This window comes from Schistocerca serialis, chromosome 6 (genome assembly GCF_023864345.2).
Source record: "Schistocerca serialis cubense isolate TAMUIC-IGC-003099 chromosome 6, iqSchSeri2.2, whole genome shotgun sequence".
Classification (NCBI taxonomy): Eukaryota; Metazoa; Arthropoda; class Insecta; order Orthoptera; family Acrididae; genus Schistocerca; species Schistocerca serialis.
This window is the reverse complement of record NC_064643.1, coordinates 733,684,082-733,756,170: the sequence shown is the minus strand read 5'-3', so window position 1 is coordinate 733,756,170 and position 72,089 is coordinate 733,684,082.

The following is a 72,089-nucleotide window of genomic DNA, read 5'->3' as shown; positions in this document are numbered from 1 at the left end:
TGCTGAGGGAATTAGATTAGGAAATGAGACACTTAAAGTAGTAAAGGAGTTTTGCTATTTAAGGAGGTAAAATAACTGATGATGGTCGAAGTAGAGAGGATATAAAATGTAGACTGGCAATGGGAAGGAAAGCGTTTCTGAAGAAGAGAAATTTGTTAACATCGAGTATAGATTTAAGTGTCAGGAAGTCGTTTCTGAAAGTATTTGTATGGAGTGTAGCCATGTATGGAAGTGAAACATGGACGATAAATAGTTTAGACAAGAAGAGAATAGAAGCTTTCGAAATGTGGAGCTACAGAAGGATGCTGAAGATTAGATGGGTAGATCACGTAACTAATGAGGAGGTATTGAATAGGATTGGGGAGAAGAGACGTTTGTGGCACAACTTGAGTAGAAGAAGGGATCGGTTGGTAGGATATGTTTTGAGGCATCAAGGAATCACAAATTTAGCATTGGAGGGGAGCGTGGAGGGTAAAAATCGTAGAGGGAGACCAAGAGATGAATACACTAAGCAGATTCAGAAGGATGTAGGTTGCAGTAAGTACTGGGAGATGAAGAAACTTGCACAGGATAGAGTAGCATGGAGAGCTGCATCAAACCAGTCTCAGGACTGAAGACCACAACAACAACAATGAAATATTAACATTTCTGCAAGATGACAATGATTGCTGTGGTGTGGTATAAAACGACTATGCGGATAATGTACGTGAGTAGTACAATGATGTCGATACGTGCATAACAAGTGAAAGTGATACGGAAACTGGTGTCGAGTCAAGCAGCTCATCATCCTGCCGGACAGGTAGCCACAAATCACGTCTCCAGTGAAACGTAGTAAGGGACGGTCGTTGTCCAACGAGCGGGTGCTAAACATAAATGCGTACATGGACGGTCATCCGCAGCGTATTAAAAAAAATTACAAACAGATTTCGAATAAGTGCGCAAGAAATGCAAGGCGCACGTGTCACAAAAACTGAGGTTTGCACGTTTCATGGATGCTCGATATGTGCATGACAGTGGCCTACTACACTACTGGCCATTAAAATTGCAACACCAGGAAGAAATGCAGATGATTCATTGGACAAATATATTATACTAGAACTGACATGTGACCACATTTTCACGAAATTTGGGTGCATAGATACCGAGAAATCAGTACCCAGAAAAACCACCTTTGGCCGTAATAACGTCCTTGATACTCCTGGGCATTGAATCAAACAGAGCTTGGATGGCGTGTACAGGTACAGCTTCCCATGCAGCTTCAACAAGAAACCACAGTTCATCAAGAGTAGTGACTGGCGTATTCTGACGAGCCAGTTGCTCGGCCACCATTGACCACACGTTTTCAAATGGTGAGAGATCTGGAGAATGTGCTGGTCAGGGCAGCAGTCGAACAATTACTGTATCCAGAAAGGCCTTTACAGGACCTGCAACATACGGTTATGCATTATCTTGCTGAAATGTAGCGTTTCGATGGGATCGAATGAAGGATGGAGCCACGGCTCGTAACACATCTGAAATGTAACGTCCACTGTTCAAAATACCGTCAATGCGAACAAGAGGTGACCGAGACGTGTAACCAATGGCACCCTATACCATCCCGATGGGTGATACGCCAGTATGGCGATGACGAATACACGCTTCCAATGTGCGTTCATTGCGCCGTCGCCAAACACGGATGCGACCATCATGATGCTGTAAACAGAATCTGGTTTCATCCGAAAAAATGACGTTTTACCATTCGTGTACCCAAGTTCGTCGTTGAGTACACCATCGCAGGCGCTCCTGTCTGTGATGTAGCGTCAAGGGTAACCACAGCGATGGTCTCCGAGCTAAGAGTCCATGCTGCTGCAAACGTCGTCGATCCGTCCGTGCAGATGGTTGTTGTCTGGCAAACGTCCCCATCCGTTAACTCTGGGATCGAGACGTGGCTGCATGGTCCGTTACAGCCATGCGGATAAGATGCCTGTCATCTCTACTGCTAGTGATGCGAAGCCATTGGCATCCAGCACGGAGTTCCGTATTACCCTCCTGAAACCATCGATTCCATATTCTGCTAACAGTCATTGGATCTCGACCAACGCGAGCAGCAATGTCGCGATACGATAAACCGCAATCGCGATAGGCTACAATCCGACCTTTATCGAAGTCGTAACCGTGATGGTACGCATTTCTCCTCCTTACACGAGGCATCACAACAACGTTTCACAAGGTAACGCCGGTCATCTGCTGTTTGTGTATGAGAAATCGGTTGGAAACTTTCCTCATATCAGCACGTTGTAGGTGTCGCCACCGGCGCCAGCCTTGTGTGAATGTTCTGAAAAGCTAATCATTTGCATATCACAGAATCTTCTTCGTGTCGGTTAAATGTCGCGTCTGTGGCACGTCACCTTCGTGGTGTAGCAATTTTAATGGCCATTAGTGTACGTTATGCTCATCAGATTGCATGCGACATAAATGCCGTAATGTCAAGGGAAGCTGTGGTTGGTTGCATAACCTCCAACAGTGCTAAAGAAACGGAAGGCGTAAGATAACGGAATTTGAACCAAAGAACTTTTGGATGAACTGCAAACTCCTGAATCGACCCGAAAATTTGTGGATGACCTAAATAAACTGTTTTCGTCCCGGACCAATCGGGATATTAAGAGGAACTGCATAAGAAAGGAACCTTGTAAATTGGACATACCAAGAGAGTAGTATTAAGAGCAACTAACATAAATCCCTTAACGCATATGTATACAGCTATGCCGACTGATAAGTTGCACGGTAAATTGACTGAAAAGTTATTTGTTGTGATGCAAGAAGCTCGAGATACTCTGCCCCCCTGCGATTCTTTCTCGTGTACATAATGTTGGAAGAGCAGTAGGGAATATTTACGCCACATCAAGGAAGAGTGGGAAAATGCGTGTAAGAGAAATAGAGCTACGGTAATTTGCTTCTGCTTGATTCCTGGTCTGGGTATATGTCATACTCCTGAAAAGTTTGTGACATTGCAGTTCATAACACCAGGAACCACTGGAGAAATTCAGCCTCGGGATAGTTGATTTCTTTTGCCTCGCAAACATACTATCACATTATCTGCAGTCGCCCTATCCTTTAGTATAGGCGATTTCACCGCAAGCTCCACGACAGACTTTTTCGCATTCGGTTGCATGCCATAACACTCCACCATTTTGCATCATCCCGTCAGACCAAAGAAATTGGTATAGGCATGCATATTCAAATACAGAGAAACGTAAACAGGCAGAATATGGCGCTGCGGTCGGCAACGCCTATACAAGACAACAAGTGTCTGGCACAGTTGTTAGATCGGTTAATGCTGCTACAATCGCAGATGAAATGAAACTGCTACGCAAAAAAAAAAAATTAATTGATGAACTTGCTCTTTGACTTTGGTCTTTGGCTGCATTAAAAAAACTCCTTTTTGAATTTTTTGTCTAGATGCATACGTTATAAAATTTTTACCTTATACAAACAATGTATGAAAAAATTTTACTATAAATGAATGTGTTTTCTTAGTGGATGCTGTAAAGAGAGAACGAGTTAGGTACAGGGTGAGTAGATAGTCCGAGGTTTCTGCTCTCCGATTCTCAGGGAACGCCAGGCAAAATCGGAGAAAACTGCTGCAAATCGCCATAAAGACGCCGTCTGCCTTGGCAGCTACAATATTCACAGTCACCGTAAAATTTTCTTTTCTGGGAACACTTTCAGACAGATAAGGCTGAACAACAGTGGCAGTATGATATCTTGTAACAAACTGGTCGCTTAAGGAAATTCATGAACATACAAGCTGACGGTGAAAATTGCGCGCCGTTCGGACCATGATAGTAGCAGATTAGACCAGTACTGTTAATTCGCGAAGAAATCACTATGCACTGTATTGCTAAACACACTAATAGTTTTTATGAAGGTCCGAGGATCCAACATCGAATAAAGACTCATAAAGATATGTACTTTCCTTTTTTCCTGTCCGCATCTCGTGGTCGTGCGGTAGCGTTCTCGCTTCCCACGCCCGGGTTCCCGGGTTCGATTCCCGGCGGGGTCAGGGATTTTCCCTACCTCGTGATGGCTGGGTGTTGTGTGATGTCCTTAGGTTAGTTAGGTTTAAGTAGTTCTAAGTTCTAGGGGACTGATGACCATAGATGTTAAGTCCCATCGTGATCAGAGCCATTTGAACCTTTTTTCCACAAATTTAATTTTTAATTTTGATAATCGCGATTACATATTGACTTCAAATTACTTCATCATGCAAAACTTATCTGACCTCAAAAAGGCACAATGTCCAATCGGCATTTCTTATCCCCAACAATTACAAGAAAACATAGATGCTCATCTTTTTTCTTTCAGCAAAGAGCGTTATCGTCAGAGGAAAGAGCGTTGTCGTATTAAATTACGGTAGCGCATCATCGCTGGTACTCGCAGCCGGAATATTAAAATCATACTACATTACGTAAGGACATTGGAAAATTGGAAATGAAATGCTATGCCTCTTTACAGACCGTAGAGGAATGACGCGGGTGTTGCCTTCCTCCGACCGTAATGGGGATGAATGATGATGAAGACGACACATCAACACCCAGTCATCTCGAGGCAGGAAAAACCCCTGACCCCGCCGGGAATCGAACCCGGGTGCCCGTGCTCGGGAAGCGAGAACGCTACCGCGAGACCACGAGGGGCGGACACGTAAGGCCATTACGCTGCCATAAATGATTCTGGAAGAATGGGACCAACGACGATAAAAGCGAATAGTTGAACTTTACAGAATTGTAGTCCTCCCGCTAATTAGTGCAGATTTCAATGCTGAGCCATCAATAAGTGCCAGCGCACGAACAAGTCAACGGAACATAATCAATATGGGCACTCGGAGCAGAAGGCCAACTCGTGTAGCCTTGAGGATTGCGCAACACAAAACTTTACGCCTCTCCTGAGTTCATCAACACCAACATTTGACTGTAGAAGACCGGAAACGTGTTGCCAGGTCGGTCAAGTCTCGCTTCAAATTGTTTCGAGTGGATGGACGCGTACGGGTATTGAAACAACATCATGAATCCATGGATTCTGCATGTCATCAGGGGACTGTTTAAGCTGGTGCAGGCTCTGTAATGGTGTGCGTCTTGTGCAGTCGGAGTGATATGGGACCCCTGGTACGTCTAGATATGACTCTGACAAGTGAGACGTACATAAGCGTCCTGTCTGACCATCTGCATCTATTCATGTCCATTGTGCATTCGGACAGACTTTTGAGCAATTCCAGCAGGACAATGCGACACCCCATGCTTCCATAATTGCTACAGAGTGGTTCCAGGAACACTCTTCTGAGTTTAAACGCTTCCGTTGTCCACCAAGCTCCCCAGATATGAACTTTATTGAGCATACGGCGACGCCTTGAAACGTTCTGTTCATAAGAGGTTGCCACCCCATCGTAGTCTTACGTATTTATGGACACCCCTGCAGGGTTCAGGGCGTCAGGTCCCTGCATCACTACTTCAGACGTTAGTCAGAGTCCGAGCTACGTCGTGTTGTGGGACTCGCTGCGTGCTCCCACTGGCCCTACACGATATTAGGCAGGTGTAAGATTTTCTTTGGCTTTTCGGTGTTTATGCATTCTTGAAGAGTGGATACCTAGCTGAACGTCCTGCACGGTTTTCAACTCCCAAGGAGTTAGCCTTTGATCTTGATGGCTAAAAACTTTGTTACCACTGTGGTGCGCCATTATGCATTCAGTGCTCTTGGTGTAAATTAATGGTTTGCTTGGAACATTTCTTGAATGTCGATGATGTCCATTTTGTGACGCGTAATCCATACATGCCATTGATGGATGACCGACCTTTGCACCTTCCAGACACTCATTTTCTGTCTCCTCCTGATGCACGTGGTGACGCATTAACACCTAATGTTTTTCTTGTCATGATTGTTAACACAACACTTTCGAGTGAGCCTTGCTAAAGATTGAACCTGTGACCGCGCAGTCAAAGTTCCTTGTGAGTCGTTGCCCCGCCTGTTCCTGTGCGGTAGTCTGTCACAAGAACTGCAGAATGTGAATAATAAACCCTGATTTACAAACCTAAGTTACAATAATTTGGCGTGACTCACTCGCGTTTCCAGGAGTATCTCAGTGTGGTGAATAAGTAGAAACTAGTGAAAATCAGAGCCTAACCAGGACGCTCATCCGCTTTTCACAGTTTTCTCAAGCACTCGGCTTCCCCATGATATTAGGCTATTTGAGTATACCTTGTAAGCCACCTAATCATTTTGTGTAATGAATTGAGTACATCAAAATATATTTTCAGTAAAATGCCCTGAATAAGCGCCCCTGTTTGACCCAAAAAATAATTTGTAGCGCCATCTGACCACATTTCACAAATGTATTTAAGAGCTGGTCGTGGCTAGAAACAGTGATGTAGATGTACACATGAGTGAAATTAAAGTTGACAGCTACCTCTAGTAATTTCGTATTCTGACCCCGAGAACATGTAATTGGTCATCCCTATTGGCAGATCACGTGCAGTGAGCATGTGTGGCTGTGTTGGCCTAACATCCTTACATACTAAACCACAAGCATAAAGATGCAAATCAATCACTTCGACCATAACATAATAAGCAGCAAGCAGTCTCCACACTGCCACTTACCTTCCTGCTGTAAACAAGAATATTAAATGGTTTCTGCTGAATGCAGTTCTGAAAAAAGTTTGTGTTTGTGGCAGTTGGTTTCCGTTGTAGGCAAAGTTCTGATTACTGCCCATATCTGAAATGATGCCGATTGGAAAACGTACACAAGGGCACATAAGTAGTCGCATTCATGGTCACCAAGTTCTTGATATGGAACTGGGAACAAATATGAATGAAAATAAATAACATAAACTACAGTTTTGAATGTATAATTATTACGATTAATCACATTAGCATTGATACTAGAAGCAGTACGATCGTCCTTACGTAGACCACGTGGCATGCAGGGCCACCACATCAGAAAAATTTTATGTAAAGTTATGGCTACATCAGAACATCTTGAACACATTTAAAGAAATGAGTGATGGAGTTAACACCCCTTCGGAGCGGATTACAATATTAAGTTCCCGTATTGTACTTGCTCACTCAACAGCAAATCTTAAGTTTGAACACACCTAAAGGCACGTAAACGACCTGAAAATACTACAATCAAATATTACGCCTAGCTACAAACTACCACGCCATACATTTGTTACTTGCTGCATGCGAATGGCCGTAGGAGAGCAACTTCAAGGGAAGCTACCACACCAGTCGTCCGTAGCAAAACATCAGAGCCTCCCGCGGGAAGTCAGGAACAGAACACAACAGAGGAAGAATACTTCTTTCTTCGCAAACAAAACACGCCACGAGGCCCACACAGGTCTGTGATTGGTTCGCACCTACGGAGATTCTCCAACAGAAAGAGGTTCCTACTCAGTGGTCTGAAGATAACCACAGTAGTGGTCGAAACCGGTCACCTTGTTAAATAAATCGTGATCAAGGCTGTTTTTAATAGTAATTATTTATAAGACATTGATCACTGCTGTTCCCGTAATGCATTCAAAAGTAAAGTAAAATCTGTCTAGACAGACAGCGGCCGAAGAAGTACTGGCTTATGTGTGAGCTCTTCGGTTCGCCACCTTATTGGAGCATACAGACTGTTGGTTCAAACATTACGACGACTGCCCACAGGTAGATGAAATGCGGCCAGCTGGTACTGCAGACACGTGAAGGCGTAAGCAAAGTATATGAGCGGAGAAGAGACAGTTGGAAAATCATTCTAGGGACGACAGCATTGGAGTGTTCGAGGGTGGAGTTTCGTCCGTAGCTCCTCTTATCTGACACTAAACTCCAAGTGTGCGAGCCCGCATAAGGTCAATAATGTTCACGGCATTGGACGCCCCATATATTGCATATGATGCAACCTCAATATTATCTCTAAAGGCAGAAAAATAGCATCCATTGCATTATAACTACAACAACACTTGCCAAAATTTGCATAACGTCAGAAAGGAAACCAAAGAATTTCGCAGGGTGAGAAAGAAGTGGCAGCTGAAATATCGGCGCTTCTGAAAGACGAGTCGGTGGAATGTGTAGTGACGTATACTCTTGACTGTGCGAGCAATGTTTATGAGGAGAAACGCGCTTATCAAATGAAAGTGATATCGAAATAAGTGTCGAGCCACGTAGTTAATTGTCCTTGTCAGACAAGGAGCCACGAATCCAGTCTCCAATGAAATGTAGTAAAAGGCAATCATTGTCCAAGCAGCGGGTACTATACATAATTACGTACACTAAAGATCGTCGGCAGCGTGGTAAAAAGGCAATTACGAAACGATTTCCGGTAAGCCTGCAGAATTACGACCACGTAGTACAGAAGAAAAACTGCAGATATTCAGCGCAGGACAAGGCGCACTTGTTACAAAAACTGGTGCTTGCGTAATTCAACGGTGATTTCAAGGGACGGAGTGGATGGTTGCACAACTTCAATCAGTGCTACAGAAATGGAAGACGTAAGAAAACAAATTTCAAACAAAACGTGAACTTCACGAAGCATAGTATACTGCGGAATCGGCCCGAAAATTTCTACATACGATAAACAAACTTATCCCATCGTTCGGTAAGGAAGTTGTTTTCAACTCCGATTAATCGAGTTTCGAAGAGGAAATGCGTATGAAAGGAACCTTGCAAATTAGACGTACCAAAAAAGTTGTATCAAGATGAGCTAACATCAATGCCTTAGCGCATACGTATACAATTACGCCGACTACTGATCTGGAAGGTAATTGTCTGGAAAGTTATTTATTGTACTGCGAGAAGATGGAAGTGCTCTGCTCCCTATGATACTTTCTCTTGTGCGTGATCTTGCAAAGACAGTAGGGAATATTTTCGCTATAGCTGACACGAGGGAGAAAATTGGCGTAAGAGAACTACAACTATGGTATGAGCACTGATTCTGACCAATAGCTGGTCAAAATAAACTGCTTTTGCTTGATTACTGATCTGCATTTAACAGTCGTACTCCTTTAGAGCAAACTATACTCCCGAGAAGTGTGTGACACTGCAATTCATACTGCCTGGAAACACTGGACAAATTCAGCCTCTGGATATTTGTTTTCTCCGTTCCTACAGTACATACACTACTAGCCATTAAAATTGCTACACCAAGAAGAAATGCAGATGATAAACGGGTATTCATTGGACAGATATATTATACTAGAACTGACATGTGATTACATTTTCACGCAATTTGCGCGCAAAGATCCTGAGAAATCAGTACCCAGAACAACCACCTCTGGCCGCAATAACAGCCTTGATACGCCTGGGCATTGAGTCAAACAGAGCTTGGATGGCGTGTAGAGGTACAGCTGCCCATGCAGCTTCAACAGGATACCACAGTTCATCAGGAGTAGTGACTGGCGTATTGTGACGAGCCAGTTGCTCGGCCACCATTGACCAGACGTTCTCAATTGGTGAGACATCTGGAGAATGTGCTGGCCAGGGCAGCAATTGAACATTTTCTGTATCCAGAAAGACCCGTACAGGACCTGCAATATGCGGTCGTGCATTATCCTGCTGAAATGTAGGGTTTCGCAGGGAGTGAGTGAAGGGCAGAGCCACGGGTCTTAACACATCTGAAATGTAACGTCCACTGTTCAAAGAGCCGTGAATGCGAACAAGAGGTGGCCGAGACGTGTAACCTATGGCACCCCATACCATCACGCCGGGTGATACGCCAGTTTGGCGATGACGAATACACGCTTCCAATGTGCGTTCACCGCGATGTCGCCAAACACGGATGTGACCATCATGATGCTGTAAACAGAATCTGAATTCACCCAAAAAAATGACTTTTGCCATTCGTGCACTCAGGTTCGTTCGTCGTTGAGTAAACTATCACAGGCGCTCCTGTCTGTGATAAAGCGTAAAGGCTAACCGCAGCCGTGGTCTCCGAGCTGAGAGTCCATGCTGCTGCAAACGTCGTCCATCTGTTCGTGTAGATGGTTGTTGTCTTGCAAACGTCCCCATCTGTTGACTCAGGGATCGAAACGTGGCTGCACGATCCGTTACAGCCATGCGGATAAGATGCCTGTCATCACGACTGCTAGTCATAGGAGGCCGTTGGGATCCAGCACTGCGTTCCGTCTTACCCTCCTGAACCCACCGATTCCATATTCTGCTAACAATCATTGGTTATCGACCAACGCGATGCGATAAACCGCGATCGCGATAGGCTACAATCCGATCTTTATCAAAGTCGGAAACGAGATGGTACGCATTTCTCCTCCTTACACGGGGCATCACAAGAACGTTTCACCAGGCAACGCCGGTCAACTGGTGTTCGTGTATGAGAATTCGGTTGGAAACTTTCCTCATGTCAGCACGTTGTAGGTGTCGCCACCGGTGCTAACCTTGTGTGAGTGCTCTGAAAAACTAATCATTTGCATATCACAGCATCTTCTTCCTGACCGTTAAATTTCGCGGCTGTAGCACGTCTTCTTCGTGGTGTAGTAATTTTAATGGCCAGTAGTGTATTATTGTACTGTCTGCAACTACGCTGTAAAGAACAGCCAGTTTGGCGATAAACTCCTCGAGAGACTGTTTCGCATCCGGTTGCATGCCGTCACATTCCATCAGCTCCCATCACTCCGTTACAACAATATGATTCTATACGCACTCTTAAGCGTATCTTTGTGACAACTGTGGCGGGCAATTTTTTTTAATCAGTGTTCATGGTTCAAATTAATGGTTTGTTTTGAACATTTCTTGAATATCGACGATGACCATTTTGTGAAGTGCAACACATACATCACATTTAAGGTAGATCTGAAACACTCCCGAGCACTCATTTTCTGCCGCCCTTCACATGGACATGATAACTCATTAGCAGCTGATATGCTTCCTGCTCCCCCCCATGAACCATGGACCTTGCCGTTGGTGGGGAGGCTTGCGTGCCTCGGCGATACAGATGGCCGTACCGTAGGTGCAACCACAACGGAGGGGTATGTGGTGAGAGGCCAGACAAACATGTGGTTCCCGAAGAGGGGCAGCAGCCATTTCAGTAGTTGCAGGGCCAACAGTCTGGATGATTGACTGATCTGGCCTTGTAACATTAACCAAAACAGCCTTGCTGTGCTGGTACTGCGAACGGCTGAAAGCAAGGGGAAACTACAGCCGTAATTTTTCCCGAGGACATGGAGCTTTACTGTACGATTAAATGATGATGGAATCCTCTTGGGTAAAATATTCCGGAGGTAAAATAGTCCCCCATTCGGATCTCCGGGCGGCGACTACTCAAGAGGACGTCGTTATCAGGAGAAAGAAATCTGGCGTTCTACGGATCGGAGCGCGGAATGTCAGATCCCTTAATCGGGCAGGTAGGTTAGAAAATTTAAAAAGGGAAACGGATAGGTTAAAGTTAGATATAGTGGGAATTAGTGACGTTCGGTGGCAGGAGGGACAAGACTTATTGTCAGGTGATTACAGGGTTATAAATACAAAATAAAATAGGGGTAATGCAGGGGTAGGTTAAATAATGAATAAAAAATAGGAGTGCGGGTTAGCTACTACAAACAGCACAGTGAACGCATTATTGTGGCCAAGATAGACACAAAGCCCATGCCTACTACAGTAGTATAAGTTTATATGCCAACTAGCTCTGCAGATGATGAAGAAATTGATGAAATGTATGACGAGATAAAATAAATTATTCGGGTAGTGAAGGGAGACGAAAATTTAATAGTCATGGGTGACTGGAATTCATCAGTAGGAAAAGGGAGAGAAGGAAACATAGTAGGTGAATATGGATTGGGGTCAAGAAATTAAAGAGGAAGCCGCCATGTAGAATTTTGCACAGAGCATAACTTAATCATAGCTAACACTTGGTTCAAGAATCATAAAAGAAGGTTGTATACCTGGAAGAATCCTGGAGATACTAAAAGGTATCAGATAGATTATATAATGGTAAGACAGAGATTTAGGAACCAGGTTTTAAATTGTAAGACATTTTCAGGGGCAGATGTGAATTCTGACCACAATATATTGGTTATGAACTGCAGATTGAAACTGAAGAAACTGAAAAAAGGTGGGAATTTAAGGAGATGGGACCTGGATAAACTAAAAGAACCAGAGGATGTACAGAGTTTCAGGGATAGCATAAGGTAACAATTGACAGGAATGGGGGAAAGAAATACAGTAGAAGAAGAATGGGTAGCTCTGAGGGATGAAGTAGTGAAGGCAGCAGACGATCAAGTAGGTAAAAAGACGAGGGCTAATAGAAATCCTTGGGTAACAGAAGAAATATTGAATTTAATTGATGAAAGGAGAAAATATAGGAATGCAGTGAATGAAGCAGGCAAAAAGGAATACAAACGTCTCAAAAGTGAGATCGACAGGAAGTGCAAAATGGCTAAGCAGGGATGGCTAGAGGACAAATGTAAGGATGTAGAGGCTTGTCGCACTAGGGGTAAGATAGATACTGCCTACAGGAAAATTAAAGAGACCTTTGGAGAGAAGAGAACCACTTGTATGAATATCAAGAGCTCAGATGGAAACCCAGTTCTAAGCAAAGAAGGGATGGCAGAAAGGTGGAAGGAGTATATAGAGGGTTTATACAAGGGCGATGTACTTGAGGACAATATTATGGAAATGGAAGAGGATGTAGATGAGGACGAAATGGGAGATAAGATATTGCGTGAAGAGTTTGACAGAGCACTGAAAGACCCGAGTCGAAACAAGGCCCTGGGAGTAGACAACATTCCATTAGAGCTACTGGTGGCCTTGGGAGAGCCAGTCATGACAAAACTCTACCATCTGGTGAGCAAGATGTATGAGACAGGCGAAATATCCTCAGACTTCAAGAAGAATATATTAATTCCAATTCCAAAGAAAGCAGGTGTTGACAGGTGTGAAAATTACCGAACTATCAGTTTAATAAGTCACAGCTGCAAAATACTAATGCGAATTCTTTACAGACGAATGGAAAAACTAGTAGAAGCCGTCCTCGGGGAAGATCAGTTTGGATTCCGTAGAAATGTTGGAACACGTGAGGCAATACTAACCTTACGACTTATCTTAGAAGAAAGACTAAGAAAAGGCAAACCTACGTTTCTAGCATTTGTAGAGTTAGAAAAAGCTTTTGACAATGTTAATTGGAATACTCTCTTTCAAATTCTGAAGGTGGCAGGGGTAAAATACAGGGAGCGAAAGGCTATTTACAATTTGTACACAAACCAGATGGCAATTATAAGAGTCGAGGGGCATGAAAGGGAAGCAGTGGTTGGGAAAGGAGTGAGACAGGGTTGTAGCCTCTCCCCGATGTTATTCAATCTGTATATTGAGCAAGCAGTAAACGAAACAAAAGAAAAATTCGGAGTAGGTATTAAAATTCATGGAGAAGAAGTAAAAACTTTGAGGTTTGCCGATGACATTGTAATTCTGTCAGAGACAGCAAAGGACTTGGAAGAGCAGTTGAACGGAATGGACAGTGTCTTGATAGGAGGATATAAGATGAACATCAACAAAAGCAAAACAAGGATAATGGAATGTAGACAAATTAAATCGGGTGATGCTGAGGGAATTAGATTAGGAAATGAGACACTTAAAGTAGTAAAGGAGTTTTGCTATTTAGGGAGTAAAATAACTGATGATGGTCGAAGTAGAGAGGATATGAAATGTAGACTAGCAATGGCAAGGAAAGCGTTTCTGAAGAAGAGTAATTTGTTAACATCGAGAATAGATTGAAGTGTCAGGAAGTTGTTTCTGAAAGTATTTGTATGGAGTGTAGCCATGTATGGAAGTGAAACATAGACGATAACTAGTTCGCACAAGAAGAGAATAGAAGCTTTCGAAAAGTGGTGCTACAGAAGAATGCTGAAGATAAGGTGGGTAGATCACGTAACTAATGAGGAGGTATTGAATAGGATTGGGGAGAAGAGAAGTTTGTGGCACAACTTGACTAGAAGAAGGGATCGGTTGGTAGGACATGTTTTGAGGCATCAAGGGATCACAAATTTAGCATTGGAGGGCAGCGTGGAGGGTAAAAATCGTAGAGGGAGACCAAGAGATGAATACACTAAGCAGATTCAGAAGGATGTAGGTTGCAGTAGGTACTGGGAGATGAAGAAGCTTGCACAGGATAGAGTAGCATGGAGAGCTGCATCAAACTAGTCTCAGGACTGAAGACCACAACAACAACAACAACAACAACAATGCTTCCTGTCACAATTGTTAATACAACACTTTAAAATGAGCCTTACTAAAGGTAAAACCTATGACTTCGCCCTCAAGGGGTTCGTTGTGATATGACTTGCGTGGATTTAACGCCCGTCCGTTGCCTTGTGTCGGTCGCCTTATATTGTTTGTCCTCCTGGGAGTCTCCTATCTGGCATAGATGTCGGCGCTGACGTAAGCGAAATTCTGCATCCAAACTCCACAAGCGGCCAATCTAAACACGGAGAAATACGAAAGCCGTAGATGCGTCGGGGCCTCTCCGGCGGGCGCAAACTTCCCTCACCACGTGACGTGATATTGAATAACTTTGCCGCTGCCCACAAACTTTCCGTTCGGTTTCCTTGAGGCAACTTTTTCTTCTTTATATATTTTTTCCACAAAAAATAATCCGGGACTCCGAAGCAGCGCGAATGTTTACGTAATAACGCATATCCTAGACGGAAAGTTCGACGTATGCTGCAGAGATTTCTGGAGCACCTGTTCGTAGGAGAGAGCTGAGGAGCAGATGAGCGCAGGAGTATCGACGGACAGAAGATGGCTCCTGCAACCACCCCCGTTCCCCACAACAGATTACGGAATTGCACTCCCACTGCGCAAAATAGGTGGTCCGCGCGATGCGTGCGAAAGGGCGCAGTCGTGTTAATGGAAGTTGCTGGAACTACGAGGTGTGAACCAAAAGTAACGGGAATTTTCGTGTTCCTTAAAAAATCATTATTTATTCATCGTCATCAATTTTGTCCCCTTAAACGCTATTCTCCTCAGATATTATACGTGATACGCCCTGGTAAATCGGCAGGAGAGGACAGGTAGTTGGAATTGTGGAAGCGGGACAAAGCGAACTGCTGTCAGCTACACTCGAACACATATAACTTCATTTATTTGAACCAACATTACATTACAAATTCTTCAACTAAGTTATCGGCTGATTACACCACATTATCTTACGCCTTAAGGGAACAACCGCTTTAATTTAAAAAAAACGGCTAGAAGCCATTAACTCAAAATTCAGACGCCAAAGAGAATATTTAGAGGGGAGAAGGCCTCACGTTAAGTAAGTTCTACAATTTGGCTGAAGGCCCAAAAGCTAACACTTCAAAAACAACAATCTTAATTTAAAGACTCGAGATAAAATTAAATAAAAACACAAAGAAGAAGGCCTTATCTCCAATTAGGCTGAAGGCCCCAAACGGTCTGATGCTCGAAAGACAAAGCTGAAGGCTTCATGACTTAAAACTCAAGGTAAAATAAGTTTAAACAACAAAGCCTTACTTTCAAAAAATGGTTCAAATGGCTCTGAGCACTATGGTACTTAACATCTTAGGTCATCAGTCCCCTAGAACTTAGAACTACTTAAGCCTAACTAACCTAAGGACATCACACACATCCATGCCCGAGGCAGGGTTCGAACCTGCGACCGTAGCAGTCCCGTGGTTGCGGACTGCAGCGCTAGAACCGCACGGCTACCACTGCCGGCGCCTTACTTTCAATTAAGCTGACGGCCACAAACAATCTAATACTTGACAAGCAAGGAACTTTAATTTTAAAATAGCTGAAGGCCCATGACTTAAAACACATCTAAAATAATTTAAGTTGACAATGTATTTAGCATGCTGAAGGCCCAAACAATCTAACACTTGACATGCAAGGAACTTTGATTTTAAAACGGCTGAAGGCCCTGGACTTAAAACACCACTAAAAACAATCCGAATTTAATACAAAACCATCGGCTATGAGCCATACAAATACACACAACAGAAAATAAGAAAAGGCAGTGCGGCTAACGGTGCTCAGAAGTTTCGTGGGTCGGCCAGCACTTGAAATACTAACGTTCACTTAGGTGAGACAGGCAGTTGGCCCAACCATTCTCGATCCGACGACAACCCAACCAACAGACAGTCAACGGACCCACTGACAACGTGACTTGCGCTCTTCTCGACCAGCACACAACCGGAAGTTGAATGCAAAAGTAAAAGGTACGGACGCCCACAACGAAGCATACATTAAGCTGTCAAACTACGCGCCGTGCTGGACAGCCACAACACTTTGAGGAAAGAACACTGCCTAAATTTACGTCAACGGCCAGGGCAGGTAAATGGAACGTTAACGGCCACAAACCAGAAAATTCCGCTGGTGCATTTCAATTGCAAATAACCAAATAGAGTTAGACTCCATCGGACAGTGGCTAAACCTTCGCCAAATCGAACACACACGTTGTTGCTCGCGGGAATATCCCAACAGCCAACAACGAGAACCAAAGGGCACAATGTGAACGGTCTTGACTTGCTGGTAAATCAAATCCAAACTCAACTTTCGTGTTCAGGGTCGGTGAGACACGGACCTCGTAGCAATTGGAACAGCCCCAGACACTCCGACAATGCGTAGAGACTACCAGCGGGCCCGGCCAAACATCGCCAACCGATCGTCTGCCACACGTCAGCACGGAGACAGCACTAAAATAACCGAGCAGTCGACATCGCGAGCTATACACAGTTTCACAAACACTTGCACGAAGGACTAGACAATACTAACGGCAGCGACTGTGCAATAACAAGGACGAATCACGAGTCGGCACACGCAGACAACCCATTAGCCATCGCCGGCCAACATACACGTCGTCCGACACGACGACAGACCGACGACCAACCAAGGTGGTCCACACTCAAGTGATATGTATCGGCAACCGTGGGGCGAGTCATGGCTGGTCGGACCTCATTACAGCCGCGCCCCGGCTGAACTTCTGCCGTGTCCTAAGTCAAACACTGCCAGGTCCGAACTGCACTGGTAGTCCCTCCCAACTCACTGGCAGATCCGAACTAACTCTGAACACACGACAACCTGGAAGTAATAGCAGCTAGAAAAGATAATACGCCAGGGCTTATATCGATAAGCGCCGCTGCTGCCGCTCACGGGCAGGCAAGGCGGCAGCTCAGTGACACCAGTAATTGAAATTAACACAACGAGGTGGTAGTACAGTAAAAACAGGATGTCAAATGAGAAATGGCACGAACATGAGTCATGCACGGCCCAATACGCTTGTGCCAGCACATTTTCCGATCATGGAAGCGCTTCTGGAACTCACTTTCCATCGTAGTCTTCAGCTTCTTCAGCGGTTCTCTTTTTATCTCATCGACGGTGACCGAACGACGTCCCTCCATGTTTCTCTTCAGCATCGGGAATAGAATGAAGTTGCAGAGCGTCATGTCTGTCGAATACGGCGAATGAGGCAACATGATTCGTTTTGTTGCCAAAACGTCACGAAGAGACACTGAAATGTGAGCGGGAGCATTTTCGTGCAGCAATTTTCACGAGTGGTCTTGCTACAACTCTGCTCTCGTTTTCACCGGATTCCTTCACGCAAATGGCGCATAACTTTCTTGTTGACTGTACGACCATAGGGCAAGAACTCCTGAAGCACTATCCTATATGTTGTGACTTGGCAAGACAGCCAAGCCACTATGAGATAGCCGAAAGGCACGCGTTTAAGCTCACGTAGGCTGGCGTGAGGTCTGGAACAGGTAAAGTAATTATACTAGCAAAAAAGGTACGTAGCTTCTGGAATACTTAACTTCAATCCATAATTGGTGAACATCGGTCTGACGGTACATGCATCACAAGATAAATAGCAAATGATAATGGCGCTTTGCTAGGTCGTAGCAAATGACGTAGCTGAAAGCTATGCTAACTATCGTCTCGGCAAATGAGAGCGTATTTTGTCAGTGAACCATCGCTAGCAAAGTCGGCTGTACAACTGGGGCGAGTGCTAGGAAGTCTCTCTAGACCTGCCGTGTGGCGGCGCTCGGTCTGCAATCACTAATAGTGGCGACACGCGGGTCCGACGTATACTACCGGACCGCGGCCGATTTAATGGCTACCACCTAGCAAGTGTGGTGTCTGGCGGTGACACCACACTATACTTACCGAAGAATACTTTGATAAGATCCTTCACATCTGATCGAACTTACTGAAATTTTTTTCAGTCGTGGCTTTTCAGGAAATTTCTATTTTGACGATTGTGCCTTCGTTTCGACGTCACACCCGTATATCAATGTATCGTCAACTACATCGTTGTCGACTTCATTCAGTAATTCCTGGGCGATGCCTATGCAACGTCTTTTTGGTCTAAATTCAGCAATTGCGGAACAAACTTTGCTGCTGTCCGATTCATGTCCAAAGCATCCGATGCAGTTTCTTGGCATGAGGTAAAGGAATTGCTGACATCATCAGTAACCTCTGTGATGGTGATTCGGTGATTTTTCGGAACCATTTTCTTTACTTCTTGCACATTTTCGTTAGTAATTACTGCGCTACGGGACCGAGGGCGGCCGTCACCTTCAAGGTTTTCTCAGAGCTCTTTGAAACGCTTATACCACTCGTAAACTCTTGTCAACACTTCGAATACATTGCTTCCCTTTATTCCATTTTTCGAATATAACTTAATAAAAGATCTTTGATCCATCTTATTGGAAAGCAAAAATTCGCCAAGCACTAGAAAACAAACATAACCTTTCCGACTGTCAAAAGGAAGTCAAAACAACTGAAAATGCAAGCAAACATCAGGAATAACAAGATTTAAAGGTTTGGAAATCGGATATATAAAGCCTGAAATTAAAAAATTCTCGTCACATTTGTTCTATCTCGTTCATATGACCATCACATAAATTAAAGTGTGACATCAGTATGCAGTTTTTTAACACCCCTACCAGAACGTAAAATTCTTGTACCTCTCTGAGGGTGTCACGATTCCGGAAAGAATTATAGAAATAGTTTTTTTCCTTGCAAATTGAAAACTTGCTCTATCCACCATATCTCTGGGATAATACAATCGTTATCACTTTCATTAGTCATCTGAAATTATCGAAAGTTGGCTCAATAAAAATCATGAAACTTACAGACAGAAATTGGCCCCACACAAGCCTTCTTACCAAATGGAAGGCTTTGTAGAACGCTATGGAAGACATCTACCTGAGATACATTGTTTCTGCACTTTACTGTCGTTGTTGCAAGCTTTCATAAGAGACACTACGGTAGAGCACACAGGTCACTCGGTATTTTGCCACAGTGGTCACCCGTGGGTCATAGCCATTAAACACCAGCTTAAACGCAGTTCTCGTTTCAGCCAAAGGAAACGTGTCACCCGCCGGTTACTAATACCATTCGGAGATGACATTGGCGTAATCTTGCAGACAGTCAAGTGTGCTACTGAGAGATCTATTGTTGACTGTTAATTGATATACACTTGAGCACTCCCGTAATAGTCCACTTGCCAGTCTACTGGTTGTTTACGAGGCATAATAACCAACCTACAAAAGTGATATTTATAGTTTTCATTGCAATAATGGATATGCAATGTATGCTTTCATGGCGACATCTTCTTCAGTTAAAACTTCCTGGCTGACAGATGTGGTCGATGTATAAAACTGCTTGTCGATATTCCGTCTGCAACTGCAAGAGAAATCTTCCGAGATAGCCGTTTTACCTCTAAAGACGTCTCCTGCAGTTGGATACGAAACGCCGGGAAGTAGTTTTATACCAGCACCAAGGCTTCTTAGCCCAGAAGCTTTAACTGAAGAATAATGAAGATGTTTCTAGTTTTATTGTCCAAGCATTAGTGCTGAAAGGATATCAATTGTTGGTAGTTATGTTCCATAAAGAATGCTAAAGAAAATGTCACTCGAAAATTGCGAAGTGATATTAATGCAGCTGAAGGATTTGCAAGCGAGACACAGAACCAATCAGGCGCATGGAAGCTACAATAGCGCTATATCCACACCCTACAACGCAGTGTTTTGCTGTATTGCTACGTGCACATTGAGCAGCGTCAGCACCTAAGCAAAGCCTCTGATATAGGAGCTGTTAGCTAGGTCTGATGGTTCCGAGCTTCAAACTGGATAACCCAAGGCGAAGCCATCCAGCGAATACCATCGCTGCCACTTCAGACTGGTTCCGGGGGTCGTTGGTTCGATGTGAGTCCTGCTTGTTGCGAGCCGCAAACAGTCCACCGGCGGCACACGTCAGCCCAGCCACCTTCCCTTCCTGCTCTGCAGAACCGACACACGACTGGATTAGCAATGTTGCTGGCAACGCCAGCTGCCACTGTTTCAGAGGACGTCACATGCTGCCCATCAGACATGACAGGCACGTGAGACACTATTATGGAGATACGCAACTTTCGTATCCGGCCTGGAAGGCGGTGCGTGGGTAGGAGAAGGAGCAGGAAAAATACGTCGGTACTGCAGTGAGTTTAAAAATGGTTTACTGGTGCAAGAAAGAATACATAACTTTGTACAGATGCGAAGTCTTTGACTCGTCGTACGGAGAGCAAACCGAAGTTTTCTGGCTGGCTGCACCTGATGAAAAGGGCGAAGCAGTCGCGGAGATCGTAGAACTCGACAGCACCGTCTAGAGGGCGTTGTCGTCTGTGTCTCGTGGTAGTGCCAGCCTTTGAAACTATGCGTTGCTATCGATACCACAGCAACAAACAGTAAAGCAAGTGCAGCAAAAAAGGGCCCTTTCTAATTAACTACGTTGGTTCAAATTAAAGAATCTTCGTCCCGCAATACTTTTTTCTCACACTGTGCAATGGCAGAAACTATGTAGCTCGAAATGTTGGAATGCCGCCCTCTTAAAATTCTCACATTTGTCTGAAGCCAGGTGAGGTTTGGATACATAAGTAAAAAGGTTAATACAGTGACTACTTGCAATTGATTTTCTCTCAACTGAATATCATCACAGTCATGGAAGTTCAAAGTAGCATGTATTATCTCGCAACAGAGGGAGAAAACTGTGTTGTTGTAGCGTTCAGATATTCACTAGTTTTATATAGTTCTCCTTGCTACTTTATCGTTTTCAAGTCTCTTCTTTTGTATATTTACTGTAACTCATAACATCTCAACCTGCATACTTACTGAAAGTAAGTACGACTCTCTCGCCATTCCACTTCTCACTTTATGAGATTCTCTGATACCTCTCGATGTGACATACCAACCTCTCACTACCTTTAGTCAAGTTGTGACTGAAATCTTCCCATCGATCCTCTTCATTCTTCTGTAATATCACACATCTAGAACATCTGTTCTCTTTTTGTCTTTATTGTTTATTGCTCAAATTTCACTTCCATACGAAGCCACACCATAAAAATACTTTCAGGAAATACATACACTTAAATTTGTTTTAAATGTTATCATACTTCTTTTCTTCATAAAATTTTCTTGCTCTTACCAATATCCGTTTTATATCCTCTTTCCTACTGTAACCATCAATAATTTTCCAGCCTAAATAGTAAAACTCCTCTACCACTTTCTGTTTCTACTTTCCTAATCTAACACCCCCAGCATCTCATAACGAGCACATCCCATTACTCTGATTTCACTTTTGTTTAAACTGATATTATTACCAATTTTCTACACACTGTCAGTTCCTCCAGAACGATCTTCCAGTTCCTTTGCTGTCTCTGAAAGAATTGCAATGTATTTGGAAAATTTTAAAACGTTTATTTACTGTAACTGAATTTCATTTTAGTTTTTCAAATTGGTTCCACCTTTCCACTACATCATGCTCTACACACAGGGCGCATTACATAGAGATAGGCTACAAACTGTCTCACTCCCATATTATTTACTGACTCTATCAGAACATTAGTCTGCTTTCGATACGACTTGTAAATAACATTTCGCTCGTTATATTTTATCCCAGATAACTCCTCAGTTCCTAACATTATATTCCACTTGACAATGTCAAAAGCTTACTTCTAAATCTAGAAATGTTATAAATTATGATTCATCCTTTCCGGTCTGTCTTGTAACATAAGTCCTAGGGTCAGTGTTGTCTCACTTGTTGTTGTCTCACTTGTTAAGTCTGAGGATATTTCACCTCATATACTGTATGTAGATTTGTCATAATTAGATATCCCGAGGATTTAATAAATTCTACGGGAATGTCGTCCATTGCAGGTACTATATTTCGGCTTTCAGTGCTCTATCAAATCATTCGCACAGTATTCTAACGTTGTGGATTGCTCACTTCGTAACTGTCAACAAACTCCCGTTTTTTCAATATATCCCGTTCCTATTTCAGCACTTTATTCCCTACTAGTGGTTCCCACACATTTGAACTGCACTTCACAACTAAGAAATTACGGTGACAATACACATCTATCCCCGCAAATACCACAGAATTTCAACCCAGGTTGCTAAGTCACTGTCTTACCTTCATAAAAGTGCCTGTTTCTCCAGTTCTCCTCAGTCTATTTTCACAATTCCTAAACTAACTTTTCGTAATAATCGTTTTGTACCGTATACTACTTTCTATGAAGCAGTATTAACTATCATGAATGTCATCCAGCCTGTGTTTATCTTTCCTTCTCTTCCTTTTGCAATAATATTATACAATTTCAATCTTCCACCAAAATCAAATTTTCGCCTCCTTTAACGTAGTGAGTGATTTCGTTCACATCATCATATTTTTTTTTAAAACTTTCTACATCATTTACAAAGCAGGAAGGCATACATGCTGGAATCACGGTGGCGCGTTGTGATTTTGTGTCTCCGTTGTCTACGATAATCCTATTACAATGCTGTTCATAATATTCATGTGCATTCGTAATTTCTTCTTCATTATTAGACGTACTCTGGCGTTGAATGTATTTCCTTTTGGGTTGTTAGAGCTTTGATAAGTAGATCAGAAGATCTATTCTTCTGTCCACTGTACTTCCACCATCTTTAACTTTAGCTTACCTACTGTCTTTCATAGTTCTCTCATCTTTCCTATTTCTCTAACATATCTGCAAATTTAAGGAATTTAAAACTCCACACAGCTACCCATAAAACCCCACATTGGGTATTACAGATAACTACATCTTTCTGAGTAGTTCCCGACTGGAGATCTGAATGGAGCCCTGTTGTACCTGGGACTGTTGTACCTCCAAAATATTTTACTGAAGAAGTTGTCATTATCATTAAACTGTGCAGTAGAGGTGTATGACTTGGATGAATTATAATACACAGCTTGGCAATTGATAAGGAACGAAGATATTGTTGGTCAGGAATTATCATAATGACGAATGACAGGGAAACACAGTACATACGTTATAGAAGCGGAGTGGCATATCTGAAACGAAAAATCGTATAGTTTTCACCACATGGGAAAGCACGATCAGAGACATAAATAACATTCGTGTTTAACATAGGTCAGACTCCCAACATAAATGTCGATATCGGAGTCTCAGTAAGGGCAGTAATGCATCTTCTGGCACTAACGCACATTTTGCACCTGTTATTCATGCTGGCTACGAAGCTGGTGAGGAGTGCTTGGGTTTTTTTTCCCCACTCCTCTCTCAAGGCGGTTTTCAGTTTTGCGCCGTCCGGGAACGGTGGTGTTCGTTAAGTTAGATGTCTGCCAACAGCATCCCAGGAATGATATATAGGGTTTATTTTCTGGGAGTACACCGGCCTTTCCGTACCTTCAATATCTTCACTTTACATTATGTCCGACATCTCAACAGTCCTGTGTGGGAGGATATTGTCGTCCATAAAAAGAAAATCGAGAGCAGTTGCACCCCTAAACAGACGGACTTGATCGAGAATTATCTTCCGGGGTAATACCATTATGCTGTAAATGTACTTCGCACAAATTATATGCAGGGTCGTTCGACTATTGTGCATAATTCCCACACCACACTGAGTAGGCCATAACTACGAGGTTCCTCGATGTCTTCACTCTAACTGGTGGCCACAGTTGTTTGCCACAGTGAAGCACGATTCGTCGGAGAACGTCACTCTGGACCACTCTTGTGGACCTCAACCAACGTGCTCCCTAAGCCAACGAACTCTTTCTAGATGATGACTTGGTTGAAATGCGTACAAACCAGTCTGATTTAATCGCCGCGAATTGGTTCTGGCAGAGAAACGTGTACCGGTAGCGGATGAATAGAAAGCATCGATTTGCGAAGAAATGAGAAGTCTGTTCCTTTTCGCCACTAGGTCTACGTATCGATCCTATTGCGGTGTGGTGGCCCATCTTCGACCACCAACGTGTTTTTGCATAGCATTTTCATCTTCAGCGGACTGTTTTATTCGCGAGATAACACGTTTGGTCACGCCCACTACTGTGGCCCCAGTACTGACACTGTGGCCGGCTTGGAGCCACTAACTGCTCGACAACGATCGTAAGCACTCAAATGATATCTTGCAGCCGTGTTGCCATACCACACAGAATGCCGCACTAATTCGTTCTCTACCACCTTCGTCAAACACCATACTGCCTACAGAGCGTTCGTGCACAGGCTGTTAACAAGTCCCGACATCTACATATCCTTTCACAATCATTGGTCGGGTGTTCCGGGACAATTTTCGGCTCCTCTGTAGCAACTGGCAGTTGATCCTTAACGCATTTCAGTTGTTCCTTAGCACTTGTCAAGCAGTGTAGTTTCCCCATTCCTTTCAGCCGGTACACAGTGCCAACATAGAAAAGCCTGGTTGGCTAACGTTCCAAGTCCAAATGAATCGGTCGCTCTGTTCATTTTAAAACTACCGAAAACTCTGTTTCCCCTCTTCAGGAATCACTTGTAGATCTGGTCGCTCCACAGACACCCCTCCGATTTTTTTTGGTAACCACAGCTCAGCTATGTATGGATGGGACACACAAGTCATCCAACGCATCAAGTACAGTCGACCGCTAAGGGAGAAAAGTTACAACAATCGAAATTATAATGGCTTACTTTGAAAATTAAAGTATATTTTCGCCTACATGTCAAAGTTTTTATCACATTATACGGCCTTTAAAGGTACAAAGGAGAGTAAGCAATTGGTTGGGGCACCACAGTACATTTAGTGAAGTTAGTTCGCTAGACAGTGTGCAACTCCCCCTATTTCACACAGCGCAGCAGAGAGACCTCGGAACGTAACTTGTGGGAGAGGTCGGCTACTAGAATTACACCGTCAGAAATCCGACTGCACGAGTAACAGCGGCTGCTGGTGCAATGGCAGCCGCTCCTTGCCGTCAGCGACTCTGGGTTCGCCGGCAGCGGCGCAGTTCGCCGTCCCCGGCAATTCCAGACGACGTCGCCCCAGACAGTTTAATTGCGACACAAGCCACGAATCCCGGCCTGAACAGAGTCTGTCTGGCTCCTTATGGCGAGATGAGCAGCTTTTGGCTCAAGACAGAATATCCATTCCATGTAATGAATACTAACTCTCCCCTAACGCGGGGAAATCCCAAATAATGAACTTCGGCTACAGAAGGTAATTGGTGACTTTCTGAGTTCACGCTAACCGTGCACCGCAGGACTAAGTCTTATTCGTTATACGCATGACTGGGACTAGTTACACAGATATCCCATTACTCTGAAGAATTTTTGACAAGTGGAGCGCAAGTAGTTAAGATAAGAGAGAATGGACATCTCTGACAAGTGTAATCACAGGAGGTCGAGAGACATATACAGTCCTAAGGAAAGTAAGGGGCGATTAAATTGAGATTGAGAGAAGCAGCACTTCAGTTCAGTGACGAAAGAAGGCATTACAAAAAGATAAAAGAAAGGAAAGCAATACGTTAAGATCAGTGATTAGGAAATGACATGAATGGAAAGAGCTGGGAAGAAATCGAAAAGAAAAAGATTGTCGGAAGGATTTACTCATCACAAAGAAAAGACAGTCAAACATTCGATGAAATTAAAAACAAAGATGATAACGTTAACGGTGGCAAAAGAAATAGGTTGAAACGTCCCCTTAGAAAAACTATTGAATTACTGTGCTGGTAAATCTCTTACATTATTTGATTTTCAAACAGCTGAGCAAAACTGAACGTACTCAGACATTTCGCTCTTTACCTTTTCTGATCAACACTAAACTGACACACAATATTTTTCAGCGCAACGCAATCTGACTTACAATAATCCCTGCGAAAGAATGGCCCTGACTAACATCAACCTATACCTTTCACAAATCACTTACCTCACAAAAATCTTCGTTACTCGAACTACTGCAATACAGCGAGCGCCACTACAGCTAAATAAAAGATTCAAACTACCGAAGGCACTAACTACTGATGGGCATAGTTAGCAAATGAAAGATTTTGATAGAGAACAAACAATGTATTTATCTTAATAGTGCTCAAAAGTCATAATATATGTAGCAGTTCATGACATCCATTCTTACAAATGTACTGTTTCTGATGGACACACGTCCAGATCATCCGCTCTCAAAAATCCGCCATCCCACTTCCCCACATCCACCACTGCTGGCGGCTCACCTCCAACTGCGCAACGCTACGCGCTTTTAACAGCCAACTGCCCAACACTACAATGGCGAATATTGCAACAATGCCGACCAGCCTCAGACTGCACACAGCACAGTCAGTGATTTTCATACAGAGCGCTACGTGGCGTTGGCCTTACCAATATAAGAACCTAAATAGCCTACTTAACAAGGTGTTCAGCGAAGTAGAAGAGTAGATCAGTGGTATGAATGCAGTGAGGGGCTCTGGAGGGACAAAATCAGTCTTCTTTAGAGGCACAGTGTCTTGTGTTAGTAAGAATTGACAAAACTCTTAATCAGTACGAAACAGTTTGCAATAAGTAATACTCCCTTGTTGGTTGAATGATGTGGGAAAAAGGACCGAACAGCGAGGTCATCGGTCCCATCGGATGAGGGAAGGATGGGGAAGCAAGTCGGTCATACCATTTCCAAGGAACCATCCAAACATTTACCTGAAGTGATTTAGTGAAATTACGGAAAACCTAAATCAGGACATCCAGACGCGGACATGAACCATCGTCCTACCGAATGCGTCTCCAGTGTGCTAACCAGAGTACCAGCAATATTAAATCTAACACGAGTACATCCACTTCTTGATGGAGTTTTGGGGAACAGAAGTGCTTCTGTAAAAGAAACAGTATACAATACAAAGGAACTGCTCCAGTGATTGAAGTCTGTCAAGAACGCCTAACATTAGACATAGATATCGTAGAAGCGTCTCAAGAACCGAAACAGGTCAGTATAGCCCATACGGAACCTTCACATCCATTCTCAGGGAGCTTCAGCATCAACCTTAAGAGAGAGACAACGTTTAATTTACAAAACTACATCTGGATACGTTAACAGAGTCAGTGCTAGCAATCAAAGTATAACAACCCAGTTCGAGCGCATATTACGAATAGGAGTCATAAGAACAATATGCTAGGGAGACTGTAAAAGTAAAGAACTTTTTGACCTGACGAGCAGTGCAGCTATTACGTTGGTACGTGATACAATACATAGTAACTGATAGGAGTGAAATTAAATTGTAGAATACTAAGTGTTTTAAAGCACCTGAAGTTTGAGTCTTTTAATCATAAGAATGAAGCAAAATTAGCTGGTGTCAGAAGAAAATTTTTCCTTTGTTCTTTTAAGGTTATTAGTTAACACTAAACATGAACAAATATAAAATATAGTGCGTAAATAGGCAATGAAACCCAACGAGAAGTGAGTCACCGTTTCAAGTATGTTTACCAGCAGAAATCGACGTTCTCACTCTTAAAACCAACCTCTTTTCTAAATACCTAGCGTCTGTGTTACTATGTCAGTGACTTGTATTGAGCTCTCAGTTCACCATACTATAGCCTCAGTTTCTTGGTAATGATACAGCACCTCCGTGAGAATTTTATGAACTCGTCCTGCAACCTCGAGACTTCGCTCCGTATGTTTCACACTTCAACGTCCATTGACGACTGGTCAGTAACATATCCCGTTGTCGGGAAAACAACACACTAAGACTTGAGTTCGAAATATATGCATTGCTTCTCCATTGATGCATAAGGATTATCACATCCCATCTGGTTGTTCCTGGTGATCTGCCACCACTCCTTAGAAAATGCGTACGCTCAACGAAACAACATAGAAATAAGACGCAACCCACGACCTATGCTAACTAGTACAAATACAGAGTAAACTCAAACAAAAATAGATAAGCGCATGCATTAAGGACGAGGGAAGGGGGAGGGGAGGCAGTGCGTTGATGAAAAGCACACACTATTTACAAGATGCACCAAATCCACAATTTTGGAGATACGGCAATGCAATTTTGTACCATGCCTTATATGAAATTTGTTGTGACATGGCAAGACAGCCAAGCCACTAGGAGGTGAAGCCGAAAGGCACGCGTTTAAGCTCACGCAGGCTGGCGTGAGGTCTGGAACAGTTAAAGGATTTGAGTCTAGCAAATAAAGTACGTAGCTGTTGGAATACTTAACTTTAATCCATAATTGGTGAACATCGGTCTGACGGTACATGCATCACAAGATAAATAGCGGGTGATAATGGCGCCTTGCTAGGTCGCAGCAAATGACTTAGCTGAAGGCTATGCTAACTATCGTCTCGGCAAATGAGAGCGTATTTTGTCAGTGAACCATCGCTAGCAAAGTCGGCTGTACAACTGGGACGAGTGCTAGGAAATCTCTCTACATCTGCCGCGTGGCGGCGCTCGGTCTGCAATCACTGATAGTGGCGACACGCGGGTCCGACGTATACTAGCGGACCGCGGCCGATTTAAAGGCTACCACCTAGCAAGTGTGGTGTCTGGCGGTGACACCACAAAATTTACACATTTACTATTAAGATCCTTGCATTATATATATTTAACTTTTATAACGGAATTTCAAAATTTTTGTATCAAAAAATAATATATGTAGCTTTTCCTCGGGAACTATTCAAGAAGTTTCTACAAAATTTTCTACCTTTAATCTCTTTGCTTTTAGTAACCTTCTCTCATGGGGTTTTCTGAAAGTATCCTGTTGTCGTTGTTGTTGTGGTCTTCAGTCCTGAGACTGGTTTGATGCAGCTCTCCATGCTACTCTATCCTGTGCAAGCTTCTTCATCTCCCAGTAACTACTGCATCCTGCATCCTACATTCTTCTTGGTCTCCCTCTACGATTTTTACCCTCCACGCTGCCCTGCAGTATTAAAATGGTGATCCCTTGATGCCTCAGAACATGTCCTACCAACCGATCCCTTCTTCTAGTCAAGTTGTGCCACAAACTCCTCTTCTCCCCAGTTCTATTCAATACCTCATCATTAATTATGTGATCTACCCATCTAATCTTCAGCATTCTTCACCACATTTCGAAAGTTCTATTCTCATCTTGTCTAAACTATTTATCGTCCATATTTCACTTCCATACATGGCTACACCCCATACAAATACTTTCAGAAACGACTTCCTGACACTTAAATCTATACTCGATGTTAACAAATTTCTCTTCTTCAGATACGCTTTCCTTGCCATTGCCAGTCTACATTTTATATCCTCTCTACTTCGACCATTATCAGTTATTTTGCTCCCCAAATAGCAAAACTCCTTTACTGCTTTTAGTGTCTCATTTCCTAATCCAATTCCCTCAGCATCACCCGACTTAATTCGACTGCATTCCATTATCCTCGTTGTTGACGTTCGTCTTATATCGCCCTCTCAAGACACTGTCCATTCCATTCAACTGCTCTCCCAAGTCCTTTGCTGTCTCTGACAGAATTACAATGTCATCGGCGAACCTACAAGTTTTTATTTCCTCTCCATAGATTTTAATACCTACTCCGAATTTTTCTTTTGTTTCCTTTACTGCTTGCTCAATACACAGATTGAATAACATCGGGGAGAGGCTAAAATCCTGTCTCACTCCCTTCCCAACCACTGCTTCCCTTTCATGTCCCTCGACTCTTATAACTGCCATCTGGTTTCTGTACAAATTGTAAATAGCCTTTCGCTCCCTGTATTTTACCCTGCCACCTTCAGAATTTGAAAGAGAGTATTCCAGTCAACATTGTCTAAAAGCTTTCTCTAAGTCTACAAATGCTAGAAACGTAGGTTTGTCTTTCCTTAATCTTTCTTCTAAGATACGTCGTACGGTCAGTATTGCCTCACGTGTTCCAACATTTCTACGGAATCCAAACTGATCTTCCCCGAGGTCGGCTTCTACCAGTTTTTCCATTCGTCTGTAAAGAATTCGCGTTAGTATTTTGCGGCTGTGACTTATTAAACTGATAGTTCGGTAATTTTCACATCTGTCAACACCTGCTTTCTTTGGGATTCGAATTATTACATTCTTCTTGAAATCTGAGGGTATTCCGCCTGTCTCATACATCTTGCTCACCAGATGGTAGAGTTTTGTCAGGACTGCCTCTCCCAAGGCTGTCAGTAGTTCTAATTGAATGTTGTCTACTCCCGGGGCCTTGTTTCGACTTAGGTCTTTCAGTGCTCTTCTCGCAGTATCATATCGCCCATTTCATCTTCATTTACCTCCTCTTCCAATTGCATAGTATTGTCCTCAAGAACATCGCCCCTGCATAGACCCTCTATATACTCCCTTCCACCTTTCTGCTTTCCCTTCTTTGCTTAGAACTGGGTTTCCATCTGAGCTCTTGACATTCCTTTGTTTTCTGAAAGTATAGAATCAGAGAATTTTAATAATTTTGAATTTTGTAAGAATAATATAAAATTCACGCAACATTTAGAGATTTTTTCCCCATGTCTCAGATTAGACTCAGAATTTAAAAATTTTTAAAAGGTCCAACATTTTTATTCAGGTCCCTTTTTCACTTCAAGGTTCCTTTCGTGGTTTTCAGTGTTGTTCCTTCTTTCCTTTACCAGGTCTTCAACCTACCTGTCAGCTGCAGAGAAGCGGTGTAAACCTATTTTTCTCAAGATGCCATTAGTGAAATTTCCTATATCAAAGCCCGTTCTGTTTAATATCTTCATCCTCCGTAGTTTCCCATCATTAAAGATAAAAACTACAGCTGTAACAGATGAAGAAAATATGCCAAAACATGACGTGCTTCATCACAAACAAAGCAGTTTTTCTTAGATATGGAACAGAGTCACAAATTATCTACAAAACCGAAAAGCTTTGTAGATGTATCCTGCGCAAGGTTGCTTGAAAGTAATCCACGGTATCATTGTTCACAGACCAAGTGTCGAAGTGGTTGTGGGAGGAAGGTCACGTCAAACATTTAATTATTTTTCGGTCACTTCGGATACGATTTGATGACTGAAACTTTGGGAGCTTAATGGCTATCGGCTCTACAAATGAATAAAAAAATAAGAAATTGAAAATGGACATTTTTGATAAATTTTATGAATGGCCTCTTAAACAGCTGATAGACATAACACAGCTAAACTTAAATACTTCTGCTTGTTGTGTGACCTCAATGTGTCGGGTTCGCTATATGTATCCTGCTTGTCGACTGGTATAGTCTGAACTTACACGTATTTAGGCGCGCTGATCAGCTGCCCAGTATTGGTAAGAGGTAGATGAATTTGTTGTATGGGTGAACATGAGCAGGGCCGGGTCTCACGATGCACCGCAGGAGTTCCTGCTTCCAGCTTGCTGACCGGTACGAACAAGTCCAGGTACAAAGATTAGGAGCGTCGCCGGAAATGGGAAAAATCCCAGTACGGGGAATTTGATGGCTGTCGCTCGCATCGCCTTTGTGCAGGAGACAAAGCTACAACATATGTCGCTCTTTGAGCGTCTATAATACACTCCTGGAAATGGAAAAAAGAACACATTGACACCGGTGTGTCAGACCCACCATACTTGCTCCGGACACTGCGAGAGGGCTGTACAAGCAATGATCACACGCACGGCACAGCGGACACACCAGGAACCGCGGTGTTGGCCGTCGAATGGCGCTAGCTGCGCAGCATTTGTGCACCGCCGCCGTCAGTGTCAGCCAGTTTGCCGTGGCATACGGAGCTCCATCGCAGTCTTTAACACTGGTAGCATGCCGCGACAGCGTGGACGTGAACCGTATGTGCAGTTGACGGACTTTGAGCGAGGGCGTATAGTGAGCATGCGGGAGGCCGGGTGGGCGTACCGCCGAAATGCTCAACACGTGGGGCGTGAGGTCTCCACAGTACATCGATGTTGTCGCCAGTGGTCGGTTTAAGGTGCACGTGCCCGTCGACCTGGGACCGAACCGCAGCGACGCACGGATGCACGCCAAGACCGTAGGATCCTACGCAGTGCCGTAGGGGACCGCACAGCCACTTCCCAGCAAATTAGGGACACTGTTGCTCCTGGGGTATCGGCGAGGACCATTCGCAATCGTCTCCATGAAGCTGGGCTACGGTCCCGCACACCGTTAGGCCGTCTTCCGCTCACGCCCCAACATCGTGCAGCCCGCCTCCAGTGGTGTCGCGACAGGCGTGAATGGAGGGACGATTGGAGACGTGTCGTCTTCAGCGATGAGAGTCGCTTCTGCCTTGGTGCCAATGATGGTCGTATGCGTGTTTGGCGCCGTGCAGGTGAGCGCCACAATCAGGACTGCATACGACCGAGGCACACAGGGCCAACACCTGGCATCATGGTGTGGGGAGCGATCTCCTACACTGGCCGTACACCACTGGTGATCGTCGAGGGGACACTGAATAGTGCACGGTACATCCAAACCGTCATCGAACCCATCGTTCTACCATTCCTAGACCGGCAGGGGAACTTGCTGTTCCAACAGGACAATGCACGTCCGCATGTATCCCGTGCCACCCAACGTGCTCTAGAAGGTGTAAGTCAACTACCCTGGCCAGCAAGATCTCCGGATCTGTCCCCCATTGAGCATGTTTGGGACTGGATGAAGCGTCGTCTCACGCGGTCTGCACGTCCAGCACGAACGGTGGTCCAACTGAGGCGCCAGGTGGAAATGGCATGGCAAGCCGTTCCACAGGACTACATCCAGCATCTCTACGATCGTCTCCATGGGAGAATAGCAGCCTGCATTGCTGTGAAAGGTGGATATACACTGTACTAGTGCCGACATTGTGCATGCTCTGTTGCCTGTGTCTATGTGCCTGTGGTTCTGTCAGTGTGATCATGTGATGTATCTGACCCCAGGAATGTGTCAATAAAGTTTCCCCTTCCTGGGACAATGAATTCATGGTGTTCTTATTTCAATTTCCAGGAGTGTATTTCAAATTAAGTACTAAAACAAATCTGAATAACCCAGCGATTTCAGCTATGTGAGGTGCATTCAGTGACACACCGATATTGCAATACCTTTAAATCTACAGAAATTGATATTTCACAGAAACAACCATTCAGATAAAGAACGCCCATATTAACAACTTTTAATCGCTTTATGTGATTTCAATGAACGGTGTTTCAGATGGTGGTATTGCGCTATACCTATCATCCTTCAAAGCTACGTATGTCTTTAAATTTTATTTATTGATTTATGGCATCCTTTATGTCTGTTACATTATGCAAATGTTTCTTAGAACATCATACCCACCACAATTACACAGAAAATGAATGTAGCAGCAGTACCTCGTATTTTGTCACACTCACGTATTTATTTAATGAACATTTAACAATTTTGCCAGTAACTTTATTTAAATGTTGATGTGCTGTTAAAAAACCGTGCTAACTTAAACAGAGTCAGTCGCGTGTGTTGGTGGACACCACAATCAAACAGGGAACCAAAAGACTCTTATCTCAAGCAGGCCTAAAGAATTGTTTAAGCATTGTATAAGGATAATGTGATATAATTTACAGTGAAAACATGTGCGCAGAATTGCTGGCCTATTTCTTTATGGAGAAACGCCTATTTAAAGTTATTTAAAATTTTCTAAGTGCAACAGATAGTTTATAACTTTTCTTTATTTACATATTGGTGTAATATATTAGCTTAGTCTGCCTAGACATCAAGACGCCTGTAGCTCCTAAGAACGATATATGTTTAGTGGGGACAGGTTTCAGCCAATGGAAAAGCAGACTAAAGCAGAACACTACGGTAGTCTAGTGGAGGCTTGGAATTTTAGAAGGCAAAGCTCAAGACGGCGTTACTGGACAAATTGTGTACAGTGATGGAAGAGGACAAACCTGCCTATGGTAACGTGCGTAATTCGTTGTATAGGTGACTGATTCTCTGCGGTGAATGGTCACTACAGTACAACAACATTTGAGGCGATTTTGAAAGGCCTGAATGTGCTCTAGAGTGGAACTCTAACTTACTCTGCTTGTGTTAAGAAACTGAGAGTCGGTAGAGTATGAATCACTATTAGAAGCATCACTTGCGTTAATTTGTAAATCAGCATGTTGAATTCTGAACTGTCTTGTGCTAGATAATATTTCGTGTATTCTGATTGCGAAATTGACTTAGTTTTCGCGTATGGTTCAAATGGATCTGAGCACTATGCGACTTAACTTCTGAGGTCATCAGTCGCCTAGAACTTAGAACTAATTAAACCTAACTAACCTAAGGACATCACACACAGACATGCCCGAGGCAGGATTCGAACCTGCAACCGTAGCGGTCGTTCGGCTCCAGACTGTAGCGCCTAGAACAGCACGGCCACTCCGGCCGGCTTTTCGTGTATCTTCGATGACTATTTAGTTTGGGATTTTGTTACTATTCTCGCAACGCTGTCACCTTAGCTTTACGGCATTCGGTAACGGTATTTTCTGTATGTATTTTGACTGAATATTGTAGGAGCGGTCCGTTTATTCGAGATTTCTTTTCTTGAATAAACATTATTCAAGATAATTCTCTGTGCACAGCATCAATTATAGACCATTAGAATAACATCCTTATTATTAAATTACTCATTTAGCTTTTATTTCGAATTTTTTTGTATTTTATTAACTCGCAGTTTTAGCCAAGGCATAGACTACTTAACTGCAGGATAACACCTACCGGTTATTAATGCCGTGTATTAGCTGCGGGTGAAGAAAGCGGACGTATTCGGCTCGATCCTATGACTGCATCGACTACAACAGAGCCGAGCATAGCCCAGGTACCTACTGTATGGGCAAGTGTAGGTAAATATTCAATTGCTTTGCTCATAAGGGATACTATTTCGAAGCGCTACTACTCAGCAGTAGCCGTTGGGTACTGTCACATACTGTTTAGTCGTTTTACTTGCACTCTGACTTCTTCGTCGGGACTTGTCGCACTGCATCCACCATACCTACTTCTGTGGACAACAGGCGTTTTAGTCGGAAACTGTACATTCACCTTTGCTGGAAAAGTCATCTCGATGATTTGGTGAGGACCCTGATAGTCAAAAATTTTTGTCTTTCCTTTACGCATGCAGGGATTAGTGACTGATACCATTTGACGCACTTGATATTCTTGCTGTTTTCCCACAGTCTGTATGGACTGTTCCTGTCACTCATAAAGTTTCAGTGTTGGCCCGCTTCCATTTCTACCATACCTTATGTATCTATTTTGTAAATCTTTAACTGATTCCCAGTTTGTTCCTAATTTAGGAATTATGACAACAAAGGGGGACGACATTTTCCTACCATATACCCCTTCGAAGGGAGAGAGAGACCCATACCACTATGCATATTAGAATTATACGCTCAAACTACATATTGCACAACAAATATGTACTCAGCCTGTATGAAGTGTATTAACATAATAAAACAAGATACGATACCGTGAACTCATTATGTTATGCTATAACGTGCTAATATTTAAAGTCCAACCGTTCGAAAGGGCTTGAACGGTTATGGTACTCATTCCAAAGACATTTTTTGATGACTAAGATCAGCTCTTTGTGCACAAGGTACACTGTCCGTCACTTACTGCTCGACATCATGTTTTCTTCTTCTCCACCAGAACCTTCCTCCTCCTCGTGTGTCCCTTCTTCACCGTCATCCATGACTGGACAACATTCTCATGCGCTTGTCGCAACGCTTCATCCTTGAGCACTGCCGAAACCACTGTGCCCAGTTTGCCTTCTGTCATTCTGCAGAGCAAGCCCTTTTGTTTCAAGAAACAACCTGACCTGAATGCTTGATTTTATTTGTTGTCCGCTTGTGGACTCTGCAACTCTGTTTACTTTCGTTAGTGCATTCAACACAGTAACTTTCCTACTCCACATATCTGCATTTGCATGCTTCCTAGCTGGTTTATGGATCGCATCGTAGTCGTCTGGTGGCCGAGCGGCTCTAGGCGCTTCAGTCCGGAACCGCGCGACTGCTACGGTCGCAGGTTAGAATCCTGCCTGGGGCATGGATGTGTGTGATGTCCTTAGGTTAGTTAGCTTTAAGTAGTTCTATGTTCTAGGGGACTGATGACCTCCGATGTTAAGTCCCATGGTGCTCAGAGCCATTTGATTTTTGATCGCATCGTAACCAAATTGGCGGAGTTTGTTTGGCCACCTTGTTAACCTGCTCAAAGGCTCTTTCAGCCTCGAGTATCATTTTAATGGCGTGTATTCTGCGACAAACGTCCAGCCATAAAACAACAACAAAAGCACGCTATTTGATATATCACTGCAAGCATTTCCATTTTCGTAACGGGGTGGTTACACTCAGTTTCCCAAACACAGTGTTTCAAAAACTTCTTACTTGCACTCCACTGTGTTCAGTTGCCTTGATGCATACACTGCTGCATGTCCTTGCCCACCTATATTCTGGCTCAGAACACAAGCAACGGCCCCGCTTTCCATATCAGCTTCACATAAGAGGATAAATACCTTCTCAAAATCTTGCTTAAGTATGATTCGATAGCTGTTCAACAGCAGTGGTCTTTGCCCCCCCCCCCTTTTACCAGCTTCACATTAGAGGATAAATACTTTCTCAAAATCTTGCTTGATTCGATAGCTGATCAACAGCAGTGGTTAGCAGCTCGACTTGCTATATTACTTTCCTTACTGTATTCTCCTGTGAGCTTACTTACTCCTCCCTCCATCATAAAACCCATTCAGTATCTTTAGTACCTGCATCAATAATCTTCAGGTAGTTCTCAAAGTACGTCTTACGAGTTTTTACGTTTTTTATATTAGTGCTAATATCTTTTCTCAATCCGTCTGTCATCCCTTGATTCTCCTGATCTAGTGCAAATATCCTCATACCCTGTTGTGTCTCATCATCTGTCATCGTATCTAAAGACTTCCCCTGCTCTTCGCATTTCTTTATGTGGTCCACTAGCTGCTGCTTCACGGTGCGTGCTTGTTTATCTATCCGTTCTTTTAGTTTTTTTAAATTCCTGCTTAATTTATTCAAATTCGACGTCCAGTTTATATTCGTTTTTCTTGGGCTGTGTATCTTTTCTCTCGTCGCTTTGCTTAGATTTTCGCTTTTCTCAAGTCTTTCATCTACTTTCTTGAAACGTGCATCTTTTTTTCTTTTCTTTGCTTAAGTAAAATAGCGCTTTACTTAAAGTGTTCAGCTGTTGAGCTATTTAAGTGGCATGCAGCAGGTGGTGGCCGCATGGGCTCACGAATGGCATTATCCTATACTGCACAATTATAGCCTGTAATTTCTGAACTTTCTGCTGTATGTAGGTTTTCATTCTTACCTATTCTCTTTAACTCTATTTGAGATTCTTCGTCATTAGTTTGCTCCGGCCCTGCCTGTTGTTCATATTGTTTCAGTCTGAAACGCTACTCCACCTTCCTTGCTCATTTCGTTGCACTGCCTACGGCTAGTTTCGAATCCTTCTAAGTTTTCTGAAACTTTTCTCTCTATCCCTCTCATATGCACTAAAATCCTAGCTCTCACTCTGGTGAACTGGGCATTCCCTGTCAAAAATGTTCAAATTCAAACATACCTCATATTCAAGAAAAACACTAATCAATTTATCATAAAATTACTGCAATACGTCAAAAAACTTTCTTCATCTGGATTACCGAAATATACGCTCCTCAAAATAATGCACAAATTGTTCCACGCTCGTAATTTAATGATAATTTTAGGTATTTATTTTGTAGATAGCAATGCAGGTCCTTCTGTCACATATAAATTTCACAGATTCAACAGTGGCGTAAGAAGCTCACAAATCAATAGATCCTGAACAACAGTCAGCAAAAATACTTGGAACCATCATCTTGTTTATCTGAATGTATTCTAACTGGTCCTGTTATCTGACACGAATTAACTGTCAAGCTACGATATGATAAATTATGAAGTAATGCCTCTTACAAGGAACTAGAATCACATTTAATCCAGTTTTTTACATGAAAGTGACTCGTAGATCATCTGACAAATGATAGTAGTTCTAAAACAAAACCTTCGCACATATGACTGACGGGTCTGTGCTAAGATTCTAGTAACCGCACCTACAAAATTTTCTCAGCATGCTCACTCCAGAGAAGAGAGAGAACTCGAAGTTGGTGAATACAAGGCAGATTTTCGGCCAGGTCGTTCTCACCAAGAGAATTCTAACGTACATACAAGGGGTCAAATAAACAATACCATGGATTACACAAGTCAAACTGGACCTAGAAGCAGCAAAAATCGATCCAAATAGAAACTGAAGACAGAAATGTATACAGGGACAAGATACACAAGTGGAATGTGAGGTCAGAGAATGAAGTCCCAAAGAAACCAGGGACAAAGTGAATTGAAGACAGAAAGAAACTCCATGGATAAAAAATGAGACAATCGCGGAAGATCAGAAAGAATACTCAAATGAGGCAGAATGCTTTGCGTGGTCCTACAGGGACTCGACGAAAGTAATAGTAATAATAATAATAATAATATATAAAAGCGCGCGCGTTTGTGAGAGAGAGACAGAGAGAGAGAGAGAGAGAGAGAGAGAGAGTATGTGTGTTTATGTATGTATGTGTGTGCGTTTGTGTTGAATGGAAACACACTGAGTTTCCAGTGTTAAACACTCTTCCCAAGCACAAAACTAAAAGTAGAAATGTGTTCATAGAGAATTTCTGTATCGGAAAAGAATGCTGTATATTGCTGGGGAAGGTAGACAACATAAAAACATAAGATCTAAGGTAGAGTTAAAACACTAACATTGGGAAATACTAAATATTCGCAGAATACGGAATATCCATCTAACGACCCACTGACATGTAAACACCATTCGACAGTTTCGTAATACAACACTAATAGGAACGGTAAGACTAGTTCAAAATGGTTCAAATGGCTCTGAGCACTATGGGACTTAACTACTTAGGTCATCAGTCCCCTAGAACTTAGAAGTACTTAAACCTAACTAACCTAAGGACATTACACACATCCATGCCCGAGGCAGGATTCGAACCTGCGACCGTAGCGGTTTTCGCGGTTTCAGACTGTAGCGCCTAGAACCGCTCGGCCACCCCGGCCGGCTGGTAAGACTAGTATCGGCGAATCAAGCGAATATGAATGATGTATTCCTTCGAAGAACAAGACGATATCCTTCTTATATACGGTGAATGCCAACGAAATGCCGAGAGAGCTAGAGACATACGCAGGAACATATCCTCAACGCACTCACCCTACACGTCGTACAATTAAATATGTGTATGATAAATTGAGAATAACTGGATCCGGCAAAGGAAAGTTACTAACGAGGAAACGGAAATTGGTACTCTTGCCTCTGTCGTTCGTGATCCTTGTGTCAGTTCGCGTCAAATCGCAAGGGAATCTGGCATGAGCCAGAGTAGTGTTGTTCGTGTTCTGCAACGCCATAAATATCATCCTTACCATATCGATCTCCATCAAGAATTGTATGCATCACACTGAATTCTGCCGATGGGCTCAACTTCAGATTCAGAGGGATGACACATTTATTGATTTTATTTTATTTACTGACTTAGCTACTTTCACGAACCATGGAAATGTTAATTTGTATAACATGCCTTATTGGGCAACTGAAAATCGATGTTGGCTGAGGCAAGTTGCACACCAAAAACCGTGGTCAATGAGCGCATGGTGTGGGATTCTGGAGGACGGAATTATAGGCCTCTACATCACCGAAGGAAATCTTAATGTTGGAAGTGCACCACATTCCTGCAAGAAACATTATGCCTGTTATTGGAAGAAATACACTACTGGCCATTAAAATTGCTACACCACGACGATGACGTGCTAAAGACGTGAAATTTAACCGACAGGACGAAGATGCTGTGATGTGCACATGATTAGCTTTTCAGAGCATTCACATAAGGTTGTCGCCGGTGGCGACACCTACAACGTGCTGACATGAGGAAAGTTTCCAACCGATTTCTCAAACAAAAGCAGCAGTTGACCGGCGTTGCCTGGTGAAACGTTGTTGTGATGCCCCGTGTAAGGAGGAGTAATGCGTACCATCACATTTCCGACTTTGATAAAGGTCGGATTGTAGCCTATCGCGATTGCGGTTTATCGTATCGAACCATTGCTGCTCGCGTTGGCCGAGATCCAATGACTGTTAGCAGAATATGGAATCGGTGTGTTGAGGAGGGTAATACGGAACGCAGTGTTGGATTCCAACGGCCTCGTATCACTAGCAATCGAGATGACAGGCATCTTATCCGCATGGCTGTAACGGATCGTGCAGCCACGTCTCGACCCCCGAGTCAACAGATCGGGACGTTTGCAAGACAACAACCATCTGCACGAACAGTTCGACGACGTTTGCAGCAGCATGGACTATCTGGTCGGAGACCATAGCTGCGGTTACCCTTCCCGCTGCATCACAGACAGGAGCGCCTGCGATGGTGTACTCAACGACGTCATTTTTTCGGATGAATCCAGTTTCTGTTTACAGCATCATGATGGTCACATCCGTGTTTGGCGACATTGCGATGAACGCACTTTGGAAGCGTGTATTCGGTATCGCCATACTGGCGTATCACCCGGCGTCATGGTGTGGTGTGCCATTGCTTACACATCTCGGTCACCTCTTGTTCGCACTGACGGCACTTTGAACAGTGGACGTTACATTTCAGATGCGTTACGACCCGTGGCTCTACCCTTCATTCGATCCCTGCGAAACCTTACATTTCAGCAGGATAATGCACGACCGCATATTGCAGGTCCTGTACGGGCCTTTCTGGATACAGAAAATTTTCGACTGCTGCCCTGGCCAGCACATTCTCCAGATCTCTCACCAATTGAAAACGTCTGGTCAATGGTGGCCGAGCAACTGCCTCGTCAGAGTACGCCAGTCACTACTCTTGATGAACTGTGGTATCGTGTTGAAGCTGCATGGGCAGCTGCACCTGTACACGCCATCCAAGCTCTCTTTGACTCAATGCCGAGGCGTATCAATGCCGTTATTACGGCCAGAGGTGGTTGTTCTGGGTACTGATTTCTCGGGATCTATGAACCCAAATTGCGTGAAAAAGTAATCACATGTCAGTTCTAGTATAATATATTTGCCCAATGAATGCCCGTTTATCATCTGCATTTCTTCTAGGTGTAGCAATTTTAATGGCCAATAGTGTACCTTTAGGAACAAGGAACAAAATGTGGTATCAACACGATGGGTGTGCGTCACATTTTTCGCTGATGGCTAAAAATAAATTGCAGAGACAATTACCAGATCTTTGTATAGTACGCGGATTAGATGTATCGTGGCTGTCTCGTTCGCCAGACTTGACACCTCTGGAATTTTTCTTGCGGGGATTCGTAAAAGACATTGTTTATAAAGGTGTTCCAACTGCACCTGAAGATATGCGAGAGAGAATTTTCAGAGCATGTGCTTCGATAAATGCCGATGTAATAGGGAATACCACTCAATCGATGTTAGGAAGACGGCAGCACAGCTTTGATACCAACGGTCATCACTTCGAACATCTTCTTTAAATGGACGTTCTTGGTACTATTGTGACTTCGTTGACCTTCAAAGACCTTACTGTTACACATCATTGGATTCATCTTGATAGCCACTGTCAGAAAATAAGTACCAATCTATAGCTCCCCACAAAAAAAAGGAATGACCTTCATATCTCTGAAGCGACCCCATCTAGCAACCAAGAACCAACGTCATATTATTGTCCCCGCTGTCTCATGCTACTTTTGTCCCACAAACTTTTCATCTATTGTCATACTTTCGGAGCTATTCTTCCTAGCAATAGTTACGGACTCACCCCGTGTATAGTTCACTGAAGACTTTTATAGTCAGCTGAAATTTTTGTGAATTGACGTTAATGTTACACTCCACAAGTGTTAATGGCTCTGAGCACAATGGGACTTAACAGCTGAGGTCATCAGTCCCCTAGAACTTAGAACTACTTAAACCTAACTAACCTAAGGACATCACACACATCCATGCCCGAGGCAGGATTCGATCCTGCGACCGTAGCGGCCACGCGGTTCCACACTGAAGCGCCTAGAACCGCACGGCCCCACTGGCCGGGTCCACAAGTGTCAATGCAATGTCTTCAGCATATATTAAAAGTGGTTAGTTAATTTGTTATTCTTAATTGCTTTTATTTTGAAACTGACCAATACCTGAAAAAGTCATAGCTTAAAAACAAATACCAGTTGTGTCTATTTACATGAATAATCACTTTGCAAAAATTCATGGTTAACTAACTACTAAAGTTTTATAAAATGAACATAATGCGGCCATATTATAACTGGTAATGATCGTCGGTGAACAATGTCAGTAAAGTTGGTAGCGAACGGGATAAAAATTTTGCTGTTTGATTTATGTATTTATTCACCAAGGTCATGCAAAAAAACACCATGATGGCTTCTGTTAATGGAACCCACTAAAGATATAAAGACAACTCTCAGTTGTCTACGCTCAGGACTGCTGACTTAATCATTTAATTATTTAGCAAATGGCGTATTTTCAGAAAGGAGAGTCGCGAGGTAAAGATGTACTGATTCTTGTCCTCGTATTGAATACAAGTACTATGGTACATTATATGTTTCGAAGTCACTTGAAAAATGGCTTCGGTAAGGCGATCATTATGTGTGTAAAGAGTTTTAGAGAACGACTAAAACGCCTCGTGACAATACAGTTACCATTATAATAATTCCGTTCAAGCTTAAGTTTCTGTTAACCATTTTCTAAATTAATGATCTTTAAAATAACCCTCTGTAATGCCAGTGTGTAGCTACATTAATTTGTTCTTATGGAGAACTAACGTAAGTGTTGCGTTATTTGAGTGTAGCTAGATCACGTGAGTGAAAAGATGCAACACGACATTCCTCATTTACAGTTAGTAAGTTAACAGATGTAAAGCTAAAGTTATACTGATGTACAACAATAACATGCGAGTCGACTTGGAAGTCATAATAGACAACGCGCGCCCACAGTTGACCAGAATTCGTATACTGGGTAGAGACATGGCGACCCCGGGGATCCTGACTGAAGGATGGTAAGCGCCGCGAATCCTATGTCACAGCAAGCTCTCGGCATGCTTCGGCGACCACCGTGAGGCGCGGCGGTGGAATGTTGTGTGCCACAGGGAATGGAGATGTGGCTTCACTACCTGGGTCGTCAAGATAGCACAGACCTCAATAAAAAAGAACTCAAGGTGTGTTGGACGTCAGTAAAATGCATGGCTGTTGAGGCAGAATAGTCAGCGGGGAACCAGCCAAGTCTCAGTTATAAAAAGCTTTCCTAGGCAAACAGGGTTCTGTTTAAGCGGACGAGTGATTTCCTAGCGACACGTGAGACAAACATGGCTCTCAAAATAAACATCAAACGTCCTGTGGAAGTAGTGGGCCACTGTAAGGTTTAACTATCCGTTTCACTAACAAAAGGAGGCCACGACGTTTGGAACGCGGATTTACTGCACACTTCGTACACTCCTAGTACTCCATGAGGACAACAAAATGTGTAAGCAGTAGTCCGTACTTCTCAAGCGTTACCCAGAAAATCGTAAGATAATTTCGGTCGTCAAATATATATCTGTGCGTGGCCATTTTAACCGGCACGGTAGCTCAGCGTGTTCGGTCAGAGTGTTAGTTACCCTTTATAATAAAAAACACTGAGCTAACGGACCATCTAACAAACTGAACGGGTGTCATCGCACGTCCGCCCTGAAAAAATTCAACGAAGAATATAGAACAGGACTTAAAAAAGAAAAAAGAGTGTGGTTGGCGTTCAAGCCAGTGGATCGCTGGATCCATTTTCGTTCGTCAGTTTTGGTTTTTTTTTTCAACACAGTCATTTTCTTTATTGTTTACATTACAATTGATATAATGGGGAAAATACGTGTAATCGGATGAACTTTTATTAAATTTACAATGTTATTTGGCAGTCTACGAATTTTTATTATCACAAATAATGTAATATTCATAACTGTCGACTAGAAAACGGCCAAACGCATAAAGTGATACTGAAAATGTATGCTAGTCCGTGATTTGAGAAATCCCTTATACCTGGAAGGAGCCCGAAACGACTTGTTACCTGAAAGTTTTGACCGCCTCAGACGGCTTTCGAAAGATGTACAATTAATCGTCGCTTTCGGCTTTACGGGTACAAGTTGGAGGACGGTATTTTTCGTAAAAACATGGAAAAAGTGAAGTGAAACGGCACCAGCTGCATTGAATAAATGCTATGTTTCCTCATACGCAAGGGCTTTTGACGTTTTCCGTGGAAAAACAAACTTCGTTAACATTTTTTAAAACCTCTCTCCCAGACGATAGTTTGGAAGCAAACCACGCATAACGCAGTATTTCCTCAAAAATCGGCGCTGATAATTGGTTATGCAGTATCGAGTGTATTTTAATAGCGTCTTCCAAGAAGCAATTTCTCGTTCTCTTTCAATTAAATACGAACAGCTTTGAAGACACGGCCAAGCATACATTTTCAGTATCACTTTACGCATTTGGTCGTTTACTAGTCGATAGTTATGAATATTTTATTATTTGTGATAATAAAAATTAGTAGACTGCCACATAACATTGTAAATTTAATAAAAGTCCATCCGATAAACGTATTTTCCCATTATATCAATTGTAATATAAATAGCAAAGAAAATGACTGTGTTGAAAATATGAAAAAAAAACTGACGAACGGAACTCGATCCAGCGGCTTCAACGCCAACAACTAAAAAAAAAAAATTGTTCTATATTGTTCGCTGAATTGGTTCAGGGCGGACGTCCGATGACACCCGTTCAGTTTTTTCATTCATCCGTTCGCTCAGTTTCTTATTACAAAGGAAAGCTAATGATCTGACCAAACACACTTTTTTTTTCTTAATCTCATTTTGTTCGTTTTCGTTCGTTGCATCTGCTCGGGGTGTACGTCGAAAGACACCCATGTCAGTTCGTTGTTGGCCCATTAACTAAGTTTTTTTATTACAGAGGGCAGCTAGCCCTCTGACCAAACAAACCACGCTGAGTTACCGTGCCGGCTAACATGCTGAGATACTGTGCCGGCACCACTCGGCTGAAGCCGCTTCATGGTTAAAATGGCCGCCCACAGATATATATTTGACGACCGAAATTGTCTTGCGATTTTCTCAGTAACGCTTGAGAAGTACGCACTACTGCATACACATTTTGTTGTCCTCATGGATTACTGCGAGTGTGCGAAGTTTACAGTAGATCCGTGTTCCAAACGTCATGGCTTCCCCTTGTAAGAGACTTCTGGTGGACAGCCAACATGATACGTCAATTTTAATGTCGAATACCAGGGACAGAACAGTGCCAACGCATAGTAACATATGCTTTTTGATGAAGTGGGAAGAGAGCACGTTCGAGAGAATATCCCCTTTCCATACACGGAAGGAAGGGGAAGGAATTGATGTAACTATTATATCTCTTAAAAGCTTATGAAATGACACGTGCTGACAGAAATAATGACGTCAAGCGCATAAGGACCTGCAAAGCAAAAATGTTGGGAAATATTATACAGTTGTTGAAATGCACAACACCCTCAACTGCCGCAGAGCTGTCGTCAGTGACCTTATGTACCCAGACCAGAATGACCGTGTAGCAGAATAGCAAAACGAAAGAATCATTCACGTGAGAAATGTGTCGAAATAGGTGGATGGTGAATTATAAAGACGCCTATCGTGATTTATAAAGTCCCCTACGTTGTCTTAATAAGCAAAGGACGGTTTATTTCATCTTAGGATCCGTCCATATGTTCGCAGTCCTGTATGTCGCTTTCAATGCGAGATATTTGGGCACACAGTTCTATCGTGCAAAGGAATGTGTGGTCTAGACGCTCATGATCCAAGCTCATCATGCACCCGACCTCCTTGTTGTGTTAACAGCTACAGCGTACATCCCGTTTGGTCAAAACAATGAGTTCTTTATGCGCAGGAATGAAAGACTCAGGAGCTTTGGGTCACCAGGCGGTTACCGCACATTGAAGCAGAGAAGATTTTCTAGCCTCTGCTACCTCCAGCATTCGCAACTTCATTCTCTACCGTAGTCAAACAACCGCTGCAGCGATGGCTCATCGCAAACATCCTGTCCAGATGGTAGTACGTGTACCATCGTGCAGGAACCAAGTCTGATGACACACAAACTCACAGTGTCGATGCTAGCACACTCACTAGCGATTGTAGCTGCAGCTGCTAAAGCGCTGCTTCAGTTACTAGTTTTCCAGACACGCCAGTGTTGAGGTATATGGAAAAGCGCGTCAGTTCTGCTCTAAAACAGATGTCTAGTCACAAGACATCTACGCCAATTTCTTTACCACCCTCCCCTGAGAGAGGAAAACCATGGGGTGGAAAGGCCAAGCCTAAAACGTATGACGTCCAGCCCTCTACATCTACATCTACATTTATTCTCCGCAAGCCACCCAACGGTGTGTGGCGGAGGGCACTTCACGTGCCACTGTCATTACCTCCCTTCCCTGTTCCAGTCGCGTATGGTTCGCGGGAAGAACGACTGTCTGAAAGCCTCCGTGCGCCCTCGAATCTCTCTAATTTTACATTCGTGATCTCCTCGGGAGGTATAAGTAGGGGGAAGCAATATATTCGATACCTCATCCAGAAACGCACCCTCTCGAAACCTGGCGAGCAAGCTACACCGCGATGCAGAGCGCTTCTCTTGAAGAGTCTGCCAATTGAGTTTGTTAAACATCTCCGTAACGCTATCACGGTTACCAAATAACCCTGTGACGAAACACGCTGCTCTTCTTTGGATCTTCTCTATCTCCTCCGTCAACCCGATCTGGTACGGATCCCACACTGATGAGCAATACTCAAGTATAGGTCGAACGAGTGTTTTGTAAGCCACCTCCTTTGTTGATGGACTACATTTTCTAAGGACTCTCCCAATGAATCTCAATCTGGTGCCCGCCTTACCAACAATTAATTTTATATGATCATTCCACTTCAAATCGTTCCGCACCCATACTCCCAGATATTTTACAGAAGTAACTGCTACCAGTGTTTGTTCCGCTATCATATACTCATACAATAAAGGATCCTTCTTTCTATGTATTCGCAATACATTACATTTGTCTATGTTAAGGGTCAGTTGCCACTCCCTGCACCAAGTGCCTATCCGCTGCAGATCCTCCTGCATTTCGCTACAATTTTCTAATGCTGCAACTTCTCTGTATACTACAGCATCATCCGCAAAAAGCCGCATGGGACTTCCAACACTATCTACTAGGTCATTTATATAGTGAAAAGCATTGGTCCCATAACACTCTGTAACCTCCCCCTCACTTATCGACCTTAATGACAGTGAAAAATTAAACCACGTGTACCTAATGGAAATTTGGGAAAAAGCAATCGTCACCGAAGTTAATCTGTCGGTAAAGAGGGAGGAAAGGGTTACATCTAAATGAAAGGAAAAATGCAAATGAAACTGGTGGAAATTAATTTTGAAAAGTGGTAAAGTTAATGAAGAAAGTAAATGTGCGGCCGTTACGTTGACAATTAACTAGCGGTAATTAGATATTTCAGATTTGGGGGAAATTACGGTCGCCAGTCCCATGGACAATTACTATAATAACTGAAAAAGAAAGGTAATTACACATATAATTAGCACTAGAAGTGTGGCAACTGAAGGTTGACACGTGTAGTGTGAAAACTGAAAGTTTGTCAGAAGTAATAACTTTCGCTGCACTCTGACTTAATTTAGCAAAGGAATTAATAAAACGGGAAAACTGAAAGTTAATTTAGTGACTGAAATTAATAAGAAGCTTTCTTTCTTAAGCACATAGAAATTCAGTAAAATACGGTTAGTCTTGGACTACCTCAACAATCATTTCAAAAGCTACTTGAATCTACGCAATTTAGAAATAAGAGATTTAGCTTTGAACTTGAATTAAATGATTCTGAACAATTAACAATAGTAAGATTTAGTACGTACCAAGCTGAGCTGCAGTCACAGGTAAGCTAAAATATGGTAACTAAACTCGCACTCTTAATTTGTGCTTGCGTAATCTAAATATTGTAGCCAGCTATGAATACTTAAACTGAACTTTGAAATTAAATTACCGCTAGTTAATTGTTAATGTAACGGCCGCACATTTACTTTCTTCATTAACTTTACCCCTTTTCAAAATTAATTTCCACCAGTTCATTTGCATTTTTCCTTTCATTTAGATGTAACGCTTTCCTCCCTCTTTACCGACAGATTAACTTCGGTGACGATTGCTTTTCCCAAATTTCCATTAGGTACACGCGGTTTAATTTTTCACTGTCATTAAGGTCGATAAGTGAGGGGGAGGTTACACGTGGCGACCTGGTGACAGGACAATCTTCAGTTTTGAGGTTGTTCTGGACACGAATTTTGTATGGTGCAGATCTCGTAACAAAGTATTGGTTACGAACAGGTCGTTACGTCAGCGACATTAAGTAGTGGGAGTAAATCTAATTATATTTGAGATTTGGCATTTATATTGAAAATTATTAAAATGAGTGAAGGCAACAATTGCCAAAATTTGGTAGACTTGGATACGGAACAATCGGTCGAACAGTGGGAAACGCGCACCGCGGTAGCCATTGTTCAGGGACAGGCGGCTAGCATGAAAGACGCGACCGCCGAAACGCAACAAAGAGCAGAAAAGGAATTCCAAACTTTAGAAAATGTTTCGGAATCGGAAGTGAAAATCAAATCTGAATCCCTTGATGACGAATACGGGGGGACAATTAAAGAGGAAGCCGCTACGGAAGTAAAACCGGTATTGTTGTAATTAATACCGAAATCGGTAATCTTAAACAGGAAATGATAGGCGTTCAGGCGGAAATTGCGAGCATAAATACTCGTTTTAATTCCGAAATTAGCAGAATCGAGAAAAGTGTAGGAGAATCAGTTGCTCCGATCATCGAGAATAAGGTGACGGAACATATTCAATTAGTGGAAAAAGAGGATCAAAAGAAGGTGGAAACTTTAAAGGCTTTATTATCCGAAGTAGATACCAAAGTGACGAAGCAGGCTAATACCTGCGAAGAGAAAAAGAGGGAAGTGGAAACGCTTGCGACAACCACTTGCCAAGTAATTACGAGAGTGTCGGAATTAGAAAAGAAACTTGACGAAAAACAGAGCTATGTGCCAATCTATGCACATAGTTCGGAATTGTTGACGAAAGAGGAGCGGTTCGACCCCTTGAAAAAAGGCGGTATACACGCGACGCATTTCATTAAGAATTGTGAAAGAGTTTTACGCAGATCATGGACTAATGAGAGAAAAATTAATGCGATTATTGATGTGTTGGCTGGTGATGTCAAGCGTTGGGGCTTAAACCTCAACATTACGAACCTGACTTTTGACGAATTTAAAAATTTGTTTCTGGCTGAATACTGGTCAGAGCAAAAACAGCAAAGTGTCTGGCGTGAATTTGTCGTATCGAGGCCTTTCGATGCGAATTCGCGCGGTTCGATGAAGGAGTTTTGTGAGGGCTGGATCCGCAAGTTGGAATATTTGCGTGATCGCCGCTCGGAATCCGAAATAGTCTGGGAACTCTACAAGAAGCTTCGAGATGATACAAAACGATACGTAGGAAGCAATTACAGGACAATAAATGATTTCCTGGAAAGAGTGGAGGACGAGGACAATTGGCGCAATAATCGCGTCAGTGGCAGAGGCCGTGGTAACAACAACGGGTACCACAGCAACCACAACAACGATAACCATGGGAATAATGCATACCGCAACCATGGCAGCAATAACAATAATGGTTCGGACCGTAATAACAATCGGTACAATGCAAATAATAACAGGAATGACAGAAACCAGTATCGTACTAACGTGATACGGGCTTCACAGAATAGTAATAACGCTAGAGGGTGTGATCAGCCGCCTCAGCAGCATCCGGGGAGCGTATCTGCTGGGACGAGACTGGGAAACCATTAGCCGCGCCGGTGAGGGGCCGACCGGGCGTGGAGAAATTTTGGCGGCCCAATAACAGGAGAAAACTCAGGTGTCGTCTTTATGAAAATTCCGTATGGAATAATCAACGGCGGGAGAGTGTTCCAGTGTTAAGAGAAAAGAGTGCGCCCACAAGTAGTAGATCAGCTGTAGACACGGCAGTAGGAAATACATTCACTGTCAGTGAGAACAATTTAAGTAGTGTTCCGGAAATCGATTATAAAGTGGCAGCTGTAATACCCACAGCGGAACTGGGGATTGAGTTTAAGAATGATTCGCAAGTGTTGAGAGAAGATCAGATGTCGGATAAAACGTCCGCCATCGAGCGAGGGGATGCAGAGAGGGATGAGGTCTGGTTAAGGCAGTTCGGTCGCTTATACGACGAACTAAGAGATTATAGGGGCCTGTATGGGAGAAGTGTTTATGGGGAGCGCGTGCAGGATTTTCCGCGTCTCGTCCCGCAGGAAGATAGCGTTTGTGAAATGATAGAAAGTTCTGGCCCTAACCGGCAGACTTTACTAGAAATAGTTGATGTTAATGGGGAGCACGAGCAAGATTCGTCGTGTGTCGTGCCGCAGGAGTTGAATATTGAAGTAGTAACGGAAAGTTCTGGCCCTAACCGGCAGACTTTACCGAAAGTTGTAGTGGTAGAAGTAGCCGACCCATCCGACGCGAACATCCAGTTTAAACATTGCGACAGTATTAAGGAGAAAGATTACGAAAATGTTACTGATAGCCGGACACGATTTATAGAAAAGCACGTAGATTACAGCGTGTATGAGGTTAGAGCTGACGTTATGCGGTCAGACGGTAGCAGTGTGTGTTGCGCAGATCCAGAGGAAGTAATTTCAGATGCGACTGGGCACATTCCTCCAGGTAGATTGGCAGATGAGATCAATCTGATTAAAGAGGAATCAACGAAGGTGACAATTAGTGAATTGATAGCAAAGCAACACTCACTAGTTTACGAGTTACAGGAAAAGGTTTCGGTATTGGAGGCGACGCTACAGACTAAGCCTCAGGACAAACGTGTTGAAATTAAAACTGTATGCGAACAGAGGCTGAAAAAGCCGCCAGATAAGCCGGATTTAGGATCAAAGCCGGATGGTTTTTTCTGGAATGACCGGGATATGGACGAGGATTTACTGTGGAAAAATAAAGAAACAGTCGAGGACAAGTGTAGACAGATAGTAGTGTCTGTTAATATGCACGGCCTACAACTAAACGTGTTGACTGACACCGGTGCAGAATTGAGTGCTGTATCTGGGAAAATATTTGAGTTACTGAAAGACAGACCCGGCATCGTAGTTATGCCAATACCAGGAGTGAAAATTATCGGTGCTACTGGGAAGGCCAGTAAACCGGTCACAAAACAGATTTTTGTCAACTTCGAGATATGTGGGGCACGATTTGAGCAAGAGTTCGTCGTCGTGCCAGACTTAACTACGGAAGTAATTATCGGGTTAGATTGGCTATTAAAGTACCGTGCAGTGATTAACTGTGAAAGCAAAACTTTGACATGTATGTCACTAGATAAAACAATGGTAGTTGGTTTTGACGAGGCAGGAAACGGTGTGCATAGGCAATACCAGCCTATACACATTGTTAACTGGCCGGATGACATTGACGTAGGAATGAGTTTGAACTGCCGTAACATGAGGAATTTCGGCATTGACAAAAGTGTAGAAAGTGAATTGGAAGAGATAATCAAATTCCCTCCACGGATTGACATTAGTATTGGTGTGAAAAAAGATCGTTTGCGAGAAGTAATGAAGCTTAAAGCCGATGCTCGCATACGTCGTCATGACGCTAAAGCGCGTTTTGCTAAGTTTGCGATCGGAGACTTAGTACTTGTAAAAGCTCATGAGAAATCGAGCGAGATAGACAATGAAATCTCTAAATTTAAGTTTGTTTATAATGGACCATATAAAGTCATTGGTATACCTCACACAAATGCTTATTGCTTAGAGTATCCAAGCTCTGGAAAACTAATAGGTATACGGAACATTGTAGACTTGAAATTGTACCAACCTAGGATCGATTAATACCACACAATGGGTAATTTATACAGTATGTAAAATAGAGTGTAAGATTTAACGATTTGCTAGATTGCCATGCTTTTGACTGACCAAGGTCATTAAATAAGTTGTAATTAATAAGTAATTAATTTTGATTAATCAATTTAATTTTAATTTTAATTTTAATTTTAATCAATTTAATCATGATCTAATCAACTGAAAAATCCAAGCTGTTAGTTTCAAGATTTTAAACATGGCTGCAGCAGCAACTGTTAAAATTCTTCACAATAAAGGATGGCAGTCAAAAACAGTTGCAGGATATTGTGAAGCTGTTAGTTTAAGTTTTCAGCTGAGTCACAGTAGATTAAGGAATGTAAATATGATTTTGTAAATAGCTGTAAGATTTCATAAATATGTGATTTACTAGTCATTGCCGATGTACTTAGACGCTGTTTTAAGTTTCAGGCTAGTACATGCGTGTGATGATGGACAGTGTTGAGTTATCCACTGTGATAGTGTTTATGGACTCCTTGAGATTACTCGGGAGTGAGTTTTTCCGAAAGAATTCAGTGAAACGGACGTTCTGGAAACGCCGTCACAAGGGCGAGTGAGATCAAGCGTGCCGCACACGAGGGCGCAACAATACTGGCGAGGCGAGCCGCTGTCGGCTCTTGTGCCGCTGTCGGCATTCTTTGTACTTGCGAGTACGGAAGGCGGAATTGTTTTTCTTCCTGGACAGCTGAAAGAATTGTACTGTCAATATTTATGGTTTTTTCGATCTGCTGAATATTATTTTCTTGTTTAGCATTAAGTGGACTCTCATGGCAAGAGTATTAATTACGAAAAGGGTATATAAAATGTGTATTCTATGTAATTAATTATTTATTTGCGTATTTTGATCTACCTGTTTTTATGACCATGCACTCTAATTTTGCAAATTGTATTCCATTTCTTATAGTGTTACGAATTTTAATGATTTTGGAATAGCTAAACCATTTTCTATGTTTCCTATGAATTTTGATATGTTGTCAACCTGTTTTATTTTGTGCAAGATGACAGAGTGGAATAAGATTAGGAGTGTCTTAACTCAATTATTATTGTCTAAAAATTGGTTTATGGTTAATTAGACGAATGCTAAATTTTTTTGATGTTATGAGCATATGCATTTCCGCTGTTTCTTTTTTGGGACATTTTCTGAGTCTGTTTACGTTACACGAACATCCTCAGACAATGTGGGGCACGTGTAACGCCGGAAATGCATATACTCCTATTTCCATCTACTGTACTATTATTTTTTTTCCTTGTTTTGTTACCTCAAGATATGACATTTCTGTCTGTTTATATATTGTAATTGTTTTACTGTTTGTATATATATATATATTTATGCACTTATGTCGATGTATAATTGGTTTGTTTCGTAAATATTATTTGTATTTTTACGCTGGGTCTTGCCTAAGGAAAACTGCTATCGAACGATTACATCGATGGGTCGTGTGAAGAATCAAAGTGTGTAGGATCTTTGGTAGTGTTAACTCTGCCGCGTGGAGCGCGGGCAGAGCAAGAGGGAGTCTGGCTGGAGTAGCGAGTGGAGCAGGTGTGTTGTGTGACGCTCCCGCGAGTTGCCGCGCTTTCGGGGTTTGGCAGCATGTAATTGCGCTCGACTTGCGATAATAGTTTCTGACATGGTGTCGCGGACGGGAAGCATTAGCTGGCGCCCATTTCGTCTGGTGACCGTGTCGAGAAGAAGGCGCGCCAACATCCAGCTTCTGCAACAGCGACGGCCGACAATGAGTGACTGTCGCCACATCCTCGATCGACGGCTTCAAACCATCTATCAACCAACAAGGAAGACTGGAAGCACATAAAGTTTTAGAACTGTATGGGAGACCTCAGCTTTTCAAACTTTTAAAATTGTTGCATCACAAAATTACAGCTACTTAGCATGAACCTTTGTTGCACATTGTCCCAATTGCATTACCAAGCAGCGTCACTTCCTTTTCCGAAATGAATCCGAGTGTCGTCGAAATTCAAACGCCAGCATAATTCCATTTCAGTGCTTTAATTTCAAAGTTCAGTTAAAGTATTCATAGCTGGCTACAATACTTAGATTACACAAGCACAAATTAAGAGTGCTAGTTTTGTTACCATATTTTAGCTTACCTGTGACTGCAGCTCAGCTTGGTACGTACTAAATCTTACTATTGTTAATTGTTCAGAATCATTTAATTCAAGTTCAAAGCTAAATCTCTTATTTCTAAATTGCGGAGATTCAAGTAGCTTTTGAAATGATTGTTGAGGTAGTCCAAGACTAACCGTATTTTACTGAATTTCGATGTGCTTAAGAAAGAAAGCTTCTTATTAATTTCAGTCACTAAATTAACTTTCAGTTTTCCCGTTTTATTAATTCCTTTGCTAAATTAAGTCAGAGTGCAGCGAAAGTTATTACTTCTGACAAACTTTCAGTTTTCACACTACACGTGTCAACCTTCAGTTGCCACGCTTCTAGTGCTAATTATATGTGTAATTACCTTTCTTTTTCAGTTACTATAGTAATTGTCCTTAGGACTGGCGACCATAATTTCCCCCAAATCTCAAATATCTAATTACCGCTAGTTAATTGTTAACGTAACGGCCGCACATTTACTTTCTTCATTAACTTTACCCCTTTTCAAAATTAATTTCCACCAGTTCATTTGCATTTTTCCTTTCATTTAGATGTAACCCTTTCCTCCCTCTTTACCGACAGATTAACTTCGGTGACGATTGCTTTTCCCAAATTTCCATTAGGTACACGAGGTTTAATTTTTCACTGTCATTAAGGTCGATAAGTGAGGGGGAGGTTACAACTCCCCTGTGGCACGCCAGAGGTTACTTTAACGTCTGTAGACGTCTCTCCATTGACAACAACATGCTGTGTTCTGTTTGCTAAAAACTCTTCAATCCAGCCACACAGCTGCTCTGATATTCCGTAGGCTCTTACTTTGTTTATCAGGCGACAGTGCGGAACTGTATCGAACGCCTTCCGGAAGTCAAGAAAAATAGCATCTACCTGGGAGCCTGTATCGAAAATTTTCTGGGTCTCATGAACAAATAAAGCGAGTTGGGTCTCACACGATCGCTGTTTCCGGAATCCATGTTGATTCCTACATAGTAGATTCTGGGTTTCCAAAAACGACATGATACTCGAGCAAAAAACATGTTCTAAAATTCTACAACAGATCGACGTCAAAGATATAGGTCTATAGTTTTGCGCATCTGCTCGACGACCCTTCGTGAAGACTGGGCCTACCTGTGCTCTTTTCCAATCATTTGGAACCTTCCGTTCCTCTAGAGACTTGCGGTACACGGCTGTTAGAAGGGGGGCAAGTTCTTTCGCGTACTCTGTGTAGAATCGAATTGGTATCCCGTCAGGTCCAGCGGACTTTCCTCTGTTGAGTGATTCCAGTTGCTTCTATTATTTCTAAAGGGGATGACTGTTTTATGGACCTAGACATTTGTATCAGCGATCTACTGAGTCGGTCTACCACACCTCCCGTCCTTTTGAGCTCCCCTCCAATTACACAGGAATTAGTGACGCTTAAATCAAATTGCTGAGATGTTTGATTCTTCAAAAATAAATGGTTCAAATGGCTCTGAGCACTATGGGACTTAACATCTGTGGTCATCAGTCCCCTAGAACTTAGAACTATTTAAACCTAATTAACCTAAGGACATCACACACATCCATGTCCGAGGCAGGATTCGAACCTGCGACCGTAGCAGTCGCGCGGCTCCAGACTGAGCGCCTAGAACCGCGAGACCACCGCGGCCGGCTTTGATTCTTCAATGGGATTTGAACGGTTATTGGACACATTTGGAGAAATTAAAATTGTTTGTATAAGAACAGCTACTGACCATCTGCTTCAGCAGGCGTACTTCAAGTCCACAGATAATCCTGTGTCGCCAAGCTTTTACATCAAATAATGGTGTAGCTGTGTTCGGCAACCCAACATACTATTTGCCCATCGCCCTCACCACTTTCTTACAACCGACTGCAGTAGCAGCGTATTCGCCATCTCACCTTATACTGTGCTCAGTGGAAGAAGGGTCGTCGAGTAGATGCGCGAAACTGTGACATCGATCTGTTGTAGAATTTTAGAACATGTTTCTTGCTCGCGTATCATGTAATTTCTGGAAACCCAGAATCTACTCTGTAGGAATCAACGTGGATTCCGGAAACAGCGATCGTGTGAGACCGAACTCGCTTTATTTGTTCATGAGACCCACAAAATATTAGATATAGGCTCCCAGGAGGATGCCATTTTCCTTGACTTCCGGAAAGCGTTCGATACAGTTATGCACTGTCGGCAGAGAAACAAAGTAAGAGCCTACGGAATATCAGACCAGCTGTGTGGCTGGATTGAAGAGCTTTCAGCAAACAGAACACAGCATGTTGTTCTCAATAGAGAGACATCTACAGACGTTAAAGTAACCTCTGGCGTGCCACAGGGGAGTGTTATGGGAACATTGATTTTCACAATATCTATAAATGACCTAGTAGTTACTGTCGTAAGTTCCATGCGTCTTTTCGCGGATGATGCTGTAGTATACAGAGAAGTTGCGGCATTAGAAAATTGCAGTGAAATGCAAGAAGATCTGCAGCGAATAGGCACTTGGTGCAGGGAGGGGCAACTGACCCTTAGCATAGACAAATGTTTATATAAGAATATACAGCCTACAGTTGCAGGTTAACTTTACCGTTTACCTAGGTTTCAACGTTAGTAATAACGTCTTCTTCAGAACCTGCAATAAGTTAATATTATAATGCGCTAGCAAATTATATTACATATGGTCATCCTACAGGGTGCAACGTATAGTACTTACATAAATTATTATTTAAATGTTTGCCTAAAACAAGCCATGTCCTAAGTCAACTTCATAAAACTTGATGCATAACCATAAGCTTTTGTCACTTGTATTAAACAAGCTGTGGCAAATTCACTTTAAGCCCGTTGTATGGGCCTCGTCGTGTGACTAGAGACTGCAGACCGCGAGGGCTTCGCTGTCTGCCTCACAGAGAGCGGCGCGCATGCGCGAGACGTATAGAGTCAAACTCTTATTACGCACGCGTCAGGTAACCTTTTTGCTACAAATTAATTTTATATTTCACTATTGTAAGTTAATTACAGTATTCAGCATGACTACGTTTTACATTCTATTACAGAGCTTTCTAAACTGACCAACAAATCTCGTATGAACATCTGTGGGAGAGGATCTATTATTACAGAAACTGTGAGGTCACATGCTCCTCTGTTGTGCCAGCGTCGCCTGGATCTCCGCCCCCACCCGCTTTTACAAGGCCCTCCAAATCCTTGAACGCCATGCGCTCCGCCTTGCCTTCCGTATCCGCCTTCCTTCCCCCACACGGCTCCTTTATGAACTAATCCCCTTCCCTGACCTCCTCTTGTTCCTCCAACATCTCCGCATCCTTTATATTGTTCGCAGGGTTGATCCCCCCCACCCTCTGGTTTCCTCCTTCCTCTCCATCCCCCGCCCGTTGCCACGCCTCTATTGCTGTATCCCTCCCTCTCTCCACCTCCAAACCCTCCATCTCCTTCATCAGGGCAATTTCCAACGCCTCCCCTCCCGGATGACGAACTTCGCCGTGACATATGCCCTTCCTTCCAACTATAACCCGGCCTTGTTCCCCCCCCCCTCCCCAGGGCCCCCTTCTCCTCTTTCCTCCTTCTCCCAGAGCGGTTTCTCCTCCATCCCCCCCCTCCCCTGAGACCCTGCACCCCATACTTGCCTCTCTCCTTCCCACATCCCTCCCTACCTGGCCCTCTTCCACGCGCCCCCCATTCCCCTCCCCCATCTCTTCTCCTCCCTCCCTTCTTCAGGTCTCCCTCATCTCCTTGAACCTGGCAGATCCTCTGTATTGATCATCATCAGTGTGCCACATCAGTGTTGCGTTTAGTGCTGTTTTTCGTGTGCATCAAGAGGTGTGATTTTAATTGTGTACTGCCTTGAGGTTCGCCGTCAGTGTTACGTTGTGTGCTCTGCCATCCGTCAACACCTTTATGCTCCAGTCATACTGTGCCTTGTGTTCTTTTAATCGTCGCAGTGTGTGGCTTTTTGTTGTGCTACTTTTAAACAGTTTTTTTATCTCCATTTTACAGTCACCCCGTTTTTTTTGTCTATTGCCTTCCATGATGTTCTCCCTTTTTTATATCTATGTTCGCCTTCTTCTCTCCTTTGCTGTTTTTAAATGTCTTCTATTGTTTTGTTCTATGTCTTTCGGCTGAAGAGCAGCGCATATGCTGCTGCCAGCCCGCCCCGATGGGGAATTGAAATTGAAATACAATAAAGAAAAAAAAAAAAGGTCACATGCATTATTAATTACTGTAAACCTAGTATAGGTTAGAAACCTTCGAAGTATGCCCTATTTTTTAGATACAGTTGATCGTTCAGTAAATTGCTTGTATCTGCAGTTAGGTGTGCATAAATTTGTAGCTCCTGAAGCGTGTCGAGTCTGTAGCCCTTAACTTCATGATGTAGTAGCTGTAGGTTTAGGTGTATGAGCCATTTGCACCAGATGTTCCGCAAAGGCTGACCCCTGTGTTATTACGCCCTTTATTGGAAGATGTTCTTTAAACCTTACTGCTATAGCTCTGTCTGTTTGACCTACGTAATAACATGGGCAATCATCACACATAATCTTATACACGCCTGATTTCACTGACTTGTCACCGTCTTTCTCATATATTAACTTTTTGCAGGTTCTGAAGAAGACGTTATTAACAACGTTGAAACCTAGGTAAACGATAAAGTTAACCTGTAACTGTAGGCTGCATATTCTTATTTAAACAATTTCAGTTGCTGTCGCTGCAAAAAAATGTTAAAAATTATAGACAAATTTAATGTATTGCGAATACATAGAAAGAAGGATCCTTTACTGAATGATTATATGATAGCGGAGCAAACGCTGGTAGCAGTTACTTCTGTAAAATATCTGTGAGTATGCGTACGGAACGGATTCAAGTGGAATGATCATATAAAATTAATTGTTGGTAAGGCGTGTGCCAGGTTGAGATTCATTGGGAGAGTCCTTAGAAAATGTAGTCCATCAACAAAGGAGGTGGCTTACAAAACACACGTTCGATCTACACTTGAGTATTGCTTATCAGTGTGCGATCCGTACCAGGTCGGGTTGACACAGGAGATAGAGAAGATCCAATGAAGAGCAGCGCGTTCCGTCACAAGGTTATTTGGTAAGCGTGATAGCGTTACGGAGATGTTTAGCAAACTCAAGTGGCAGACTCTGCAAGAGAGGCGCTCTGCAACGCGGTGCAGCTTGCTCGCCAGGTTTCAAGAGGATGCGTTTCTGGATGAGGTATCGAATATATTGGTTGCCCCTACTTATACCTCCCGAGGAGATCACGAATGTAAAATTAGAGAGATTCGAGCGCGCACGGAGGCTTTCTGGCAGTCGTTCTTCCCGCGAACCATACGCGACTGGATCCGGAAAGGGAGGTAATATCAGTGGCACGTAAAGTGCCCTCCGCCACACACCGTTGGGTGGCTTGCGGAGTGTAAATGTAGATGTAGATGTAGATGTGGATGTAGATGCATATCCTGCCGCAGGGACCACTTGACGACGCAGCACTGGCGAGCTAATAACTGCAGCAGCGCTTTGGCAGGCGCAGTCATGCAACAGCTCTCACGTCCACTCCTGTTACCTGGTGGTATCAAAGCACATAACGTACTCAGGGGCTGCTTTACCGTCTGCCCCGGGAACTGAAAGACTGCTATCGTCAGAGGATATCTGCTTACTTAATACTGTGGATATGACGCACTTCTGGCGACTACAGATCTCTCCCTTTGCTGAAATGCAACTGACAGTTTTCCAACAGCCGCGCCCGGAAGTGGGTGGAAAACATCGCGTCCGTGATGCACCATGCTCATGAGTTCGCCATTCCTACATCTTTTCGACAACCTACAAGAAAAGCCGTCGTTTAGCAATTAGGTACAGGCGTGCTGCGTTGCATCGGTTTAGATGCAGATCAAGTGGAGGCAATCTCGCAGCCATTTCGCAGGCGAGGGCTAACGCTACACGAATCACCAAGGGGAGACAGTGGAGAGCGTGTAGAATATTTTAACGTCCGTTAACTATTCCACTCGATGAGCCAATGTCTGGAAGTCATCTTGGAAGCATCTGGAGATAAAGGTACTGGCCTAATATCGTCCATATTAAACAACGGTGTCCTTCAGACCACTCCTTGAGAACTATCAAATACGTCTGCGAAACACTTCATTTTGTGCTTGGACCTCCACCTATTCCATGAATCCCCTATTTCACCAAAATACGGAACAAACGGAGAAACAGCGGCTAAACTCTTCGCCTGACGATTCAGACATCTAAATACCATATACGCAAATTACAGCCAGCACTGCTGCACGTGGCACTGTTCTAGTACTAGATAATTTTCCATATCGCAGATACAGACAGGTTTCAGATAGATTTTATAATGGTGACACTGAGATTTAGGAACCAGGTTTTAAATTGTAAGACATTTCCAGGAGCAGATGTGGACTCTGACCACAATCTATTGGTTATGAACTGTAGATTAAAACTGAAGAAACTGGAAAATGGTGCGAATTCAAGTAGATGGGACCTGGATAAACTGACTAAACCAGAGGTTGTACAGAGTTTCAGGGAGAGTATATGGGAACAATTGATGAGAATGGGGGAAAGAAATACAGTAGAAGAAGAATGGGTAGCTCTGAGGGATGAAGTAGTGAAGGCAGCAGAGGACCAAGAAGGTAAAAAGACGAGGGCTAGTAGTAATCCTTGGGTAACAGAAGAAATATTGAATTTAATTGATGAAAGGAGAAAATATGAAAATGAAGTAAATGAAGCATGCAAAAAGGAGAACAGACGTCTCAAAAATGAGATCGACAGGAAGTGCAAAATGGCTAAGCTGGGATGGCTAGAGGACAAATGTAAAGATGTAGAGGCTTATCTCACTAGGGGTAAGACAGATACTGCCTACAGGAAAATTAAAGAGACATTTGGAGATAAGAGAGCCACTTGTATGAATATCAAGAGGTCAGATGGAAACCCAGTTCTAAGCTAAGAAGGGAAAGCAGAAAGGTGGAAGGAGTATATAGAGGGTCTATACAAGGGTGATGTATTTGAGGACAATATTATGAAAATGGAAGAGGATGTTGATGAAAATGAAATGGGAGATACCATACTGCGTGAAGAGTTTCACAGAGCACTGAAAGACCTGAGTTGCAACAAAGCTCCGGGAGTAGACAACATTCCATTAGAACTACTGATGGCCTTGGGAGAGCCAGTCTTGATAAAACTCTACCATCTGGTGAGAAAGATGTATGAGACAGGCGAAATACCCTCAGACTTCAAGAAGAATATAATAATTCCAATCCCAAAGAAAGCAGGTTGTAACCTCCCCACCGAAATTTTTAAAATGATATTATTTTAAATGTTAATGGACATTGAGCTAAGTGTAACCCCCCAGAGAAATTTTTGAAACGCAATAATTGAATGTTAACTAGAATTCAACCTAATGTAAGCTCTCACCAAATAAATTTAATGACAATAAAAAGGAGAATCGCAATCTGACTCAAGGTGTAAGCTGTCACGAAAATAATGAAAAACAATTCAATGCTAATGAGACTTCAGTGACAATGTAAACTCAATTAAACCGAAATATCGGTCTTTGGCCCTGTGCAAAAAATCATAATTAATTTCTTACCTCATTGAAACTGCATGTCAAATTTCTGCTCTTATTGTTGGCCACGGCTTGGAGGAAATGCATTGCAAGTATTATTTTTTTTTAATATTTTTTTTTTGAAACTTAATTGAAACTTTTCTTTAAAGGAAATGGAAGGATATCGTTCGTTCAATTTAATAGTTCTTTTATTAAAAATATTGCTTTGAAAACCAAAATTATTATTGGGGCGATTGTTGCACAGATTAGTTACAGTTAATTTACATTATTAGCTGAGCGCATTTAAAAATAATATACCTCATCCTGAATCTTGACCAGAGTGCCATGTTGACGCCCGCCGACTCCTCACACACAACTGCACTGGGCTGCTACTACCGACAGACTGCACTGCTCACAGACTGCCCACTGACTGCTGCTCGCAACTGTACTGCACGACTACTACTGACAGAGTACCGCTCGCAACTCTCGCGCGGTCAAGCGCAGACTAGCCACGATAAATGGCTCTCTGGTCAGAGACTCTGCAATGCCTCGCCATCGCCGCCACACAATATACGTGTTTCATAACCCTCCACTGGGGGGGGGGGGGGGGAATTTGGCAGCGATGGTGAGTCATTTGGACTTGTCAAGCGTGGCAAAATTTTTTCTTTAACTAATAAACTTCTACAATTTACAGAATGTTTAGATGTAGTACATGAATTAAATGTTGTGCACATGCACCGAGTACAAAACATTTCAGACAAAGACAAGATATGAGTACAAAACATATTCGCAGATCAGAAAAATGTATATACAAATTATTTTACAGATAACAAAGTGCACACGCACTGAAAAAATTCTTTATCATTTTCAGAACAAATAAACAGAATGGCAAAAAATCATGTTGACAAGTGACATGAGTGCACATGCACTGCAGATGAGAACATATCAGCAAATGACGAAATGTATATACAATGAGTAACAAATGACATAAGTGCATACGCACTGAAGTATTGAACATACAGAATGAGTACAGATCATATTGAAAAATGAGAAAAGTGCACAGGCACTGAAGTTCAGTAGAAAACATATTAACACATAACATAGGTGCACATGCACTGTAGTTCAGAACATATCATCAAAATAAAAATGTATATACAATATAAAAGACAAGAGTGCATATATACTGTACTTCAGAACAAATCGAAAAAATGTTTTTAGCATTTTCACAACAAATAAACATAATGGCAAAAAAAAAAAATCATATCGACAAGTGACATAAGTGTACTCGCACTGGAGTTCAGCAAATCGAAAAAAATGTATAGCCCATGAACATAAATGATGTTAGCAAAAAAAATGATTTTCACTATTAGAACAGGAAAGGTAGGATTGCATCATCGTTGTAGCACTTTAGATTGCACACAGCTGTTGTGAAAGTCCATATCTTTCCACAGAAGTACAACAAAAAAAATGGTTCAAATGGCTCTGAGCACTATGGGACTCAACTGCTGAGGTCATTAGTCCCCTAGAACTTAGAACTAGTTAAACCTAACTAATCTAAGGACATCACAAACATCCATGCCCGAGGCAGGATTCGAACCTGCGACCGTAGCGGTCTTGCAGTTCCAGACTGTAGCGCCTTTAACCGCACGGCCACTTCGGCCGGCAGAAGTACAACACCAAGTGACACAATTTGAAGTTCTTTTCCCATCAGAATTTATCAGCGTAGCCAAGACACTGAACTGTCGTAGTAATATTCCATGTTTTCATTTTGGCAGTACATTAGGTACACCAAACAGTGGGACCATAATAACATCTTCATCGCTCACGGTGGTGGGCAGCATGTCGTGTCAACACCACGCTCTTACAAGGCACACCAACGTAGAATTAGTGCAAAAACCAAATATAGTGCTCCATGATCATGAGGATGGACAGGACAAATGGATATTGCAGTAATTCAGGGTAGTTAGCTCATAAGGTGAAAGACATTAAGTCACATAATAGGCTTCATTGAGAATTACAGTAGTAGTTTGCGGCATTCATAGCCCAGTTATTGAACATTTCTGTACCAAGTATGTAATATTACAGAATAATGTTCATAAAATTAAATTATTGGCATCATGGGTAATCGTATTACAATAAACAGTGGCAGTCCTTGGCCAGTTACAAAGCATATTTAGTATGACAGAATAATGTGTATCAGAAGTCTTCATTGAAAAAAAAGAGTCAATTATTGGCCTAGCATTAACATAATACATTGAGTGATACAAAATATTGGCACTCATTGGCCATTTGCCAAAACATGAGAAGTCAACATTGAAAACAAGAGCTAATTAATGGCATAATTAACAACATAATTCATTTAGTGACATTAATTATTGGCACTCATTGGCCAGTTACCAAAACATGAAAGGTCATAATTCATTTAATTAGATGAATTATTGGCACTCAGTGGCCAGTAAGTATTGAATAGTATAAAACATTGTTCATCATTCAGTATTATTCAGAACTTTCTTAAATGAGTAGCATTATTTGAAACTGGTGATACACACCATTAAGAAGTCATGATTAAAAATCAGTTAATTACAGTCATAACATTAATAATCATGGGCATTATAAGTAGTCTCATTACAATAAACAGTGGCAGTTATTTGCCCGTTACAAAGCATTATTTTATATATTATTTTTTTTTGTATCATTAAGAAGTCATTACTGAAGTGACATATTATTCAGAGCTGATCAGTATTATTCAGAATTTTCTTAAACTAGTAACATTATTTGCGACTGGTAATACATTTTTTTGTTAGCAATGCATTGCTTAGGGTACTTGTAGGGGAAAGCAAGAGAGAAGAATTTGCTTCTGGGTTATTGGTATAAATGAAAAATGTGTAACGTCATTCGTCATAAGTCAGCTGTGGCAAGATTATGAAACAAGTAGAGTATATGTAAACACATTCATAGATTTAATGAACAACTGCTTATAGCAGATTAATCTCATAAATAATTTCTCCTGCAAAAAATATATAAAAATGGATTATTAAGCTGAAAAGAGAAATGCATTTTATGCTGAAAATTAGTGAACTTCGAATTAACAGGTAGTGAAATGTGTATAAAAAGGTGTTCTATAGCTGACCTTTCCAAACCTTCTGTCATTATACTATGCAATATAACACCTGCTGTCAAAACGAACTGCTACAAATACTTAAATAACTACATAGCATAAATATAACTTCAATATTATCCTCATCTGCAAAGAAAACTTCATTATCCATATCATCAAAAACTCCATTATCATCATCACCTGTAAAGGTAAACTTCATTACTCATAGTAGCATATTCTTCATCATTATTCATCGGCATTCATTATCATCTGCAAAAAATCACTTCATTACTCATTTCACAACTATTCCTTATCTCTAACATATTTCATCACTAAAACTAAGATGTGTAGTTCTGTCTGACAGCCTGCATCAATCACCTTGTATTCTGAAAGAAAAAATTAGTTAAGACTGCTATTCTACGATGAGTATAGTATATTCTTGTTAATGCTTGTTAATCCTGATCCATTTACTCTTCCTCATAAAGTTATTGCATCTTCTTTCGTTTATTCCGTAGGTGAAATTCCCATTTCTGTTGAATTTATTTCCTACACGCATCATTTCTTTCTGAAATTGATGAACAAAGATTAATGTCTTGCATTTAAATCATATACCCACTAAATAATGACTGGTTTATGGTGACATAATTAACCATACAGCATAACATGACAGAAAACGTAATATGTCAAAAGCATAGACAATGTTCAAAGGCAAAATGTACAGAGAATATCACAATGCAGCGGCAAAAAAATGTAAAACAGTCACGATCTTGAGATGTCATAGGGCAAAAAAAATGTCAAAGTCAACTGGTGTGTGTTATATCTTAACTATTTCACAGTGCATACAAACAAAACTGGAATACAATCATACACACAAAAAAATGGAAAATGTGCACGGTCTGATGTGTAACGACAAGAAGAGCGACCTGCTAACCTTACCTTGCCGGGCACTTGCCAAGAAAAAATACGATAATCATCAGTAATTAGTCACGTGAATATAATTGCATAAGTGGTCATAAAAAATTAGTAAATGGCATCATAGTGTGTTGAATCATAAAGTGTCTTCATTCAATAAAGGGTTTAATATTTGACCAATGGTGGTTGCCTTTCGATTTTCTGGTTCTCAAAGTTTCGACGTGTACCACATTGGGATGAGGAATGCTGCGAATCCGATATGGTCCTGCGTATAGAAGTTCAAATTTACTGCACCTACCTTTTATTCTGCTGGATAAATAGTGTGTACGCACTAATATCTTCTGTCCAACGTGAAAGTCGCGGCGTGTACAAACCTGTTTTTGCTGTCTTCTCCGGCGCTCTGCGGCACGTTTGATGTTGTTCAGCGCAATGTTAATTATTTCATGGTGACGTAGGCAACGACAGGTAGGGAAGTTTACTAATTCTTTAATTTTGTTTGGTGGTTCAACGTTTTTCAGTATAACAGACGGAGATAGCATAGTGGATTCATTTGGAATGGAATTAATTACATCTTGGAATGAGAGTATGTGTGTATCCTAATCAATATGTCTTTTGTGGCAGTATATTCGGCACAGCTTACCAATTTCTTTCATTAATCTTTCACAGGGGTTCGAAGAAGCATGGTACTTGGATATATAAATCGGAGAAATGTTTCTAGCTCGTAACATGCGTGTCCATGTAGCAGAACGAAATTGTGATCCATTGTCAGAAATTACTTTCATCACATGCCCTACATGAAATAGAAAATGTTTTACAAATGCTTTCGAAACAGTTTTAGGTGTAGCTTTGCGTAACGGAGTGAAAGTAACAAATTTTGAAGTGAGTTCAACAGCGACAAAGATGTAGCAAAAACCTCTGTTAGTTCTCGGAATCGGACCAAAAATGTCTACTGCGGCCATGTGTCTTAATTTAACAGGTACAATGGGATATAAAGGAGGAATATGTGAAGTGGTGTCTGACTTAGCTTTCTGGCAAATTTTACAAGACGCTAAAACTCGTCGTATACGTTTCTCTATGTTGGTAAAATAACAGTTCTGTCTCAGTATAAGAAATCATTTTCGTGCTCCGTAATGTGCGTAACTTAAATGAGTGTACCAGATTAATTTGTTAACCAGTTCGTCAGGAATGCATAATAACCAGTTGTTACTGTCTGGATGAGAGCGGCGAAACAGAATGTCATTGCGTACAGTGTAATGGTTTCTAATCGTAACATTATTCCTATCTTGCCAAAGGTGTTTAATTTCTTTCCACACGTTGTCTTTATTTTGTTCTTGTGCTATGTTCTGTAATGACGACGAAATAAAATTTTCAAATGCAACTTGTTGAATGTACATGACACTGAAATTTGCTTTGCAGAAGTTGGTTGCTACGTCTTGCTGATTGTTGCTCAGAGAACGCGATAGTGCGTCTGCTATAACATTTTGTGTGCCGGGAATGTGGACAATCGTAAAATTAAATTCTTGTATATAAAGTTTCCATCTACTTAATCTATCGTGTGTGAATTTAGCCGAAAGTAAAAATTGTATCGCTCTGTGGGCTGTGTAGATGGTGGTATGTCTGCCATAAAGAAAGTGACTAAATCTCGTGAAAGCCCATACAACACATAATGTTTCCAGTTCTGTAACGGAATAATTTCGTTCAGCAGGTGACAGAATGCGGCTTGCAAATGCGATCTTTTTAATTACTGTAGAGCCATTTTCTTCTATTTCCTGGAAAATGTGTACGCCTAAAGCGGTATTGGAACTGTGAGTGGCAATGGAAAAATTTCTAGTAAGATCTGGGTGCGATAAAAGTGGAGCATTCAACAAAGCATGTTTCAGGTTCACAAATTCAGAATGTGCTTGCTTATCCCAAGACCAAATAGTGTTTTTACCTGTTAATTGGCATAATCTTGGTGTGTCTAAAGCAGAGTGATGAATAAATTTACGAAAAAAGTTAATTAAGCCCAAAAAACTGCGTAATTGCTTCTTCGTTGTAGGAATAGTAATGTCACGTAGTGCTTGAAGTTTTTCCGGATCAGGCGCAATGCCTTCTGCTGAAATTGCGTGTCCAAGAAATTTTATAGAAGTTTTGCCAAAGTGCGATTTACTAAGATTAACTGTAAGTCCTTGTGCACGAAAAATTTGCAACAGTTGTTCTAAAATCAGATTGTGTTCAGACCAGTTAGCTTCTGCAATAAGAATGTCGTCTACGTACGTCGTGATTCTGTCTTTAATGCAAATGTGTGTCGGATGGCGTCAAAATTAATAACATTTTCGTGAACAAGATTCTGCGTGTCTAAATTATTGCTTGCGTTACTGGAATATACAACCTGTACTGTGTCTGGTCAAAATCTGTCGTACGTGCTATTATTTACGGGAGGATGCTGTGGCATTTCGACTATTTGAACTGCTCTGTTATTTCTTACTGACGTGTTACGCTATAGATGACACCTATTGCCTGGTTCATTCATGATTATTTGTTGTTGTTAATGCTCTTGCAGCTGATAAGATAGACTGTTATTAAATGTACGCTGAAAATTGTGCTCGTTATTTTTACGTCGGTCGTAATAGTCATTTCTATACGGTGCATTGCGATAGGAATTGAAATACTGCCTTCTTTGTACGTAGTTGTTTCCTTGCTGCCGTGCGTTACTATTTGTTGTATCAGGGACTATACGTGCACGCGGCGAAACATTAAAGTTTGGTTGACCTTGTAGACTGCATTGTTGGTTAGGTATGCTAAGCGGCTGACTTTCATCCTATTGTAGTGAAAAACATCTATTGTTACAAAAATGTGGTTCCGATTGCTCAAAATTTTATACATACTGATGATTACGATTTTATCTGTTATTAAAGTTCTCGTAGTTGTCATTTCTCGAGTGCCTAATGAAAATTGTCACATTCCGTAGAAATTTGTATTATCGGGTTTTCATTACAACGTTTCTTAATTCTACATAGAACAATAGTTAAAGAGCTGTTTTGATAGATATAAAGGATAGTAGAAGAGAAGGCAGCAGTGCAGAAAACTAAAGATGAAACAGCACTACTACAGCTCGGGGCCCTATGCTCGCTACGGCACATATTCATTAAAGCGTAATGAATCCCCTGAGGTCATTTACGCACTGCAAATAAATTTTAGCTTTTGCGTTACAGGCAATAGCGGTATAAATTCAAAAGCAAATAGTTGTATCCATGTTAATTCCAATTTCTGCATTATAGGCAATGCTGATGAAAATACAATAGCAAATTGTCGCATCAGGTTCAAAGCTAGCTTCTGCATTACAGGTAATAGCGGTGAAAGTACAAAAATAAATTGTCTTATACAGTGCAAATCGTGTATCTGTGCTCTGTCATTATTAAATTCCTTAGATTTTATTACGCATAAGAATTGCTCGTAATCTACGTTCTCGTCATTGAATTTGAAAACACGTTCGGGTTTGTGTGTGAATCTGTTTGTCTGTGTCATTTCGTACTTCAAGTTGCGTAGCTTTTCAGATTTTAAGTCGCGTAGCTTTTCGGATTTTAATTCGCGTAGTCTCTGTAAATTGTTCACATTATACACGCTGCGTGACTCTGACAAATGCTCGCAACGTGGCGGGTTCTGTGACGTATTGGTGACTGAAATAATTGTTAATTCTGTTACTTTAATACTTTCGTCAATTTGGCTGTTCTGACGTTCACTTTTATTATTGACTTCCGTATTCAGAGTGTGTGAAACTTCCAGTGACTCGAAATTGAACTCGTCGTGTATCTGTACTGCGTTTTTAGGGCATTGTTCAGTGACTGCATTAATTTCGTGTATCTGTGTTTCGTTCGCTGAACATTGTTCAGTGACTGCATTAATCTCGTCTTTATGTGATTCTGTTGTGCCTACACGTGTGCTACTTAATTCTTGTGCAACAGTGCCAACTTCTTCATTACTGTTATTAGCACAAGTCTCAGTATCCACACGTAATTGTCCTCTATTATCGTAATATTGCGCGGCAATGGCTTTAATCTGTTCATCAAGCTGTTCATTCCGTTCACTAAGTTGTTTGATTTTTTTATTAATGTTTTCTTGTTCTTCATTCGATTGTTTATACCTTTCATTAATTAGTTTACTTTGTTTGAGATCGTTTTCCAGTTTTTCATTCATTAGTCGTAAAAAAGCCATTACTTGATCCCAGCCATTATTACCTGCTCTATTATCTGTGCTGTCTGATTGCGTACCTGCAACTGTCGCGCTTTCTGTAACCATTTGGTCATTCTGTAATTTACAAAAACGTTTGTCACTCGAATGTACATTATCAGTCACTATTTCGGAATTAAATGAATCCGTCGTATTTTCAGTACACTGTCCATTTTCGTTAGACAAATTTGTGTGTTCGCCACGTGAATAAAAGTCATCATTAGTGGTTGGAATGCACTGATTTTTAGTGAACGCAGGATTGACATCATTACACTGCGTGTCACATGTCCTATTGGTAAAGTTGTTTGAGTCGGTAGTTTAATTCATAATACCTCGCGATACACAATTCACAGTCTTTCGCGGCATTTTTACAATAGTCACAATTATTCACAAAACAAATAAGCACAATGCAAAAACAACAGACAAATACAACAGAGCAACGAATTGCCGTTGACCTGTAGAAAGAAAGTCACAAGATTAGTAAAAGCGTTGCGCCAAATTCTAATTATATCTAAGCAAATAAGAGCAGATATCTGACTGTTTTTCAAAAGATTCTCAACGAAATACGATCCTGGACTGGGTGTCGCCAAGTGTAACCTCCCCACCGAAATTTTTAAAATGATATTATTTTAAATGTTAATGGACATTGAGCTAAGTGTAACCCCCCAGAGAAATTTTTGAAACACAATAATTGAATGTTAAGTAGAATACAACCTAATGTAAGCTCTTACCAAATAAATTTAATGACAATAAAAAGGAGAATCGCAATCTGACTCAAGGTGTAAGCTGTCACGAATATAATGAAAAACAATTTGATGCTAATGAGACTTCAGTGACAATGTAAACTCAATTAAACCGAAATATCGGTCTTTGGCCCTGTGCAAAAAATCATAATTAATTTCTTACCTCATTGAAACTGCGTGTCAAATTTCTGCTCTTATTGTTGGCCACGGCTTGGAGGAAATGCATTGCAAGTATTACTTTTTTTTATATATATTTTTTTTTTTTTTTGAAATTTAATTGAAACTTTTCTTTAAAGGAAATGGAAGGAAATCGTTCGTTCAATTAAATAGTTCTTTTGTTAAAAATATTGCTTTGAAAACCAAAATTATTATTGGGGCGATTGTTGCACAAATTAGTTACAGTTAATTTACATTATTAGCTGAGCGCATTTAAAAATAATATACCTCATCCTGAATCTTGACCAGAGTGCCACGTCGACGCCCGCCGACTCCTCACACACAACTGCACTGGGCTGCTACTACCGACAGACTGCACTGCTCACAGACTGCCCACTGACTGCTGCTCGCAACTGTACTGCACGACTACTACTGACAGAGTACCGCTCGCAACTCTCGCGCGGTCAAGCGCAGACTAGCCACGATAAATGGCTCTCTGGTCAGAGACTCTGCAATGCCTCGCTATCGCCGCCACACAACATACGTGTTTCAAGGTGTTGACAGATGTGAAAATTACCGAACAATCAGTTTAATAAGTCACGGTTGTAAAATACTAACGCAAATTCTTTACAGACGAATGGAAAAACTGATAGAACTCGACCTCGGGGAAGAGCAGTTTGGATTCCATAGAAATATTGAAACACGTGAAGCAATACTGACCCTACGGCTTATCTTAGAAGCTAGATTAAGGAAAGGCAAACCTACGTTTCTAGCATTTGCAGATTAGAGAAAGCTTTTGACAATGTTGACTGGAATACTCTCTTTCAAATTCTGAAGGTGGCAGGGGTAAAATACAGGGAGCGAAAGGCTATTTACAATTTGTACAGAAAGCAGATGGCAGTTATAAGAGTCGAGGGGCATGAAAGGGAAGCAGTGGTTGGGAAGGGAGTGGACATGGTTGTAGCCTCTCCCCGATGTCATTCAATCTGTATATTGAGCAACCAGTGAAGGAAACAAAAGAAAAATTCGGAGTAGGTATTAAAATCCATGGATAAGAAATAAAAACTTTGAGGTTCGCCGATGACATTGTAATTCTGTCAGAGAAAC